Below are 70,815 nucleotides of genomic sequence, written 5' to 3'. Positions count from 1 at the left end.
CCCTGTGCGTGGGGAACACAGCCGAGGGCCTGCCCCTTCACAGCGTCCACCCCCCCCGGGATGCCCCGCAGGAGCCGGGGACCGACACACACCGACCCCCCCCCCGCCCCTCACCGTGGCGTCCTGCCCGGCGTAGTGGCTGATGACCCGGGAGCCCCCCGGGTGCCTCCGGCAGAAGCGGCTGATGTCGTACACCTTCCTCTCGATCACCAGCCAGCGCTCCTGAGGCGGCGGCCCCCGGCCCGTGCGCTGCCCGATCTCCTCCCAGGTGAAGCGCCGGAGCGCCCGCCCGGCCGCGGGGTCCTCCATGTTTGGCCTCGGCTCGGCTCGGCTCGGCTCGGCTCGGTTCGGTTCGGTTCGGCTCGGCTCGGCTCGGCTCGGCTCGGCTCGGCTCGGCTCGGCTCGGCCGCGCGCCGGCCGAACCCTCCCCGCCAGCACCGCCCGAATCCCCGCTCCGCGCTCCTTCCTCACCTCTTCTTGCAAACCGGCCCGCTGGCCCGCCTCCCATTGGCTCCCCGCTCCCTCAGACCCCGCCTTCCTTCCATTCCCCCACGCTCATTGGGCCCCGCTCGCCTTGCGCCCGCCCCTTTGGGAGGGGACCGGCGGTGGCCGGGCGGGGAGCGCTGGCGGGGGGGCGGTGGCGGCAGGCGGCCGCGCGCTGCGAGCGGGGCCCCGGGCGGCCCCGCCGGGCTCCGGGGCTGCAGCGCCCGGAGTTGTAACCGGCGTAGCTGCAGGCGTGGGGTTCGGTGGTGGAAATCACGGGAGAGGAGGAAGCTTCGGGCCCTCGCGACAGGCAGCTGGCTGGCATCTCCGGCTGTCCAGACTGCAACGAATTATAGGCCGTAATATACCATCGGTGCAGCCATAGGCACCGGACAAAATTATTTTGGACATACCTGAGGGCACCCTATAGACCTCATCATCTTGGCTCGCTCGAAAAGCAGCCGGTTACAAGATGCCTTCCTAAAAGCGTCAGCGGCGGTGCCAGGGCTCTGTAAATGCCCTCACGTCCGAGCGGGGAAAGGGGATAAACGCACCTTTCTATAGATTTTCTGATTGTATGGAACTGGGGGGATAAGCTGGAGGGCAAAAAAGATGGGCAGGCTGACAAGAACATGGAGCAGTTTAACATAAGCGAATGCCGAGTCCTGCAGCGAGGAGGGAAAGGTGGGAAAGGGGTCAAAATACCGCGTGGCTGGTCCTCGATGAGGTGCTAGTTGGAAAGGACAGAGGTTTGGTGGTCAATGTTCTATCCCGGGTGAAGGCACAGCCTGGAAAGTTACGTCATGAACCAGATACAGGGGCTGGAGAAAGCAGAAAAGCCGAGGACCCGAGCCGTCAAGAGAGGAGCGATGCGCCGGCTCTGCAGTGCGATTCACACCCAAGCTGCTGCTTTTTAGACCACTTCTGCAGCCTGTTTCTCCTCACTTCTGGGCTGAGGATGCCTCATCTGCCCTGCCCTTGGTTTCCTTTCCCCTTTCCAGGAAACCTCTCCCGCTCTCCCATCTCTCCTGCCTCTCCCTCTCAGCTGCCACGGCCTCTCCTGTTCCTACGCTACGTTTGGCTGTTGGATGTGCAGCCGGAGGGAGGAAAGGTGTCACCGTGGGTGTATCACATCACACGCCTGCTTGAAGGTGGTCTGCGTATGATTCTTCACACAATAGACTGCTGAATAATGCTAGAAGAGCGAATCATGCTAAAATAGACGGATCCATCTGTGTGGGACTTCCTATGTATACATTACAAATGTACATTAAAACGCCTGGTTCCACATTCAGCTCCCTTCTTGCTTTCCCTAGTAGCAACAGTCTTCTCTCTGAACTCTCATTACCAATTCCGAATGTCTTTGTTTCCACTCACACCTTCCAATCTGACCTAATTACAGCAATTCCAGTTGAATGTAACCATAGAAACAAAGACCCACCAGACTGTATCCCTTCTTGTTCAGAACATCACCTGATTGCTACGTTATGTCTTCCTAGCATGGAATTCTATGCCTGCAAAACACTGGATCGAACATCTTTAATTTCCCTCCCTTTAGCAATGCCACAGCTAATGCATCGGGTAAGGCATCCCTGCTTCAACACATTTGCACTGCTTTCCGTAAAAGAAAAGGTTCTCTCCTGATCTCAGCAAAAATTAAGTTGCTTTGTATGTTGACTGCTGACCATCTCACAAATGTAACCATAAAAGACATTAATAAATGTTTAGCATCTTTTTAAATTTAACCATTATATTCAGAACGGTGCAGTAACTATTTCAGTTTCTATTTTTCCCAATGTTCTATTGCACAAAAGAATAAATGTCCTAAATTTAGTGGATATTTTCCATTTGACTTCTCGTCATGAATACAGGGGGGCACTGGTCAGTTTTCTTTTTCCTATATACCACATTAAAAAAAAAAAGTCTACCTTCCTACACAAGTTAAACCTTTGGAAACTTGTTTTAAGGGATCTTAACAATAGCCAAAAAGCACCACTGAGCTCAATAAACCACTGTCTTGATCCCCTCAAATGCCTCCGTGGGTTTCAGCAGGACCAGAAGCTATAAGGGATGTTAACACCTTTAGTAAGAGATTTTCCCAGACAAATTATACAACAGTCCTTGGAATTACCTTCAAAGCTTCTTCTGATATGAAATCTGTGGCTCATTTTCTTTTCCCCTCAGTAGATGATTCAGCACAAGATAAGGCATCATGGATGCTACTTGAATCATCCAACTCCAAGCGATGAAGGTTTTCGTGTCCTGCCGGTTGTCAACAGTGGTTGGATCTCCTACCCTTGCCATGCTCAGGATCTCAATGGGTCTCACAGGAGCGAGAATGAGATCATTTTAGTCTGCAGAAGAGGAGGCTGAGGGGAGACCTCATCGCTCTCTACAACTACCTGAAAGGGGGTTGTGGTGAGGTGGGTGTTGGTCTCTTCTCCCAAGTGACGAGTGACAGGACAAGAGGGAATGGCCTCAAGTTGCGCCAGGGGAGGTTCAGGCTGGATATTAGGAAAAATGTCTTTCCTGAGAGAGCGGTGAAGCACTGGAAGAGGCTGCCCAGGGAGGTGGTGGAGTCACCATCACTGGAGGTATTCAAGGAACGTGTGGACGTGGCACTGTGGGACATGGTTTAATGGGCATGGTGGGGTTGGGTTGGTGGTTGGACTTGATGATCTTACAGGTCTTTTCCAACCTTAGTGATTCTGTGATTCTGTGATCTTTGTAACAAAGACTGCAAGGGAAAACTAGCTGCCATTATACACTTTACACACATTATCCAGCTGTGACTGTTAGCATTAACAGAGAGTCCATCTTTGCTGGAAGACAATTAACTAGGTAAAACCAGACCTGGCTGCTCTGCTTTTCCAACAATCCTTTTTTTCAGTGTTCTGACTCCTTGTTTTACCTCCACTACTCCCATCTCCAGTTCTCCTTACTGTCATGATCTAGCTGTGACCCAGCTATCAAGGATCACTGAAAATCCGAGGGAAGATAAGAGATGCTCTTGGATGCTTCTGGTCTGGCTGCAAGTCATTCTTAACAGCCTAGATGACTGGAGATCACCAAAAGTCAGAGGAAATATATTAAAACTCCTTATGTCACTACCACAATTTGGCTGTAAGATACTTTCGCTTTTTGTTATTAAAGTGATGCTGCAACAGCATCCCTACCTGACCGTCGGGTTCCCTCACAGAATCACAGAATCACTAAGGTTGGAAAAGACCTGTAAGGTCATCAAGTCCAACCACCAACCCAACCCTACCATGCCCACTAAACCATGTCCCACAGTGCCACGTCCACACATTCCTTGAACACCTCCAGTGATGGTGACTCCACCACTTCCCTGGGCAGCCTGTTCCAATGCTTCACTGCTCTCTCCATAAAGATATTTTTCCTAATATCCAGCCTGAACCTCCCGTGCCACAACTTGAGACCTCCTCTTCTGCAGACTAAGGCTCCATGCTCCAGCACCCCTTTCCCCAGCCCGTTCAGGATGTCATTTAGCTGTTTCCCACTGTGTGTGAATTTATTCTTCACCCATCTCAACCCAGAGCTCCTCAGCCTTTCCTTCTAGTGAAAGGGGGGGAAAGCCTGGAGCCCTTTCTCTCCTTACATGTATTTTTCCTTGGCAGAGTAACTAAAGGTAGCTAAAAGTCTGAAGATGCAGCTAAATCTGATCTTCGCTCTATTTTTCTCCCAATGTCCTCAGTTCCCACTGTCTGCCTTAGCCCATCCCCTTTTTCCCCTTCACATCCCTGCTCTCTCCTGCCACCTCCTTTTCCCACCAGGTGCCCCCTCCTTTTCCCATCCGGCCTTACCAAGTGGCTAGTGATGGATCTCCTGCTTCTTCAACTGGGGAAAAGGAGAATTTTCCATGAGGGCGACTGCGCAGCTGCAGTGCATTTCCACGTGCCGGTGCCAGGCTGGGTGCTGTTATCAAAGTCATCCTCCAGGTATTAATGGAGACTCTAATCCTTTCTAAAAGGCGGGTTAAAAGAGTCTTATCTGATCTTAATAACTTCTACGTAAAACTCTATAAAGGGATGAGAAAACCAACACAAAAATTGTGCTTTCTACTCAATTTTTAAAACACTTTTAAAAGGTCTCGGTAAAGATACCTGAACTACCAATTTGCCCTGCTCTTTCCCCCTTCCAGACTAACCCAGCAAGATGTCCTTCACTTATTCATTAGCTTATGTTTTTCTACATTACCCTGAAGAGCAGAGACACCCCTTCTACACGTACCTCCTACAAAAACTCTTCCGCTTTGCACTTCCCTGTATATCCCCTTTTCCATGCTTTCTTTCCCGTCGTGTTTCTCACCTTTCCCCACCCCGCCCCGCATCTCGTGACTACCCGATTAAACTCAGGGCTTTTATGTCCCCTACACAAGCTCTTTGTGCCACTAAAGCTACACCGTGCAACAAATGCAGCCTTTTACCTACTTGGCCACAGAAGAGAGTCTGTTCTCCTCTCATTGCCGCAGCTGGTTTGTGCCCCGGGAGCCAAACAAAACCCTGAACAAGTGCCGCATGAAGCCTTGCACTTGAACGTTGCGTATTCTATACCCATGTTTCATCCTGAAACTCCCGCAGCCGGCCGTGCTGCAAGACGATGATAGCGCTGGGGTTTTTTTGATAGGCACCTTTCAATGACTCGTCATTAAGTTATTACACAATTATCTATGTGGATTATCCAGATGAGGAGTTCCATGTGCAGACTTCATGTCTACGACCGTCTACCAGGTACAAGAGCCAATTCCAAAACGTACCCATCTCCTTACCAGTTCATTTCTCAGGAGGGAGGGCATGCTCAGGCAAATACACCATTCAAGCCCAGCGTCAGCATGTGTAGCCCGCCCTGCGTGGCATATCCACTGCTTAAAGTCATCAGCTCTGAATTACGAACTTCCACAGACTGACTGGTAAAGCTTGTTGTATACAAAATAACCACCAATTCCAATAACATTAATTATTCCTCTGGTGGAGCAGTCACCCGATGGACTATGACTATCAGCTAATACTGTAAGTTACCAATAATGTGTATTTTTATCTCTACAAGTCAAAGGAAGTCATGGCTTTGACTCAGACAAGCTGCTATGAAATGCTGAAACTCTCACTTCAGATCACTGCTCCTGCAACTTTTATGTTGCAAACTCTTGAGAAGGATGTGTGCTGCAAGCACATAGGCCAGATTAATGTGTCCGAATTTTTAAGTGTTATTACCATGACATCATTTTCTCCATTTCATGTATTTCCTTTTATTAAACAGAAATATTCCGAATACGATAACGTCTAGATGCCAAATGAACATATCTGAGGTGTTCATGTTTGTCCCTTTCGTTCAACTCCCTTTTCAACCACCAGACTCCATCACTCCTTTCTTTTAATTTTTTTTTTAATTATTATTTTTTTTAGCTGTATCCACAATTTATGGCATACACAGACCTCAAAGCTTTCTTGGGGGGAAAAAAACCAACCAAAAACCCAACCCAAAACAAAACATAAAAATAAACCCCCACAACCAAAACAAGGAAAGAAAGAGAGAAAAAGAGAGAAGGAAAACCATCTTCCCGGTGACCAGCCAGGAACAGAAGCAACGGGGCCTTCCAGACAACCATCCTTTTCTGGACATCCTCTCCAGTGGAGCAGGGAGTCCACGGAGCAGTTTTCCGACAGGAACAATACAGTTTTCATCAAAACCCACTTAAACTCATTACTGGTTGCTCCTGCCTGAGGTGATGTTAGCATGGACTGAAGCACACTTGACGAGGTGCAGGAGTTGCATGCTCCATGCACATGTCATCTACAAGTTTTCTGCGTCTACATTGCTGAGTAATATTTATTAGACATGCAAATGATTTATCTACTGTATTAGCCAGTAGGTTCTAAGGTCATAAACTAAAAGCTACAAGGCAAAGGGTAAAAAAATAGGCTAAGAAAGGATGATTCACTTACCCACGGCAATCAATTTTTAGGAGAAACCAGACATAACAGACAGAAAACCACATCAGAGCGCATCTGTGCAAGGCCCCGAGGATAACGGCACGTGGATACCGGGGTAGAAGCAGCAGGACAGCAGCCTCCAGGTGCATGGTTGCAAGGGAAAGGCAGGCTGCAGAGGGAACACCCTTAGCAATGCGAAGGTTAAAGCGTCCAGCGTGCTATGCAGACACACCTACAAGATTAAAATCCTGAAATTCAAAGGACTCAGCGCAGAAGGTGTCATGGTAAACTTTTCCCACATCACAAGCGATGAGCTTCAAGTCCACCTTAACGTAGTGTCTTGCTGACATTTATTATTATCCTTGTCTATTTTGAACCAAACTAAATAAAACTAGCAAGTCTTAGGAAAACATTCCTTTCGTTTCTGACTTCCGTCACCCCACACCACAGGAAAAGACTGTTTAATAGGCTGAAGTCCTTGTGCAGCCATAAGACCAGGCAGAAACGGAGGAAACCTATAGCGTGCCTTGGCACAAAGGCAGCACAAAGTGATTCTCACTGGTATAGAAGTGCTGCACATTCTTTCACTTCAGTCTCCGTTCCTGTTGCCTGGGTGGGGAGCATGGGTGGAGAAAAGGAGAGGAGCAAGACATTTTTAGATAGTCACTGTTGTCAGCTCCTTCAGGCTAATGGCAGCAGGCAAAACCAGAGCACCCTTGTCTGTGCGTGCCCTGAACTATGGCTGGGGCTGGACAGAAGCACAACAGCACCAGGACTGGAGGATTTCTTGCTTTCACTGGAGGAGGGTGGTCTCTTATCCCATGCATAAGCTTCCTCCTTCAACAGGAAGACACTGTTCAGTTTTGGGCCCCTCACTCCAAGAAGGACATTGAGGTGCTGGAGCGTGTCCAGAGAAGGGCGACGGAGCTGGTGAGGGGTCTGGAGCACAAGTCTGATGAGGAGCGGCTGAGGGAGCTGGGGTTGTTCAGTCTGGAGAAGAGGAGGCTGAGGGGAGACCTCATCGCTCTCTACAACTACCTGAAAGGGGGTTGTGGGGAGGCGGGTGCTGGTCTCTTCTCCCAAGTGACAAGTGATAGGACAAGAGGAAATGGCCTCAAGTTGCGCCAGGGGAGGTTCAGGCTGGATATTAGGAAAAACTTCTTTCCTGAGAGAGTGGTGAAGCATTGGAAGAGGCTGCCCAGGGAGGTGGTGGAGTCACCATCACTGGAGGTGTTTAAAAGACGTGTGGATGAGGCACTTAGGGACATGGTTTAGTGGTGGACTTGGCAGTTTTAGGTTAATGGTTGGACTTCATGATCTTAAAGGTCTTTTCCAACCTAAATGATTGTATATGATAGTTGGCTAGAGAGCAAATAAGTGTTGTGAATTAAAACATTTCATGGTTAACCATATGGGTTCCTTCCCCTGCTTTTCCAGGCCAGGTCAGACCACTGTGCTATTGAAAGATGAGACAAATAAAGGTCTGAGCTACTGGAAGCCAGTGTTGCTCCAATCCTAAGATTTCCTCATGCACCAGAACAGTGTCAGTTAGGGGGTGCAGTCTGTACCCTAAAACATTTGAACGCCTTGTATATTAATTTTGCTTAGACTCAGCCAGTGCCACTATAGAAAGGATTAATAAGCCTTCCACTTAGTAATGCAAAATGGTCACAAGAAAAGATACCTATCACCAGGAAAGCTGCCTTGTCCTGGAGAGCGGCCACAGATTCCCTCAGCCGTGAGAAAGACAGCGGTGAAAATGCAATTGGGTGAAAATACAATTGCACCGCAACACCTTGCATAACCTAATGACAGGGGTTCTTTTATTATTAAGTGCCCCAGGGCAAGGAAAAGATGGCATTGTCCCACCGTTAATAAAAGCATTGCCCTAAGCAGAGATCTCTAGCTGAGCCTGCTGTCAACGCAAGGAGCAGCACTCCTGTGGCAGAAGGGAACTGTTAAGTCTGACAGCCATCAGGTCGGTAACTCAACATGATAAAATAGAGCAAAACGATGCTAATTTTAGGCAGAATACCAAAATCTCCTTTTTAAGCCCAACACTAAGAAGTACGGTGAAAGTTGGGGGGGGGGGGGGGAAGAAAAAAAAAAGGGGGAAAAAAAAGGGGGGGATCTTTTTAAAGCAGGAGCCGAAATCCCGAGGAAAAGAAAATAGGCGGAGAAGAGGGGGTGCCCGCACCTCCCGGCGCGGGGCCCCCGCTGCGAGCGGGCGCGGGGGGGCGGCGGGGCGGCCCGGCCGCCTTCGGGCTTCGCAAGATCGCGGAGGGCCAATGGCAGGGACCGGCCCGGCGGCGGGAGGGCCGGGATTGGTGCGGGAGCTCTGCTGATCCCGGTGGAAACCGCACCGGTGCTGAATGGAGGAGGATGCTGGGGGGGGGGGGGGGGGGATGCGGGGGGGGGGGATGCTGGGGGGGAGGAGGATGCTGGGGGGGAGGATGCTGGGGGGGGGATGGGGGGGAGGATGGGGGGGGAGGAGGATGCTGGGGGGGAGGATGCTGGGGGGGGGATGCTGGGGGGGAGGAGGATGCTGGGGGGGGATGCTGGTGGGGAGGAGGATGCTGGGGGGGAGGATGCTGGGGGGGAGGATGCTGGCGGGGAGGAGGATGCTGGCGGGGGTGGAAGGGGCCGAGCTTCCCACAAAACAGGGCTGTGTGCGAGGAGAAAGTGCATCAGTCCGGGGAAAACCAGCCTAGGGGGCACTTCCGAGCAAGGGAGGGAGCGGAGGCATTGCAAGGGCCGGGCAGCGAGAGACAAAGAGGAGGGAGGACATGAGCGGAGGGAAGGGGAGAGCGCAGGGCATCAGCTGAGGGAAATCACGCAAGAAAAGCTCTTCCCCTCCGGCACGTCCCTGAGCAGCGCAGGGACGGGTTCCCCCCCACCTTTGGGCAAGAAGAGAAAGAGGCAAGTGGCCCCATGGGGAAAGGGGGTGAGAAAGGAGGGGAGTCGGGGGAACCGGAGGCGCAGCTCCGCTTCTACACCTGGGAGGAGATCCAGAAGCACAACCTGAGGACGGACAAGTGGCTGGTGATAGAGCGAAAGGTTTATAATGTCACCAAGTGGGCAAACAGACACCCGGGGGGTCAACGAGTGATCAGCCACTACGCCGGCGAAGATGCCACGGTAAGGACCCACGCCCAGACACCCACGCGGCCGCCTCCCAGCTCCCATCGGCGAGCGCTGACAGGTCACTGCCTTCCTGGCGCTCACTGAGAAGTGAGCCCGCTGCCTGCCTCTCTCCCCCCATCTCTCCCAGACCTGCTGTAGACCCAGCTCATCCCTTTCGCTGCTTTTCAGGAGCGAAAAGGTTGGGCCAAATTGATGCAACTCCTTGGCCATCGTCAACTCCGTTGAGCCACGGCAATTCGCCGCGTCTGGAAGATCGGTTGGTAGAGATTGCTGGGCTCTGCTTAAGTCCTGCTTGGTTTGTCTTTGTCTCTTGGTTGTGCTGTGCCTGGAGCTCTGAATCCATGAGCAAAGCGTCCCAAGTCTTTCCCCTCTTCAGCGCGTAGCTCCTGACACGCAGAGTCACAGCAGCCAAGCACAAGAAAGGGTTAACGAGAGGCCAGTCTGCCTTTCAAAGTTGCTTCTGTGAGGAGGGTGAGCTTGAGGCTTTAAAACAAGGAGCTTTTTAGCTTTTTTTTTCCCCAGGAGAGAATTCTCTAGAGAATTTAGTTACAGGTTTCTACAGAAAAGAAACAAACAAACAAAAAAACCGAAACCCATTTGCTGCTGCTACAGCCGCTCCTGCACTTGGTAGCTGGGCTCAGCTACCTCTCATGTTTCAGCAACTTAAAAAAAAACCCAAAACAAACAAAAAAAAAACCTTGAAAAAGGAACAAATTGCCTCAGAGATTGTTGCCTGCAGTTTCCCTCAAAGCCCCCTTCTTCAGAAGTGCACCCAGAGAGCCCGTTCTTTCCCCAGGGCATTAACCCATAGTTAATAAAATCTAAACTGCCTCAGAGCTTTTCTGAAAATGTGCGAATATCTGCATGGTAGGCGGCAGGAGAGCCCAAGCTGTAACATTAACTGTTCATCTCCCACGGCTCTTAACACCTTAGCAAGAAGGAGGCTCTGCGTGTGGCAGAATTAATTGGCAAGAGTTACTAACACTTTCCTTTCCGTCAGGCTCCATTTGCCTGCGGTCCGTGGTTATTCTCCATTCTTTTCCTTCAAGCACTGAGATGCGTTTTGGTGGTCCTCTTCCCTTCCAATAACTCCTCTGAATGAATAGCTTTCTCTGTCAAAAATATGGGCCAGATTTTACTTTCAGCTGCTTAAACGCAGGCCTGCTGAAACCAGAGGAGTTTGACTCCTCTCCCCAAGAATTTAACTCCAGTAGCTCCACTAGAAACCAAAAAGCATCTGCTCTTGCATTTGTTTCGAATCTACTGTTGCTGGTCCTCCTCCCTCCTCCCTACCCACCTCCCCTGAGTCCATTGCATCCCACCGTACTCAGAGCACTCTCCGTGAAGGCACGGTCTTAAAAATGCTCTGAAATTGTTCATCAGCACTCTGAGCACTAAACCAGAATTGGCATCTTGTTTCTAGCTTCCCTGTGGTGAATAACAGTTTACTGCCAAAAAATCTCTTTCTCATTCAGGGTGAGAAAGCCTTGGCCTTGACCCTGTCAAGGCTTAACTAACAAGTTTCTGTGTTGTGAGATATCACAACCAAAGAGCTTAGGAGGAGGAAAAGGCGATGCTAAAAATTCAGTTTAACATGTTTACATTTCTAGTTCTTAAATGGCTTTCATCTTTCGCAGATGCTCCTTAGCACACATGCAGTCAGGTCCTACAGTCCAGCAAACACACACCGAAGGAACCTCAGCATCTCGTCCATTTATCTTGGACCAATCCTTTAGAGGATCATGTCTATCCATCTACCACAAGCTGCCCACTGACAGACTCACTGAACTCCACACCTATGCCAGGCCACTCGAGAGATACCCTGCTTGGTGATGCGTGAGCTAATTCATCTCAGGATGCTCACAGGACCGCTAACTGAGGAACTTCCATGAAAGCTCTTGTGTTCAGCACGCTCAGCTTATGCCGTCAGGTTAGGAGCACCCAGGCTAGCTTAAGCATGAATTTCCCCTACAGGTACTGACAACACAGAGCATTCATTCATTTTAGGTCATATGTTAACATGCTGAGACAGAATACTAGTCTGGGACAACCTGTTCTGGTATCACATCATGCACAGTGGCCTTCAGAGAATGAAGGCAAGAGTGTGCAAGGGCACCTTGCAGTCTCTCTGTTTCGGAGATGTTCAAGGATGTGAAAGAACATCCTTGTACTGACTGCACTAAGCACTTCAAATGCTCAGGTACAGCTCATACCTCAATAATATGAATCTTTTTTCACCAAAAGCAGCTGGAATAATTCCCACTTGCCCACATCCCATAAGACACTTCAGCTTCTTCAGCCAGTAGACCACAAAGTTGGGAAGTCAGGTGTAAATATCACATGGCACTTCCCAGAGACTACCTTTTGCCTTTTGCTTTGTATCTCCTCTAGTACAGAGCTGGGGACAATTCTAAAATTCAGGCAGTATCTTATATTCGGGACCTATTAGTAAAGGAGGTGCGTGAGATACAGCTAATAAAAAAGCAATCCTTCCATCACTGTAGCTTTCTGTCTGATGATGGTAAGAGTATTCAGGAAATGTTATTCTCTCCCCTGCTTGGAGGCTAGACTGAAAAAGCCCATTCTCAACATATGCCAATGACATATATGTGTATTACGTCTCAGTGAAGTGGAAGATAGGTAGTGTAGTTTTGAGTAACAACTTGTTCGGACATGCATGATTGCATTTCTGACCAGTTGCAACCTTTACTCTCCATCCTGTCCAGAAAGAATCACAGAATCATTAAGGTTGGAAAAGACCTTTAAGGTCATCAAGTCCAACCATCAGCCCAACACCACCATGAAGTGAGGCTATTAAGTTCAGAGGCAGAGAAGAACTCTCCCTGGAAAAGTCATGATAGAGCATTGATAAGCATGTTTAGAAAACAGATGGGCTAGTGACAGGGAAGCCCCAGGCAGACAAAAATACCTTCTAGATGGTCAGGCAGAAGCTGCTGTTCCGAGTCACCCACCAATTAATACAACACAAAGCAGCGAGATCTCCAGCACAGTGATCAGGTGGTACCTGGTCAGACCTCCAAAGACTTTTTTTTTCCCCATTAGTTTAAATAATATTGAGTCAACATTCTTTAATACTTCTTATGTGTTCACCCTCTCCCTCTTTTTTTGCCCCCAAATTGCAAAACCTTGCAGCAGGAACAGTCAGCTGTTCACTTCCCCATTTATTCTGCTCTTCCCTCCTCTTTGACATCATCTGCAAATTGTACCAGGGAAGGAAACTAGCACCCAGTCCTAACGTTTCAGTGGCACGTTTATGGGTCCCAGAGCGGAAAATGCTACAATAACTGAAGCGCTAGTAAAAAAGGCTGCTACCAGTTGTAACCTTGGCCAAGTCAGTCCTTTAGTGTATCATCCCCTCTGTAGAAGGGAGAGGACAGTATTTCTTAACCTCAGATGGGCTGTGAGGATAACACCAGGGAGGGTGAAGTATGCAGAAATTACAGTAAAGCAAATTAAATTCCTCCAAGTAGAGAAGGAAGCTGATGACTCCGGACAAAGATTTCTTTGCATGGGAAACTCTAAACTGTTTGCAGCACAGGGCTGAAGAAAGAGCTTTGCTGGCCCTAGAGTTTTGCCTTCCTTTTGGCACCAGGAAAGTAACACCAGCGTCTAAGCCAATGCAGCCAAAAAGTACTGGTCTTACTGATGTTTGAAGCTGGGATAAGTTTTGCCAGTGGTGCAGTCTTCATGGGTGGAACTGGACAAATGGATCCAAATTTTCCCCTGTGGTAACAGGAATCACTTTGTCCCTGAAATCAGTTACAGAAGGGGATAGTTTCGATGCTGGCATGAGAGTTGAGCTGAGAGTACCTAGGAAATTCTGGTGCTTTACAAAAGAAGTGCACCTCAATTTCATCTCTGGCGTTTCGGTTTGCTGCCCCCATTGAACTGAGTTTTTTTTCCCCCCCTCCTTCCTTCTTCCCCCATAGCCTCTGGCATTTTGTGGCTTTTATAATCTTTAAATCATTCCACAGAGTTTTATTTCTCTCCTGCACCTGTAGCTAGCTTGTCTCTCCTCCCCGACCCCCCCCACCAACGCTGCACCTCTAACTTCTCATGTATCATTTCTTTAACTTCAAGTTAAATGGCTCAGGTCAGCTTTCACTCTCCCTCCTTCTACGTCTCCCACAGCAAAACTTCTGTGGTCAGGGTATTATTCTGAAGGTCAATCCAAAGTCTTGGAATCAGGTGAAATTTTGTATTGATTTTGGTGGACTTTGGGACCAAGGTTGTTGGCTGGTATTGTTGAACACCAGAGCTAGCTTTTGATGGAGGTCAATTCCCAGAAGGGTCAGCTGGACCCAGTGAGCACTTCCCAGTCTGCCCTTTCTGTTTAGAGCCTGAAGGGAGGTTTTAGTTGGTCCCTACTATTGTTAGGCAATGGAAAAAAGGTAGAAAGGCTGAAACATGGTACTCTTGACTTCTATTTTTGACTGTTTTTTTCTGTACTGGTCTTAGCACTTCATATAATTACATCTTTACAGCTCTCGTAAAGGTGATGTTCTAGAGTTAACTCCAGTTCTGTGCAGAAAGAAAAGAGCAAGGACAGAGTAAGAGTTTCTGACCTTGGTCAACTTTCTGTCCCTACCACTGTCTTTGAGGTTAAAATTCAAGCCATGTCACGTGAAAGGAGGGGTGTGCAAGATCTCACTACTAGCAGCAGATGCATCAAATACATGCTCCCATCAGACATCCGTAGGACATAGGTGGACAAAAACATGTGGAAAGGGGAAGGACTACAGAAAAAGAAGAGCCAGGCAAATTCATGAATGCCAGGATCAAAAAGACTCTACAAACAAGGCATTGTCCCTCCATATTAGAAGAAGTCTCGAAAATATGTAAGAAAAATAATATTCCAGCTGGGTTTCCTGCTTTTCCAGCCTCAGGAGTATATGGGATAGGTTTTATTTCAGAAGTTTCATTGACATGGAGTTTTCATCCCTCAGTTAGATTCTGTTGCTGAAACTTAACAAGCTATTTATGTCTATCATCACATGCCGGAGAGACTTCAGTAAAATGTACCCAACATTCAAGGCATGTAATGAACACAAAATGTGCAAGCAGTCTCACAAAAGATTAATGGGCCTATTACAGGGACAAGCAGCCGTATACCACAGCACAGCAGAAATGACAAGAAGTCTTATCACATGTATTGATAACTTTAATCTCTTCAAGACTGCTAGCCTGCTTAGCATATTTCAGAGTAATGAATGAAGTTGCTTTTTGGTGTAGGTCCCTTTTTGAATGGGGTCCTAGCCACTGCAAAGTTTGATAGCAAGCACTTTAAAGCAATTGATGACAGTTCTGGTATACAACCAAGTTTTTGGTTTGGTTCCTTTCTAAGACATTTTACTTGGACGTGCATGGAGATGGAATTGCCTACATATCTAGAATACGGTTCTAGAATAAAGAAGAGTTAAGGTAGCATTCAGTTACTCATCTTACAGAACAAAAAGAGAAAGGTAGTCTCCAAAATGAAAAGTCACTGTGTTTTCCTCAGCTGTGTTAGTGCTGGGATCTACAGGTCTGGTCAAAACATACAGTACTATTATTTGTATCTGCAGTCATGTCCAGATTCAGCCACCACAGTCACCCCCTCTCTTGAATTGCCTCCAGGCAGCAGACTTTCAAAGGGTATTTATATCCTAGTGGGGATTTGCACAAATTCCTCTCTGCCTACCTTCTAAGGGAATTAACAGGATTTAGGTATTTAGTTGCTTAGAAAAAATTTCTTGAGGTGCCTTTCACCATATGTCTAGATAGTATCCCAGATCTCACCATTCACTTCCTATTAGGTAAGCAAATTCATCAGCCTCTAGTAGAAGCACTGCACCGAACCGCAATCACAGAGAGGGAAGTCAGTCTGGCACCCCCCTTTCACAGTAACGTGGGGGAACAACTGCAAAGGACGGTGCTAGAGATGGACAGGAATGACACGATGAGTAGAAAGCAACAGCTAACTCCTGTATCTCACACAGTTACTCGTATTTCCACTCCAGGATGCATTCCAGGCCTTCCATATCAATCCCACCTTGGTTCAAAAGTTTCTCAAGCCATTACTTATTGGAGAGCTTGCTCCAGGGGAACCTAGCCAGGACCGAGATAAAAACGTGAGTATTTTTTCCGAGCTGGGGTTTGTGATGGGTGTGTTCCACCATTTTTTTCCTCTTGGGATGTCCTCCGTGTCAGAGGCAGGTGGATTATAAAGGTGTCTTCACTACAGGCAGCTCCAGAGAGGGACAAAAGTGCTCAGTGACTGAACACCTCCGTGTAGCAATGTGCACATCCCAGTATAGATTAAAATGTGTGTCGGAGGGAGGCGACACATTCAGACTGGCTGTACAAGCCTTTCCTTTCCCACAGAGCCACCAACAGCTCTGTCTATGGTAATCGCGTCCCATTTCTAGCAGCCCATTCCAGGTGCCCAGGCTGGACTGATCCTGTACTGAAGGGAAGTGGGAACGGAGACATGTGGACTGGGATATGTGCACCAGCTCTCGTGATGGGTGTCCCTTCTGCTATTCCTTCTCCAGTGACCAAGCTCTAAAACTCATGTCGTCACTTGCCGGTTACAGGGCAAGGAGAGGAGTAGGCAACGGTGTCTGAAAAGACTTCCACACAAGTTGCTCACCACCTCAACAAGACTTGACTTTTTGCTCTGCAGCTCCCTTTGACAGATTAACTCCCAGGAAATACCTCTTTGAGACTCAAACTGGCTTATCCTGCTGAGCCCAGTACCAGCAGAGCTCCGGAGAACAGTCATATTTGTGCCGTGCACGGCACGAGCAGTAGGCACCTATGGGTGAGGTGAACCAGATGCCTCTTTTTGGAGCGGCAACCCAGCAAGTACCTTTTCCACCCACTCCACATCCTCAGGGCAGCTCTGTGTCCCTCCCAGACAGTCCGTTCATTCATTATTCAGGCACAGTGCATGGCATGACTAGCTCTTGCCAAGAAACTCAATCCTGTCCTCTTGTTTGTGACCGGCCATGATTATGATATATCTGTATCACTCACAATAGAAGAGATGATGCTAACCCGCATTAACCTGGGAAAGCTCTTCATGAATGATTGCACGGTAGCTGAGCCACATATTAAATAGATGACGGGTGCTCTGATATTGGGTGCTCATCATCAGAGCTTGGGAATTATGCATAAGTGATAGGACTGAATGCTCTCTTTCTCCAGCTGCCTCTTTAATATTTGTAAAGCTCATTCAGATGAGAGTAATCAGCTGATGTAACTCTCAACAGAGCCAGGTAGTGCTGCTGATTCACAGCAGCAGGCTTGAATTACTCTCCCAGCTCAAGGTGCAAAAGGTCAGGACATGGGCTCAGACCAGCTACGATGTTTATTCACAGGAAAGTGCTTTGAAAGGCTAGAATACAGTGTGAATATGGAGGCAGGTCCTTCCTTACTTCTGGAGTAACCAACCAATGCAAGAAACAGCCAGAGTTCTAAGTATGGAGCTTGGCCTTCCTTCCCCAGACACGTTCAGACTTACTTACAAGCTTCATACTGTGTCTTGCATGTCTATTTTGCAGTCCCAGCTGGTGGAGGATTTCCGGACCCTGAGGAAGACAGCAGAGGACATGAACTTATTCAGAGCAAATCCTTTGTTCTTCTCTCTTTACTTGGGCCATATTATTGCAATGGAAGTTTTGGCTTGGTTAATGGTTTCATACTTCGGTACTGGCTGGATCACAACTCTCATCCTTGCCTGCATCCTTACAACTTCCCAGGTGAGAAGTAGTAGGCACAGAGCATACTGGCTATGCAAACCGTTCAGGAGAAGGCCAGCATGCACTGAACTTTTCATATTAGATTAATTACCAGTGCAAAACATTCACACCAGTGAAAAATATTCACAACATACCTGCCACTGTTGTGCCTTCTGGCCACCCCTACCCACTGCTGACTGTGGCTCACGCATTTTTCTGGCCTCTTTGGCCTTTCCTTCCACACGTTGGTGGACTTGGTAGTGTTAGGTTTACGGTTGGACTCGATGATCTTAAGGGTCTTTTCCAACCTGAATGATTCTATGATTCTGTGTTCCTCTCCAGAATGAGAACAGAGATCTTCACCTTCTCACTTCAGTTAATTCCCTCTCTTCCTCACACTCACAACTTGCCTTCTATCTCCATTTTCTTTTGTGCTTCACTCTCATTTCAAACAGCTTCCTAACTACTTGTTTTCCCTTCATCCCAGGCCCAGGCAGGGTGGCTGCAACATGATTTTGGACACCTCTCTGTCTTTAAGAAGTCTTCCTGGAACCACATCGTCCACAAATTCGTCATTGGACACCTGAAGGTAAAGGACATTGTGGACCCAGGGCACTGTGGAAACAACTGCAGTCACTTTGACTATGTTAAAGTAGGAAACTGCAGCTCTACGCCTTTCCACAGTGAGCAGAAGCACGGAGAAGTTAGTGACCATTGCACATGGAGCTGTTGTGCAGAAGAGATAAGAGGGTGTAACCATAGCTGTTAGAGAACCCAGGAGTTCCACAAGCTTCAGTGGAACTGCGCCAATTTATAGCAGCTGAGGACAAAGCTTATTAAATTGCATAAAACCCTATTTTAACATCCTGTCATATTTTCACCGTGCACTCCACTAAGGTATAATATTTTTCAAATATCCCATCCTACTACATCCCATCCATTCAAGATGCCTTCAGAACTTCTATCCTGGGCAAGGTCCAGTGCAGTGCAGGCATTTCAGCATCCACCTGCAGTAGGAATTTACAGAGGGTGGGATATGGCTTTGCCCATTCTCCCAAACCCACGTCATCTTGCCTGGCTCCTCAAGTACAGGCAGCGGGGTCAAACCGGTATAATAATCAGTAAGGCAGCAAGAGGGTTTAGTGGTGGACTTGGTAGTGTTAGGTTAATGGTTGGACTCGATGATCTTAAGGGTCTTTTCCAACCTAAATAATGCTGTGATTGAGCTACTTATAACAACTTCACATGTGCGAAGACATGGTGACATGCAACTTGCACATAGTGTATTTATTCCCTGTTCTTTCAATATGGATGATCCGTAGCGAGGGCAAATCAGCCCTCTGAAACCAACAGTCTCACAGCAACTGACAGCTTAGCCACTTACTGCTTATTGCCCTTTCAAAAGCAAATAACAGTTTGGCCATAATCAGAGTCGCACTGTTCTAGTTTATATAAATGAATGGGTAATCCCACCATTAGAGGAACTGTACTTTTCCATGGATGAACTCCTTGTTCTTGTATCTGCCCAGGGTGCCTCTGCAAACTGGTGGAACCATCGTCACTTCCAACACCATGCCAAGCCCAACATATTCAAGAAGGACCCAGATGTGAACATGCTACATATTTTTGTCCTCGGAGATACGCAGCCTGTTGAGGTAAGGCAAAGTGGGTAAAACATGGAAAAATCATTGTCCTAAAGGGCTTCAGAGAATGCTTGTGCAAAACCAGGAGCTGGCTAGTATCAGTAGACATGACTTACGCAGTCAAGACTTCCAGGAGTGCTAAAAAAATAAATGCTTCATCCAGGGTTTTCATCTGTCTATGTTGTCTGACAGGAGTTTGGCCATCGTTTGCTCCCCATCGTTGGGCTGAAGAGCAAGATTTACAATATAGTTCCCTATCCGTTTCCTAGAGTGACCACAGGAGAAAGTGTTTTGGGGTAGCTTGGGAAAAGCAATGAAGATGGGACTGGAAAGAAAGTAGAAAGCCATTAAAGACAACTTCAGCCTGCTGGCTTGAAATATCAACACGAGGGGGAAATATGGTGTTCCTCAGTACTTCATCAAGAACATTTCAAAACTGATCTTCCATTTCCACAGAAAATATCTTCCAATATTAGTCAGTCCATCTGTGCCCCAGACAATCTGTACAAGGTCCTCCCTGCTGAAGCCTGTGCCATGCAGTTGAGGGGACATTGCTTGCATAAGCAATACCGTCTTACTTTCTTACATTAACTGTGTACTGACATGCTGCATGTGAAATAACAGGCTATGTTAAGGGATTTCAATTCAATCTGTCCTTCTAGAGCCAAAATATTTACTGTCTACTGTATAAAAACCTCCACAAAGGACTTAAACCATGTACCATCCTTGGTATTTTTACAATGGAACAAGAATTTCTAGTTTTAAAAACAAAAAACAAACCAAAGGAAACAAACAAAGAAACATCTGCAGCAAGTACAACACAGGGGAATACAACATTAAAAAGTTAATGGTTTCTCAGCCAGCTTTATACTACTGAGAAAGTAACTCCAGACACATGTAGGGGACACACATGCTAGTATATGGACACGTATAGAGAACGTCTTGCTCACACAGAATTTTCAAGAGGCAGAAGGGCTCTTATATATAACTAAAATGAAAGCCTTCTCCTGGAGTATAAAAAAGCCATTATCTAGAAGATGTAAATCAGTATCACACTCTTAAATGTGTGAGTACAATCCACTGGAAAATCTTGTGCTTGATAAGTGGGTTTAAAAGCAGACTGTGGTTCTACCACTTGAAGGAAAAACTAAGAACATAAACATTTCTGACAACAAGGAAAACTGGGTCTCCCTCCTACAAAATATCTGAAATGTTAGGCCAGCATCAGTCTATCCCAATACTCTTTCACGCTTGTATATAATCCTTTTCCAGATGATGCTAAGCACACAGCCTTTCAGAGCTCAGACCAGAGTGAATGATGTGGCTGATTTATTGGTGTTACAGGACTTGCCTTCATTGGGAAGTTGCTATGCTGGAAGCAAAAATGCGAGTTCACAGCAATCCAGATTCTCAATGCGTTAGCTCCTTGTGTGAACACTCCTAGAGCTCAGAAGAGACACTTCTGTATAGCTCTAGATATTTCACTAAGGAGAGGAGGTTAGGAGACCAGGTCCTCTTGGCTCCCTCTTTTCACTGAGAAGAAATGGGCACCTGCAAAAATGCAACAATCCAAGGTCCGAACGTGTGTTTGGAGAAACTTCTCTGCATCTGCTCTCTGTAGGTGGTCCATAGTAACACAGGAATCGGTGCAGAATAGCTCTCAATGACAGCACCCTGTTTCCTATCACTTACATGTCGAACTACAGACACAACATTACAGATTTAAGCACGTCTGTGTGACTTGCTGTAGTAACAGCTAAGGACCATGCTAGTTTTCCCACTGTTGGTAAAGTAAACTTTTACAAGATCTGGCTGATGGCAGGAGTTCATGGGGGCTGATGGCTGCAGAACTTAAAAAGGATCAATGGCTGGGACATTTTTCAGAGAAGACTACCCAAAGGTCAGTGTCTTGCACTGGCATCCCATGTAGTGACTTACCAAAGGTCGAACTTTATGCCTATCACATTTGTATGGGTAATGATGGAAATGTTGGCAGCTCTTAGCACAGCCACAGGCATGGCAGAAGGTGGAGAAATGCATTAAAATGCTATCAGGCTCTCAAGTAAGTAGAAATTATCTGAATATCAAGCCAGAAGACTTTAAAAATGAATTTACACCCATCACAATTACAAAGTCAAGATATTTAACCATACCAAAACACTTTCTACCTGGCAGTGGGAATTTAGTCAAAACTCTCCAGTCAATAAATAAAGTATTGCAGAGAATCTTCTCTTACATGTGAGTGTCAGAATCCAAGCCTGAGCTTTCTCCTCTGTGTCCTGCAGTATGGCAAGAAGAAGCTGAAGTACCTGCCTTACAACCACCAGCACGAGTACTTCTTCCTCAGTGAGTATCTGCCCTGCGCTCTTCCTTTTTCCCTGAATGCCAGTTGACCTTTCCAGCCCCTCCCGTGTTAGCAACGCAACTCCTTAAGTCTCAACTCATCCGACCCTTCCTCAGGACCACCATCCCCTGTGCAGGTCCCAAAATCAGTTCAGTATATTCTCCATGATAACCAAGCATCTTGAGCACGGCCAGCGTGGTTGTGTAAAGCCAGGCAAACAACTGAGACTGGGAAATAACCTCTGTGTGAGAGGCTCCATGGAAAAAATGCATGTTGCTAGTTAATGCTCTGTGATAAGTCAAGATGAACGGGTGTGCAGCAGAGCCTCCTTTCTTCACAGAAAGGCACCCACCCCCCATCACCAGCACCTCACCTCTCTCACCAGTGCTAGGCAGACTTTCCCTAGAACCAGTCCTAAATCACAGAATCACAGAATCACTAAGGTTGGAAAACAACCTGTAGGATCATCAAGTCCAACCACCATACCCACTAAACCATGTCCCGCAGTGCCACATCTACACATTTCATGTCACACACCTTTCCACCCCTCTGATGGCCAAAACATTTCCCTTTGCTTTGCAGTCTTCCCGCCTCTGCTCATCCCTGTGTATTTCCAAATCCAAATCATCTCGACCATGATCAGGCGCAGGTTCTGGGCGGTGAGTGAAACGTTCCCTCAGTCTTTATGGGATCCGGCTAGCTCACAAGAAATCGTACTTGAGTAGGGAGGGAGGCCAGTGGGCAGGGATCACACTTTGCTGAATTAATTACCCAGCGTCCCACCATCAGCAGCAAGAACACGTTATATGAGATAGGCAAAGCGATGCCTAATGTCTTCTCTCTTCCCCTAGGACCTAGCCTGGGCCATCAGCTACTACATGCGCTACTTCATCACATACATCCCATTCTATGGCGTTCTGGGATCCCTGTCTCTCCTCACTTTTGTCAGGTAGGAGACAAAGGGTCTCCCTGCTGCTCTCCCCTCCCTCCAGTGCCAGGCTCACCAAGTCTCAGCTCTGCTGTGCCCCACAGGCCTTCCCTGTTTACGTTCTCTGCAGTCATTGCCCACAGGGTGTTATCTTGGGTGTTCTCAATGCTTCACTTTCCTCTTACCGTCTCCCAACTCCGCGTCCCCGCAGCAGAGCTGGTTCTGGTCCTAAGCATCTTCCCCTGCCCTTGTGACAGTTCAGCAGGATTCTCCTTTCTTTCCTCATTCCCTGTTCTCACACGCTGCCTGATCCCAACACATTTATGCATTTTTTTCCACTTTGGTCAAGGCTGGACCCTTCCAGAGTGCCTCAAGCCACCCTCTTCCCAGCTTACTGGGAAGGTAATTCATGAGCCCTCCTGAGCACGGTACGTGCTTCCCAGTAAGTGAAATGCTCACCACTTCCCCCAGTGTGGAAGACTGCATGGCCCGTACACTGACTAGTACCAAAGAATGGCATCTAGTCCCACAGTCAGCATTAGGTTTAGGAAAACATTTCATCACAGTGAAAAACGTTTTCTAAAAAAAATAAATTCGTTTTTGGAGTAAAAAGAAAAGGCAACAGATGTGCAAAAACCTTCACAATATCAGACCTTTTGCCTCCACAAAATTTAACGTCACTGTTCATGACTTCAGTTTTCAAAGTTTCAAAACGCTTTGGACCTAAGGAAAAGAGGAGATTGCAAAGACAGACATTTGTGTAAGTGCGTAGGCAACTTTTCGGTCTGAAATCAAGCTGAAAAACTTATTACAACCGACGTATTATTTCCAAAACTTCTGTATTTTGATTAAGCTAATAGAGCAAGAAGAAAGGCCAAACTGCAAATTCAGATCATCTGCTCTTTCAGAAAACAAGCCTAAAGAGTAGGACAAGGATGCTTCTGGACAACTGCCTTGTCAACATACAGCTGAGTCTCAGCGTAGAGAAACTACTTTGGGTAAAGAGAAGAAATTGCCTTTCTGTAGATTGCTGTACAGGTGCTAAAAATGCCGTTAAATGCCGTAAGCAATAAACAAGCCGCTCTAAAGCGATACCCAGCCCAGGGCAGAGCTGAGACTTATGGTAAAGGTATGAGAGAGCAAAGGGAAGCTGGGAGCCCCGGTGCACTAAGCTTGACGCCCAGAAAGCTAACACCAACAGGCAGCTGGCGTCTGAAACTAATGTATATCCAGCAAGCAATGGGAAAGATTGAAAACGGTTCTGAGAATTTCTAAACAGGGGCTTGTTTTTTTCAAGGAGTTGGATCATCTTTGTTTACCGAAAGGCAAAAGTAGCACGAGAGATCAATCCACTTCTAAGGAAGAGGGACAGCCCAGTAGGATGTCCTACTTGTATTTAATCATAATTGGGTTAGTCCCAGAGGTATAAAGAGGGGAAGGAAAATTCATCACAGAAGGGATTCTCTCTGGTTTCCATAGAAAGAGAGGTATTTACTTCCATCCCTCGGAGAAAGACTTTCCTCACAGGTTGCGTCTTCTGCTGCTCCCCGTGAACCCCACTCTATTTACCCCGTGTCCCGATCCGCAATATCAATTATCACGCTTTTTGCCTGTTTGTTTTTGAAGGTTTCTGGAAAGTCACTGGTTTGTGTGGGTCACCCAGATGAATCACATTCCGATGGAAATTGATTGTGAGAAGCACAGAGACTGGCTGAGCTCTCAGGTAACTGGGAGGGGAAAGAACACCCCTGACTCACCCCAAAATGATTAGAAATGTACTCAAGCAGCAGAGAGGTTACCACTATCCCCAGGTACTAGTATATGGTCTCTGTCCACGACCCCTCCCATAAAGATGTTCCCCCCAAAGCCAGCAATGCCAAGTCAAGACATGGAAAGCCAAACTTCTGTAATTAATTTGACAATCAAAAGGTCCCTTCAGATTTGGGGCAGTATCAGGTTCCAGAAGCAGGATTTCGCTTTCCTGTGTGGTGTATTTTGGCATATACATATGAGCAAATAGAAGACCCCCAATGAAAATCAAAGCTGAAGAGAGCTTTCAATATATTTCTAAATATATATATTAATATATATATTTCAGCAATAAGGACTGAAATGAAAACCAACTGCTTTCTACATCTTTTTAATGCCTGGTCAGAGAAATCCACCCTGCTGAAAGGATACCTCTTACTTACAGTGGTCCAAGTCCTACACAGACCTGGAGGATAATGAGAGCAACTTTGACACTGGCCATATGAATGTAGTATAACTGAGCTGAGGGAAGAAATAATCTCATGTGTCAATTAGTATAATTAGTATTTGTAGTTGTTAATGGTGAGCTTTCAAAGTCTGGCAGTCAATTTCTCTCCCTTTTGCTTAAAGCACTAAAAAAACCAGCCCTCCCTTGTGCTAAAAGCACTGTTCATGAAAGCACCTAAGCATTTGTTTTAAATTAATAGATTCACTGAAGTCGTGGGAATGTTCAGATGTTCACCTTAAGCTTTTGCTCAAGCGCTTTATGCAACTGGAATTTGTAGACCGAGAGAGAGAGAGACGGGTTGTGAGAGTGAGGGGTTTGGAGAGGGGGATTATAGGGGAGATATATTGGGTGGGAGGGAGAGACAGAGAAAATGTGTGTACAACAGAGAGAAGGAGGTAAGCCTCTGACACTGATGTGGCTTTATGATGCATCTTGCGGGCGGGATGAGGAGAGTATATCTCCTATAGTTACCGTGTAGAAATCACAGCTTAGCCAGCTCAGAGTGTAAGAGGATTTTAAGAAAGACTACCTCATTTTACAATCATTAATAGCAAGAGTAGCTAAGAAATATTTCCAGACTATTCAGATTTTGCACGTAAGGCAAACTGGGCCATAACTAGATGGGATGGGGAAAGCAGGCTTTCTGTGCCCATGCATTTTTCCTCCCTCGTTTTCCCCCTTGGTACCGTTGTTCTTCAATGGTACTGTCTGATCTTCAATGGGGGAGGCTGAGATTTAGGAGTCTATACTTGGACTGAGACGTAACTCATCACCAAATGTCCACAAACTGCCTCCTTATATTGTCCCCTTTACCACCGGTGAAACCCGTGGAGACACGGTCAGCAGCACAGGAGATGACAGTGAGCCCTGCGGGAGGATTAAAGCTCCCCTTGCTGCAACCAGCTATCTCAGCACCGCGGCCGCCTGCACTCTGGCAGCTCAGTAGAGCAGTAAGACACGTATCAGCTCCTGCCAGAAGCAAGAGGAGCTTCGTTCTGATTTTAGGGTGAGACTTCACTAATCTTCACAGCTGCTTTCTTGCTGTCACAGATGGCAGCCACTTGCAATATCGAGCAGTCCTTTTTCAACGACTGGTTCACCGGGCACCTGAATTTTCAAATCGAGCACCAGTGAGTATGGACCCAGAATTGTTTGGCCATTACCGGGTTGTCACAACACTAGACTTGAGGGGAGGGAAAGTCTGCTAAAGGCGCATGTGTGGGATGGGGCAGGATCTCTGGAGCACTACCATATGCCAAGGAAAGAGAGTCCCATAATACTGGGGGGTCATAGTGTGCTTCTACTACAGGCATGGCATCTTTCTCTCTTGCTACCAAATACTTCAGCTTTCACTCTCACAGTTTTAATTTGGGGGTTAATTAGGAGTCAGTGGTATGAATCTACCAGTTACAATGGCTGTGGGGTCATATCATAAGCTAACTACTTGAACTTGAGTATCCATTTCAGAAATCTCCTCTCCCTGACTACAAGCACTTCAGTGTTTTATAGCATGGGACAGCTGCGTGGGACTGCGTACACTGCTGGCTACCAGGTTTCAGGAAAGATATTAAAACCAGGGTCATACGGACAGTCTGTTGCCAGTGAGAACACAAAATGTAAAAGAGACGGCATTTAGGGTAAGGCTGACTGGTTTGGAAGTCAGCTTAGGGAATCTCCATTGAACAGCACAGGGCAAGGTGATCCCAAATTCTTCTTTACCTGCTTCTCTGGTCCATGAGCTTCCAGAGTTGGGAAAGTGGGTTGCTGAGAATTCAATTCAGCACAAAACAATTAGTACTGCCCGAAGGAAATGGGCTTTTTCCTCACTCCTGCTTCCCTTGTATTCCACTTGTAGCGTCCTCTCCTGCGTGAACTGACTTTCATTGTCTTTCCTCAACACAGCTTTGTTTTGAGACATGGCAGAGTGGCAGGAGAATCAATGCATTCCATTTTCACAAGCCTCCTTGAAACAGAGGACTGTAAAGCATGGATATCGCCCTGTGCCTCTCTTTTGTCTGCTTGTGCAGCTTGAGGAGAAGGCATTAATAATTAGCCCCTAGGAGGAGGCAGACGGAGATGCCCATCCCTTGGGGTTAGTCTCTAGAGTTTTCTCAAGTTTGTTTTCTCTTTCTCTATTCAAGCCTGTTTCCAACAATGCCACGGCACAATTTCTGGAAGGTGAAACCTTTGGTGAGGTCATTATGTGCCAAGTATGGAGTCCAATATGAAGAGAAGCCTCTTGGAAAAGCATTCGTGGACATCGTTGGGTAAGGTCCTTTTAATACCATCTGCAGCCTGCAATTCATTGTTACATGAACATCCTATATTTTCTAGTACAGAGAATTCAGGACACTATAGACCCTTCAGAAATACCATGTCAATATGTTGTAATCTGATGTCACTAGGTTAATAATCTTCATATCGCAGTCCAAGAACACTTGCAGAAATGTTGCCCCACAGCAGAAATGACACAGCTCCGCTGGTTTACTGGGCTAACGCCGGGTGACAACAGATGGGAAGCTACTTCACTACATCATGGGGGAAAAAGCAACTGTCCCCCAGAGCAGCTGCAACCAGAACACTGCTATCAAAGTACCGAATACTTAGCATTTAGATGGGTACCAACCTGATCTAACAGACCTTTTTTATAATACCTTCTTAAATTTTGGGCCCCTCACTCCAAGAAGGACATTGAGGTGCTGGAGCGTGTCCAGAGAAGGGCGACGGAGCTGGTGAGGGGTCTGGAGCACAAGTCTGATGAGGAGCGGCTGAGGGAGCTGGGGTTGTTCAGTCTGGAGAAGAGGAGGCTGAGGGGAGACCTCATCACTGTCTACAACTACCTGAAAGGGGGTTGTGGGGAGGTGGGTGCTGGTCTCTTCTCCCAAGTGACAAGTGATAGGACGAGAGGAAATGGTCTCAAGTTGTGCCAGGGGAGGTTCAGGCTGGATATTAGGAGAAATGTCTTTACGGAGAGAGTGGTGAAGCACTGGAAGAGGCTGCCCAGGGAGGTGGTGGAGTCACCGTCACTGGAGGTGTTCAAGGAACGTGTGGACGTGGCACTGCGGGACATGGTTTAGTGGGCATGGTGGGGTTGGGTTGGTGGTTGGACTTGATGATCTTACAGGTCTTTTCCAACGATGCCGTGATTCTGTGATTCTGTAAATGCTATTCTGACAGCTGATGATTCTTGCTTTCGGGAGCTGGCAGCATATCTTCAGGCTGCAAGGTGAGAGGAATCAGAGAGGAATGAGTCGAGTTACAGCCCGTGCTGTTTCCCATTTGAGCCCTGCCAGCAGCAAAGGGCTATCCCCTATAGGCATAGTTGCAGAGTAGTCTAATAGTCCTTGTCAGGCAGACTCTGGGTTAATGTTTCTGTCTCAGTTACTCCAAGGGGAATAATTCATGACAGGGAACATGAGAAAGTATTCTGCAGGCCAGGGAGCTCCACTCTCAAACCATTTGAAGCAAATGCAAATCACAGCAGATTGGCCCCAACATGCAGAAGGGCTGAAAACTGGTTCAAAACCTCCTTTGGCCCTCTCAGCCAGTTAGCACAGGAAAATGCATGCAACACTGAGACCCAGCCGGGTTACAGCCAGCATCCCACCACACAATGCCCATGTCCCTACACAAGTTCTCAGAAACCATCTCAGCAATTACTTGCCCTCCTGATAGAAGGATCATCTCCCATAAACCATTTAAAGCTACATTTCCAGCCTCCAGACCTCATTCTGTTTATCGGAGGACTTTTGGGCCCAAACCAGCTCAGATCTGTCACATAATATTTGTGGAGCTGTTGCAGATGGGCAATTCTGCGTGAGAATTCCTGGGGGGAAGTGGGGAAACTGCTTCAGAGGTGCAACGTGGTGAACCCCATCAATTCTTCTCTGCTGTTTATTGAGGGCCAGAGGGACTACAGGTAACAGAGTGGGCATTAGGTGAAGTTCTTGCTTGCTGAGTCTCAAACTGGTCACTTCAGGGGTCTAAAAAGCAAAATCCGTAGCTCTTCTTGCTATATCTGCTATATGGGGGAAAGACGTTCAGTGTCCTAAGGATTCGTATTCAAATTCAGCAACAGGCATTTTTGTAGGAACAAAACGACGGAGGGAAGATTCACAGGCCAAACAAACTTCTCTTCATGTTCTTTCCACAGGTCCCTGAAGAAATCTGGAGATCTATGGCTGGATGCTTACCTCCATAAGTGAACATGAGGCTTAATGGGGAGGTGTGAGTGACAGGGAGGGACGGGGGGGTGCGCCGGGGGGGGAAATCACACGTTTGTCTCTTACTCTCAGACTTCAGTCTATATCTACGTGCACAGTTGGGGGGGGTTCCTGTCTTGTGAACTGCTACTGGTACGGGGTCAGGCAACCTGTTTAATCCAGGCAGATTTAAAATGCGCTTCAGGGGATGAAAAGCAATGCCAGTATTGCACAAAACAGAAGGTTGGGAAGAGGATGGAGAGAAGAAGTGTTCTAAAAAAAGGGGCATTAATATCCAGCCTTGACCTTCTCTTCACAAGATTCATTCTAGTTCTACTTAAACCACACAAGCCCCTGATTCACAGGCACATAAGACTTGTTAGGCTTCAGTATTTACAATCCAAGGACACCCCCAGTTAGCTTATGCCTCTTTCCCATGTTGGTGTAAAAGAGGAGCTCAGCAGAGAGTTTCATTTTGTTATCAAGGAAAAAATAGCACAATCCATGAAGCCCATGGCAACAGGGAGCTCGGGTGGGCTGCGGTGCCCATCAGCCCTGCCTGCGGGAATCGCACCCCACCGGGACCGGCAGCTGCCGTGCTGTGATGGGGCTTTCAGCCCTGCCCAGAGCCCCGCTGTCTTGGGCTCCCTCCTTTCTCTCCCTCCTTTCTTTCTCTAATCATAGCATCACTTTAGTACAAGCTGTGATACTGACCCTGCACAACTGATGCCTAGCCACCTCTCAGCGAGGTTAATATAGCTGTATTTTTATGACCAGCCCCTATTTCCAGGGCTCTGTGGAAGATCTTTGGGCTTAAACAGCAAAATGTCTCCTTTAGGAGAGGGTTTGTTTTCTCTTTAATGAGCAACAGGTCCGGCATAGCATTACTGTTGTCAGTAACTTACACAAAAGACCAAAATAAGTCACATAAGCAAAACTTACTAATTGCTCGTGAGTGCTCCAGTGTAACCACAAATGGTCTTTTCAGCAGAGCAGTTAGGCAGCGTGCTGCAAAAACACACGGTTCTGCCTGTCTGCACATGCTGGGCAGAAGCCAAGCCTCTGTCTGCTTGTCAGAGGGCAGGAGCAATGGCACTGTTTACCCTTCTCTTGGGAACAATCAGCGAAGAAAATGAGTTGTCCCTGCAAAAGAAGGAGCTGCCTGACCATTCGACCTGGCTCCCAGGTCCTTCAGGGAGGCAGCTGAAAACAGAATTGACCAGGCTGTGCTGGTGATAAGAAACCTTCTTACAAGTTGTCTAAAACTCTATTTTCTGCCCAACGCCTAATTACCAAAATCCATGAATCAGGAGATTATCCATTATCAGGAGATATGGTTGAACAGTTCCAGGTGCTTCTCTAACAGGCAACCTGATCCCTAATAAATCAAGGGCTTTAGATTCAGTTGTAATACAACCGAAGAGACATACCCTTTAATTTATGATAAAGGGCCATGGTTTCAAAAGCAGTCTCCAGTCCCAACAGCTGTCTCGGTGCTCGCTCAAAACACCCAACAGGGATACTCTAGTTATTAGGCAATGACTTTGCACGCCTCATTACTTTGCTCAGCTCTGAAACTGGATCCTCTCTATCAAATCCTTGAACGCTAACAGAGTCCCACGGAATCAGCAAGGTTCCTCGTGCACGGAGACAACTCCAGGACTGTGGCCACCCGCTTCAAAAAATAGATGTATTCCACACACACACCCCCTTTGGAGAATAAGATGAGAATGTTTCTTTGCTTCAGATGGGAAATTCATAGGCAGGACTCCAACTTAAGCTAGCTAGTAACACTTAAGGATGGTAAAGGGCTTATTCTGGTGTTCTTGCCCACCCCAAGATGACAACATCCAGATATCGCTGTGAATGGTTAGGATGAGAAGCTTCTGTCGCTGAGGTGTCTGAAGCTCGAACAGACTTAGAGTAAATTTTAGAGTTGATTTCTAATAGCATAAACAATAACATCCTTCTGGATGCTGTAATTTCCCAGACAGGTAATAACGAACTAGCCTGGAATTCTGGCTAACATTGTCAAGACTGCCTTAATATGTGCATCTCTTTCTGACTCCTTGAATGTATCTCACTGTCTCTGCTCCAGCAAGGATGACCACAAGCACACAGTAGCATCAGCAGTGGAACCTTTTAAATATTCAGCTTATTTTTCTGACAGTTCATATTTTTTCATCCCCCCGGTTCTTATTTCCAGAGCAAATATTTTCTCAATACAGATACCTCTTCCTCCTTAGCGCTGTCCCCTCTTCTCTCTCTTACCTTTCTTCTTGGGAAACTGTTTGCTTTTTAAAAGCAGAAAACTGCAGAAAACTGGTAGCTCAGCCTAGGTAAACAGTCCCGATTTAGCAGCTTGGCTTTCCTGCTTGCCACTGGAAGGACTTGTCTACTGCAAGGACTGTTTTTCTGCTAAAGACCCAAAGTACTGCCAACACAACAGCCTGGCCTAACAGGAGACAGCAGCTGCTACTGGTGATGGCTGAAAGAACTTGAAACCTTCAAGGAGAGCAAGAATGCTGCAACAATCTGCAGAAGGAAAGACCAGCTCTTAGGCAAACGGGCAATTTCTTTCCCAAGACCTTAGCAGAAGATACCGAAGAGAAGGAAGGGGGGCAGGAGAGATCTTGATATTAACTCTTCCCCAGCTACTTGCTTCTTTCAGACTCTCAAAAAATTCCCTTTTCATGAAAAATGTTCAGTTGCTCAAATCCAGAAATAAAAACTGTGCAATGTTATAGTCAGAACTGATTACCAAGTGTCATGCATCGTCCTTGCTATTGCGAGAGGAAAAGGTCTGTTCTGCAAAGAACAGCTCACCAACCCTTTGTAACCAGCAGTGTATTTCTCTTATTCATTGTACGTATAAGTGCAAAAAGGTTGTCTGGTGGAAAGGTAAGATGCTGGTTACTTTTTCAGGCAAAGCCTCTCTGGCTCATATAGTTTCTTCCCCTCTCTCCAAAAAAGCCCAGCTCTTTATCTTGGAATTCAAGCTGTTTCATACGTGCCTTGATGTATAAGAAGTTCTCCGTCCTTTAACTGGAACAGGTCAAACAGGACCCTGACAAAAAGCCCTGGAAGTCTGGAGCAATCATCTGCTTTGTTATAATTTGAAGTAGAACCAAAGTGAAATTAGGTTTACAGGAGCTGTTCCAGAGGTTTCAGTAAACCTGCAAACTTAGGTGGATATAAAGTTCACACGACCTTGCTTGGCTTTGTCGCCAACCTGGGCAAAACACAGCAATCACTCACAGATGAGTGTCCCTTTGCAGGTTACAATTAGCCATCAAAATGGTTCAAACACAGAAATTTAAGTACAGTTTTGCCCAGCTTTCTGAGGCCCATAACTAGTTTCTCTGAAAATAATGAGGTGAAATCTCGTACACTTTCTCTTTTGATAGAAGTCATTCATTTGCACTGTAATGAGACACAAACACAAAAACCCCCATCTGTAAAACATGCTGGGAGCCTGCCAGGGTTTATTTAACCCAGCTAAACCATATCATTGGCTACATGAGCACTTGGCAACAGAGAGAGGCCACGAGTTGGAAACACAGAGTTTGTTTCAGGGCAGAAAATAAAACAATAGGCAGGAAAGGACCGGCTTTGCTTCTCTTCAGTCACTTGTTAGCAGTGACCGGAGTAGAAGCTGGACCAGGAGGACCAGGATGGTCAAGGACAGTTGGCAGGGAAAGGCGTTAACTGAAGCAAATGCAGCAAAGGCAAGAGAAGCCTCTGGGCAGGAGAGAGATGGGCATGTGTTTAGGGAGGAGAAGTGCCGAGGTGGGAGAAATGTGAGAAGGGAACAGGCTGGGGAGGGATGCATGACAGAGCGGGAGAAAAAAATACCAAGGAGGCGGAGAGAAGAAAAAACAACTTGAAATGGGATGCCCCATATTCTCCCATTCATTGCCAGTATCTGCCTGGACAACAGCTTATGCTGGAGACACAAGGCGAGAAAGGGCAGAGCACAGGCTCAAAGGAGACGGCAGAGGCTGGCGACATCACTAGACATCTCGTGGTGAGCTGGAGCTTACATTGAGCTCACCCTTCCGCAGCTCTGAGAGCAGGGACAGTACAGGGGTAACACACACCGTGCCCTTCAGTACCGCGTTTCAGTCCCCCGTGCTTCTGCACTCTGGCTAAAGCAGGTTAAAGCCGTAGCCTAGACCTTCAGCAACAAAAATGAACTCCACTGAAGGCCACGGGTCTGTGCCAGCTTTGTGAACTAACATGAAACCTAGCCCCGTGTTTCCAGGCAGAGACACAATGGGAATTAGGGAATTTGTACTGAGATTTTTCCTTTAAGCATGGATTTGAGGAGTCTAAGATCCCAACAGCTTACCGAAACAGGGCTTGGGAGGCTCAGAGCACCAGCAGAACCTCATCCGGACATATCTCCAGGCACCATCACTCCTTGCTACAGGGGCTGATCACACTGGCTGGATTTTAGGTCTTCATTAGGGCAAAGACATCCTTTTCTTTCTGTAACAAGCTGCCATGTCCTAGCCATGGCCTCTTCTGGTAGATGCTTTCCTAAGAAAGCCTTCCTAACAAAGCCCTAACATTTCAAATGGTTTTTTAGGAGCTGTTAAAACATCAAAACCACATTCCTTATAGGACAGCTCCTGATTATTTCATTCTTAAAAAAATAATTTCAGTAACTCAAAAGGAACAAGTTTTTTCTTGTGTATTTTACCGCTCAATAAAATCATAACTATTCGTTGACCATAAAAATGCTTTATGTGTTTTTTCCAGTCACATCCAGAGTCGCTGCAGTGCTCAAAGAACCTGTTTCCTCTTGGAGCACCTTCCGCAATACAAACCCACTAGCAGGTAGCATGGAGAAGCCAACTAAGCTAGCTAGGACATTTCTAGGGTGTCAATGTCACCAGCCAGGTCCGGCTTTGAGACAAAGAACGTATGTTCCAATTCAGAGTTCTTAAAGGGTCAGGGTAGGATTTGGCATAAAGGGTGATTCAAGTCTGAATTTCAGCTTTAGTCTTGTAATTGTTGTTCTTGTCCGTTCAAAATCAGACCAAGAACACTGTGGAAGGAAACTATAGAAAAGAATTTTGCATCAGACTTTCTTCCCTTGTTTCCTAACTATGTTTTTTTACAGAGGAACTGTTAGCTAGTGATGGTGGAAAGTAATTTTTCCACTTCACAGGGTGAAATTAGTGAAATTGCTTTTATAGCATTGACTTTTATAGCATGAACAGATTACTTTATTAGCCCTCACACAGCCCAGGAACAATGGCACTGCTTACCCTCATCTTGACAACAAGCACCAAAGGAAAAGAGATCTTCTTGTAAAAAGATTTGCCCGGCCATTCAAACTCAGTCTCCAGGCCATTTGGAGAGGCAGTTGGGAACAAAACTGATGTGAAAACTTCCATAAAAGCTCTTACAATTTATCTAGACCTCAATTTTCTGCCCATTCATGGCTCATCCAGAGATACGGTAAGCACCTTGCAGCAGCTTTTCAAACCAACAATTTGATCCAAAGCTTCAGTGAGCTTCAGGTCAACACCATCATCGGGCTTTAGGTTGACACTGTCACTGGGCTTTAGGTCAACACCGTCACTGGGCTTTAGGTCAGCCCAGAGGCTTTAACAGAACTGTAAGACTGTTAGTTCTTGCAAATAAACCCATTTGAACATCACCAGATAGAGGAGCACACAACAACGGAGCGAGGCTGTGAGTAGGAAATGCATAGGCTGTCCGAGGTCAGGCGACAAAACGATAGTCGGGGAAGGCCAGTCTATGGTTATCTGTCACCTTAAAACAATACTACAGTTTCCCAGAGTACACATGAATTGCTTCATAGGTAAACTCATTCTGCACAGAAAGCACTCTATGAGAAGTCATAGAACTCAAAACAGAAAATGACCCTACCTTGCCCCATTATTAGGACTTTTATTTGATCCTAGAATAAACACATTCCCCTAATACAAACACAGGGAGCTCTTACACAAAAATAAACTGTAACAAATCGATATATCACCTGGCTTCGTCTCTTGCTGATGAGCAAGACAGAGAGCAGGAGATAATTATGAAAGGGTCTCATTTATGTACAGAAGTTATTATTTTCACATTCCGCTTGCTGACAGAATTAGGATGGGCATAGACTTTGTTTCCTAAACACTGACCAGAAACAACATGGAAACAATTACTGCAATAAGAGCTACAGGATAAGCTCATTTATTTCCCATTTCAGAGTGAGAAATCTACTGACTCTGAACATAAATACGCTACTGAAGTGGCAGTGCAGGTGATTTATCTTTTCTACAAAGGAAGCTTTTCTACAAAGGAAGCTTTTCTACAAAAGAATCTTTTCTACAAAAGAATCTTTTCTACATGCATTATGGACTGGTCCATGAATTATCTAAATTCACCTTGTTTCTTCGAGCAACAGCAGTGTACTCAAGCTGAGAATCTGAGTCATAGAAAAGGTTTAATTTAAAAACAGTCTCCCGTAATCCTGAATAAAGATATGTAGCAGACATCCATTTTGATGTGGGTTTATAGGAAAATACAGTGATAGTAGTCCAAAAGTTCACAGATCCAGAAGAGCAGCTTCAATATATTTACCATATACTTCTCTTTTCCTTATAAATATAATGCAAAATGAGCAAAGTGTCAGTCCAATTATTACCATAGCATATCAGTTATATTAACAAACACATACATCTATCCGTGAGCAGTGCATTAGCAAACAGTGCATTTTTTGAAATGAGTTTTTTTAATAAAGCCACTTCAGCTCCTCACAGAAGAACATTCAACCCTGTGCTAAGAACCAGTGTTAGAAATACCAGTGCTGAACAGTAAAATTAACTGCTGGAAAAGGGAACAGAGACGGAAAGCCTGTTGGCAAGGGAAACAACTACTAAAATGCATTCCAGCAACAACAAACCACAAACACCCAGCAAGATGAAATGCAGAAAAAGCCTCGTATCTGGGATCCTGTTCTGTGATATGCAGGCCAACTCATGATGTATATGGAAAGTGAAGGTTGTTTCCTGAAATATTGTGGTGCAAGTTTGATGATTATGGGTTGTGGATTATGGGTTGTTGATGATAAATTGACTGTCATGGTAATGAGTGCTGTGTGTTGACAGCTATATAAAATGGAACCATAAAATCAAGATGTTCCAACTTTTTACCTTCAGTCAATGTTTTCTCTAGACTCAGTGAGAGAACGGACTCCCTGGCAATCAGGCATTAGATTCAAAGCCTTCTCTAGTCGCTGAACGAGTCCTGGATTACAGCTTTGCTCTGTATCAAAATGCCTTTCCCAGCACCCCAGGGAGACAAACTGTCCGTCAGCCTGCTGCAGAATTAGACTGCACGTGTATCCAGTTCCAGATGTCTGGTGAGAAGCCGAGTTTTGTTGGAGAAATACTTGCAGGAGCTCACAGTAACTTCTGTTGCATTTCTTGATCAGAATTAGCCGGCCAATTTGGAGGAAAGGGGTTTTTTTTTAGCCTGGGGTTAATTGTGAGCTACCAAAAGATAAGGGTATCCAGTACTCAGGATGCTAACACGGATGACAATATCCTGCTACAACTACACATAGTGCCGATCCCGAGACAAAGACATTATTCTGAGGCTGGATCTATACTTGGGGACTCCACTCAAGTCAGCAAGCTGTGTTAGAAATAAAGGTGCTATCTAACCCCTGTGGAGGTTGCTTGGTTAAATACGAGGAATGCCACTAGTGTGAATGATGTCTGTTTTCTTAAATACCCTAGGTTTTTGTAACAGAGCTCTACCACCCACTTCAAACAACTGTTTGAATCTCAAGCACAGGCTACTCAGGTCAAGCCCAAGAAGCCAAGGGAAGCTCAGCAGAAATCCAAGACTCTCAGGAGATGAGTGGGAAAGAGGTCAATGAGAAGGATCCTCACAAAGAAGCACCACCCTTGCCTGAAGCATCGTTCTTCGCACAATTAGACAACTATGCAACTTACCGGCCAGGTGCTGCATTTGTATATGACAATGGGAAGATTTATCACAGTAATTGCTTGTGATTGCACACATCCTAGTTGAAATGGGTGTGGCTGGTCTACTTGTCTCATTCATTTAATTGACTTCAATTATCTTGCACTCAGATCTGTTTCATTAAGCAGTGACCTGTTTTATACAAAACATAGGAACCATACTGCGCTTTCTCCTCTGTGATTTTTCTCTTTATTTTCATAACGACCGGCACAAAGCCAGAGCCCACATGCAGGGGTCTAATCACAAAGAATGCCTGACAGTCTTTGAGTCCAGCCCAAATCAACCTGCTTCACTGGGAGTCTTCATGGGCTTCATGTCAGCCCTTGTCTGTGCCATTTCCCTGCCCTTCTGCCAGAAGTCTATACAGCTGCTTCGGAAATTGTTTCAGGTCCCTTCTGTGCCAAACAACGTCCCGGATCAGGAAAGCATACCGCCTCTGGCGAAGAGATTTTGGGAGTCACTGCCCAAGGAGATGTAAAAGTGTCAGCTGAGACCTGAAGATGCTTAGCGGAGTAATTAGTCTGATGATATTACCATTAGAATTAGTCTAGAAAAACTAGATTTTAATAAAAAAATCCTTGTTTGATAAAGATGCTTGATAAAACCTGAAAATTTGGTTTGGAATCTGCAGAAGATGCTGTTGATTTCTTAGCTGGAGCCAGTTCCTCCTTCTGCCTGGTCCTGTAAGCATCTCCAGATAAATCACTCTGATTTGAAATCATCACCCCTTGCAAGTTGGGTTGGTGGTTGGACTTGATGATCTTACAGGTCTTTTCCAACCTTAATGATTCTGAGATCCTGTGAACAGACCTTTAGGCCATACTCATGATCCCAAATGGACCTAAGCAAGAAAGCCTGTTATTCACCATCACCCAGGGCGGCGGAGGGGGGGGCATGGAAATAAAGTGTGAACATAAATGAAGGTGCTACTGCCAATACCAATTCCAGTCCCTTGCTCATTCTTGTCTCCTGATCATGCTGAAGCTCATAAAATGCGAAAATTAAACACCTGATTTGGTAAAGGTATGTAACTGAAATGCAATCCAACATCACTAGAGGGCAAGGCATCATCAGGATGACTTTAGAACTACAGTGTTCGTTGCAGCATTCCAGCATCATGACTCCTTTCACATCCCTGCACAAAATCAACAATTTGCTTAATAACAAAATGTCTGGGCTTGAACATTGCAGCATGAGATTCTGTCTCTCACCTTGGGCAAGTTAGGAACTAGACGGTCTTTAAAGGTCCCTTCCAACCCAAACCATTCTATGAGTCTATGAATATTTCTGTCTGCATAACTGAAAATCCGTAAATAAAAAGCAAAGAGATGTTGCATCTGCTCTGTAATGCGCAAATGAATCCCACACAAAACAGGGGATCGAGATTAAGAAGCAATTTCCCTTCCACAGTATCTCTGTAACCACCTCTAAACAGAAAGGGAAAATTTCCAAGGTCTCTATTAAAATATTTTGTAGATGTACCTAAGTTTCAGAAAGGCTCTCATGGATGCGTCATTGTTAAGACAGTGACAAGTCAGTGTGGTAGCACACATGCTGCAGTAAGAGGGTTTAAGATATTTGTGCAGCTCGAATGTGTAAAACCAGGCTTTTAAAATCAGCATAATGAAGAGAAGCTAGTGACACTACCGCTGACAACAGCAAAATTACTTTTGGGTTTTCAAGCCTCAGTTGGATAAGGCACTGACCGGCCTGACCTAACTCACATGTAGCTCAGCTATGAGCAGGGAGTAGGACTAAATTACCTCTAAGAGTTTTCTTCCCTCTGTGGAAATACCCTGTGTAAGAACCATCTGCTGCAAAGGAGGTAAGTTTTACCCCATCACTCAGTCATGGACCCAGTAGCACCAGCCCAAGCCAAAACATCTGGAGGACTATGAGCCACAGGGAAATTCCCAAATCTTCACAGAGTGGCTGAGGATTTTAAAGAGCTCGTTGTAGCGTGTGATGTGTCTAAATTAGTTGTCACACCAGGAATCCCTTTGCAAACCAGGTGTGAAGTATCACTAAACCCGTGGGTATGCAGCCGTCTGGTCAGAAGAAGAGGGGGCTGCAAAGACAACCTGAACTGGTGGTTAAATGTGAGGTCTTCTCTCAGACACATGCATATCATTTCAGTGTTAGATGAACAAGATTTGGTCCTCATGTCCCCTCTGTTAGTGTTCCTAGTGTAGAAGTAGAAGAGTCTTTAGGCTTAATGCAAGCCAGAGCTGTCAGGCTTTTTGGGTGGTGCCAACACTTCACCTGTCCAAAAGGACTCATCATCCACTCATGGGACCATTAGACGCTGCTGCAATTCCCACTGAAATATTTTTTGTCAAGCCTGCAGAACTGCAGTCAGTTTCACTGAAAGTTGGATTAGTGCTTCATTCCTTATCGTTTTTGCCAGCTGGCATTCAGCAGGTGGCCTGACAAAGGGGAAGGTCATCAAAGGCAACGGACAAGTCACCTCTTCCAGCCTCAGCTGCAATTCTGATGCAGAAAGAGCAAAGGTGTCTTTCAACCGTGACTGACATACGTGTCTGTTGGCATAAGGCATCTTAAATTGACTCTAAGGTGATTAACAGAGCAGAATTAGCTCAATGAGCCAGGGGAATTAAGGGCAAAGAGCTGTCCGTGAGCTAATACCATGTCTATGTCTGCCAGAGGAAAACCTGCAGTCGCAGAACTCAAGTGGAAGCATAAATAGGAAACGTTAATGAAGTCACTGGTATTGTAGATTGAATTTAAAAGCTCATGAGGTTGTGTGCCCACGCGAGTATCACTGAAAGCTCTCTAAGTAGCACACAAACGAGTGCTAGAGTTTTCACTGCAAAGCTTTCTAGGGACCACTTCCAATTTCTCTTTCAGCTTCCTTTTCACAGCTCCCCTCTCTGAGACAGTTCCATGGGGAGCTGTTTTGGGGCTTACTACTACTCCCACACAAATTGCTGTGAAGCTCTTTTCCATCATGAAGTTACTTGTAAGTAACCAAACATGTACCAATGACTCAACTTTTCCTGTACCCAGTCTGCTCTCTTCTCCTACAAGGGGAATCCTTTCAAGTTCAACCTGGCCAAAAGAAAGCTAAGAATTACCTTTTCCTTCCCAAATTTTCCCTGCTGTCTCTCTGCTCCATCATACTAGCTAGTGCTATCACATCTCCTGAGCCAAGGCATCACTGTCAACTCAGATTTGCCCTTCTTCCCCTCACAGCCAGCCCACAGCTAGACCTAGTCGCATTTTCTCTACGTTGTCTTTCCCTTCTAGTCCACCCCCAAATGAGCTCTTTCACTTCTCTCTTCTTCAGGTTGTGCACTGCATACCTGCCATCTCACCGGTGAAATCATACCAAGCTCCTATGAATTCTCCCACCACCTCCCATCGCACCAGCGATCCAGCACACATTCCCCTCCAAGGGTGTATGCCACTCAGTCTTGCTGCTTCTCTCTCATTTCATAGAATCATTTAGGTTGGAAAAGACCTTTAAGATCATTGAGTCCAACCGTAAACCTAACCCTGCCAAGTCCACCACTAAACCATGTCCCTAAGCGCCTCATCCACACGTCTTTTAAATACCTCCAGGGACGGTGACTCCACCACCTCCCTGGGCAGCCTGTTCCAGTGTCTGACAACCCTTTCAGTGAGGAAATTTTTCCTAATATCCAACCTAAACCTCCCCTGGCACAACTTGCAGCCATTTTCTCTTTCCTACTTCATCTCCTTTCACATTCCCTCTCTTGCCTCCTTACACTACCCACTATTTAAAGCTTTCCCTGTTCTTCACCTCAATGTCTTCTGCCACACTGTGTGCCCAGATCCCCTGTGATGGATGGACCCACAGAAAACACTATTACTTGATAAGTAAGGAGGGGTTGGTCCCTTTGGACACCTGCTGTGAAGGAGATGCTGAAGATCCGCTGCTGCTTAGCCAAGCTCCGTGGTGCACAGGCTTCGCAGCTGCTTTACCGCAGTTCCCTGTGGCACACATCAGCCCTTCTAGAAGGGACCTCACTGTCCACTTGACCTCAACGCAAAGTAGATAATGGCACACTTCAGCCTTCTGCTTGACCTAGCCCCCAGCAACAGGCGTGCCACTATAGCATTTCACTGGTGACCAACAATTTGAAGGGTATCATTGCAGCCACAGAGTAAGCAGGGCTAGAAGGCATCTTGCTATCTATCCAACTCATCTCTTGCCAACAGGAATTACCCCACTGGGGGCCTGTTCTGGCTTCTGACGACCCTGCGAATGTTATGTAAACCAGCTCAAAGTCCTTCTGCCCTCACAGGCTGCCTAAGTCAACGCTTCAGCTCCTTTCAGCTCAGCCCAACAACCCTCGCACAAACATGGAAATATTGACATGATAAATAGCAAAAGTGACCTCTTGCCTTCCAGCACCAGTGGCACCACTGGGACTGCTCCTATAAGGAACGTGTTGCCTTGGCAAAGCTGATCGGCCTCAGCCCCCATTGCCACGTGCACATTTCGAGCTGTGCCAGGACATTGACTTCTTCCTGGCAGGGCTACGCTCCCCGAATTTCTGAAATGACTGGAATTTCCCCAGGGCTGATACAGTGCTGCCTATTCTGCAGTAATCCTCCCCGGATTGATACATTTGTCATAAAGGAAGGTTACTAATCATCATGAAAGCTTTGAAATAGCCGACTTTTGAGTCCATCTGCTTACCTTCTCCCTTCTCCTTGTCTGCACCTGAAACAAACAAAAAATCTTTCGTTTGCTGGTTCCTGGAAACGTGTATATCTCTGTGCATGTGGGGACAGCCTGACCAACTGTGCAAAGACAGCCTGATTTACAGCCCTGTGCAAACCTTGAGTAACTTTGAAGGCAAGGTAAAGGACAGGACCAGCAGACCCAGGGAATTGCCATGAGCAACCAAATCTCCAGATCCTTTATCCTGGTCTCTCTCTTATTGCCACTCAAAGTCTTCTAAATTCTGCACTTAAACATGTATTAACATCTAAGTGCCTAAACGCATCTCACTGTGCACAACACTAATGTCCATTAGAGATGTAAAATATCCCCTTCTCATTCCAAACCCAAGCTCCTTTACAGTCCAGGTTAAGATGCGTCATACTGGACCTGCAGACCCTTATCCCTCCCAGCCACGAATACATGCACAAATGCTCAGAGCCCCGCATATAAGTAGACCAAATCTATTAAGCGTACATATACACCTTATCACTCCTACCTAGAGCTCTAGATAGAAGCTGTCCTAAACAGTGTGCCCCAAATATTCATCTAATAGTGGAAACTAATCATCTCCCAGTTTGACAGATGAGGCAAGTGAAGCTACAAGACAGGTAGCTGAACTGATACCACCCAGGATAGTCTACATTAGAGCTGGTGCAGGAAAAAGCACAAGTCTGATGAGGAGCGGCTGAGGGAGCTGGGGTCGTTCAGTCTGGAGAGGAGGAGGCTGAGGGGAGACCTCATCGCTCTCTACAACTACCTGAAAGGGGGTTGTGGGGAGGTGGGTGCTGGTCTCTTCTCCCAGGTGACTGGTGATAGGACAAGAGGAAATGGCCTCAAGTTGTGCCAGGGGAGGTTCAGGCTGGATATCAGGAAAAATGTCTTTACTGAGAGAGTGGTGAAGCACTGGCAGAGGCTGCCCAGGGAGGTGGTGGAGTCACCATCCCTGGAGGTGTTGAAGGAACGTGTGGACGTGGCACTGCAGGACATGGTTTAGTGGGCATGGTGGGGTTGCATTGGTCTTGATGATCTTACAGGTCTTTTCCAACCTTAATGATTCTGTGAAAAAAACCACAGGAAGATCTCTGGTCCCTTTTGCTGTAACTGCCAGACTATTCGTGTTTTGGTGCCACACCAAAATGCCTCACATCCTGCAGATTTGGTTATTGAGAATACTAACAGAAGACGCTGGTGGCACAACGGACATACTATCAAGCTATGTGTACATTTGTCCTGCTGCATCCATATATCTGTAGTACTACTACAAAACAGCATTACTCAAGTTGGCCAAGCCTCTGCATGAATTGTCACAGGGACGATTAAGGACGACTAAGGACGACTGTCCTCCACAGCGCACCCTTCTCTGGTCCTACAGTTACTAGAGCATCTCCAGGGCAAATAGGCCGTCAGCTCCCACTTGCCCTTTCCCTCATCGGCTCCAAGAAGAGATTGAGGTCACGCACAGATGCTTTTCTGCTTACAGAAGATGAGGATGCAAGGGGGATCGCACAAAGGCTGATTTATGGACACAGAACTCCAGACGTGATCTAAAACCATCTTTATGCTTTACGGCAGGGAAAAAGGATTTAGGAGGGAGAGAGGAAGGAAAACAAAATCCTCTCCAATGGTTTTGCTCCTTGTCCTTCAAGCAAGTCAAACACATCTACCAAGGCAGATGTTTGAACTACCACCCCTTTGAAGCTCTTTTTTGGCCCAGGACAGGCTAGGAAGTCCTACATTGTGGGGCAAACGGGTGCAAGGAGAAAAGCTATTCATAGAGTAGCGTGTACAGAGGACCCAGGAGACTCCGTTCAAAGGACATGGAGAGGGTCTGGCAATTGGACCGTGGTTTATTGCTGACAGGGAAAACAGCAGGAAAGCTCTGGTGGAAGAGGTGGGCAGATGGGGATAAGGGACAGGGCTGATGTCTTCTCAGACAGCAGCTTAGGAGCCAACCTCACGGTTCAGCTCCCAGCCCCAGGAAAGTTTCTGAACAGCAATCGCTACTGACTCTAGTGAGGACATTACACCTGAAGACCCAGACACAGCAAAACATTCAGCGCCTCTCACCTTGCCATCCTCATTGCTTTGCAACCTTCCCCAGGCTTAACCAAGAATCCCTTAAAAGAAATCCAAATCCTTCCTTTCCTTTCCACATCACTGACTTACTCTCCAGTTGCCTAAGGAGAACGGCACCCATCTAACACCAATTCCCAATGCCAGAAGGAGGAAGGCTGCAGAAATACAACTGCCAAGAGGCTGCAGAAGGCAGGTCAGCCAGGTGGGATGCCTTCACAGAGGCAGGAGCAGAAGCGAGGTGGGACCCTGGAGATGCTCTACTCTCGCAGGGCGGAGAGGGAGGGAGGACAGTCCCTGCCTGGTGTGCCTGTGCCCTCTTGTGGCTGCCTGACCATGCTGACAGGGTGGGACCGAACCTCCAGAGGAAAAAGAGGAAAGTTCCTTGCAAAGAACGACGATTCTGGTAATACTTTTTAATACAGACTCTGTAGGATCCTAAAAAAATGTCGATATCCCACTCTGGAGACAGCTCTCAATTCAAAATTTAGCAGCGTAACACAGGACAGCTGAGGAGCCGAAAAGCACAAAAGCAACTTTACAGTCATCTGAGCACAGACAACAGCCCACACCGGACCCACCAGGGAAGGGATATACAGACACAGCTTTGAGTTTCAATTACCTGGAAGGGGGTTGTGGGGAGGTGGGTGTTGGTCTCTTCTCCCAAATGACAAGGGATAGGACAAGAGGAAATGGCCTCAAGTTGCGCCAGGGGAGGTTCAGGCTGGATATTAGGGAGGTTCAGGCTGGATATTAGGAAAAACTTCTTTACTGAGAGAGTGGCAAGACACTGGAATAAGCTGCCCAGGGAGGTGGTGGAGTCACCATCACTGGAGGTGTTCAAGGAACATGTGGATGTGGCACTGCGGGACATGGTTTAATGGGCATGGTGGGGTTGGGGTGATGGTTGGACTTGACGGTCTTACAGGTCTTTTCCAACCTTAGTGATTCCGTGAGTTTGGCAGGAGGACAGCCCTTCTAATGACTCCATCGTACCTGCTGTTGGCCCTGGTGGCTGCCTGCCACCTCCTCCTTGAAGCCCCCATCCATCCAGGGGAATTTGTCCGGGCTCTCCTGGCAGCTCCCCTCCGCTCACACCCCTGCTCTACTCCAGCCCTGGCACTGAGGGCACAAGCAGGACGGGCAGACAGCACCAGCTCTGTTCCGGCTTTGCAATAGCCAGTTGGTTTCCTTCTCCGTGCCCAGATGACTTGTCCTATAAAATAGTAACACCATTTGAAAAATGGTAACATCATTTTAGAAAAAGGCATAGGACCTTTGGGTAAGCATCGCTGCTATCTGTTGGGGTTCTCCACATCCCAGAGGTGGCAGCCCCTTCCTCTGGGCACTTGTTGAAACTGAGCTGCCTCCGGTGCCCTTCTCTCTCCCTCCCACGATGTCAGATGCCAATGAGTACGAATCCAGACAGGGAAAATCGTACGCACCCTCACTGACCTGAACAGGCCAGGGAAATCTGAGAGCAGGAGTGAGGGAGCACTCGTCCTATCAGAGGAAGGCAATAATACCCACATTTACACAGGAACGGAAAGGGAAAAGGATGACAGGGAGATTTGGGGGCCTTACTAAGAGTGTCTCGGGGTACTCTTGAGTAGGGAGGACACTGGCTTTAAACACAGCACACAGAAGGTCACGGTGATGTTTCTGTCACACTGTCATAGCAAGCACTAGAGACTGGGTCTCAAAGTTGCATGCAAACAGGAAAAATGGTGAAGGCCTGACCACCCTTGCATCGAGCACAAGTCCAGAGAAAGCCCCTGGGCCATCAGACCTCCGAGGTTCGTTGCCCCATGCTGGGGAGATAATCAGCACTGCGCACTCACCTGCAACTCGGACTTGCAGGTCAACCCTTTCTGAGCTGAAGGAGGTGGATTCAAAACCAGCATATATTGTCAGGAACATGTTCTCCCAGCTCTGGGGATGACGACTCAAGTTTCACATAGCTACTAAACCCTGGCAAACAATACCATATGCCAGTATAGCTATAAGGGAAGGAGTCCCCCTCGGCAGCGTACTGTGAGTCTGCTCACCCAGAGACACAAGGTTCCCTGGGGCCAGTCTCTCTCTTACTCATCCTCATGCAAGTTTACTCTAAGAGCAGCCCCAGCTCCCAGAACCACTACTACCATGAGGTCTAACGTTGTTTTCTGCCCTGGCTGTACCTCTGTTTCATTTCCCAAAGGCCTTTGATGTTTTGCTTTTTCCCTCCACTGCCATCACCAAGAGACGATGACAAAGAGACCCTCCACGTTAGCGTCCACAGCTAAACTGAGGAGGACAGCAAATGATTTTAGTGAAGCCAGAGCGACCCAGCTTCCCAACCTGAGGAGTCCGAGAGCTGCTGCTGCTGCAGGGCAGGCGCATGCTGCGCCCACAGCCAGCCGGCATCTCTCGCTTGCGCTCGCCTCTGCTGTGGCATGGAGAGCTGCACGTGGGCTGGGGCCACGGGAACCCAGCCACAGCCCCCCTTCTCCTTCTATAAAGAAGAAAGGGCCTGCAGGAGCTGGATCTACCTTTTGATAAGAAAAGGCAGCCTTTTTCAAATCAAGCTGCAGCTAAAAGCAGGGTGAATTACCTGAACAGCAGGAGCAAGTTCAGTCCCTGCTGCTGTCACAACTCACGCTTGCCAGCTCCTGCCTTTGCGTCCAAAGCCCCAGGCCCCCGTGCAGCCAAGGGAAGACCTGCCAAAGAAGAGTCCATGATCCAAAAGTCTCTGAAGAAGAGAAACATTCACTCTCTACCGCTAAGGGACCATTGGTAATAGCAGTTTCTGAAAGGTTCCCACCAGTTCTGCCTCCACCTACCGATAGGAAAAGCGGGAGACTGCTCAGCCCTGCAAGGAAAGGAGGAGGAAGATCCTTGAATTAACCGGCCTTGGGGACAGCCAGCACATCCCATGCAATGCTTCAAGGCAGTAAACCGAACCAGACCACAGCTGCGCTGGAAGAGACCTCAGCCTTGTTCAGCAAGAAGCACACAGGCGTGTGCCTTGTCATAAGAAATACCTGTGGAAAAACTCTGCTTGCTACCAGAACACGGTCACTTAGTCCCCTGGCGAAGTCAGGGAGCAGCCAGCTACAGGAGGGGCAGACTGATGAAGAAAAACATCAAAAACCCAGTCCCTTAGGACACGCACTGGCGAGAGAAGCACAGAGCAGAACGCCAGCCAAACTTGATTTTTCTCTCGGCTACCAAGCACCCCCCCCCCCCAACAACCCAACCTTAGAATGGCAACCAGACCTTTAAAGAGGTTAGTAACAAATGTTTATTTTCCTTTACTAAAGAGCAGGGTGCAACCATCCCGCTGTTAACGGAGTAACTTCATATTAATTTACAAATTGTTCTCTCTGCTTTGTTTTACATCTAAGACAACCTTATACAATGCATTTCTCTAATTCCTTTCATCTCAAAGTGCTTTACAAAGTGACACTGGGGAAAAAAAAAATAAATCCCACAAACCAAAATGTCTCCTACATAGAGAGATCATCTCATCCCCAGTGCTGCAACGCAGCAACGTCTGTTGTGCAATGTAGCAGCTAATGGCACAGGATGACATGCAGAGATCAAAAGGTCAGGGGGAACAGATATAAGGAGAAACTGCCAGGGACAGAATTTACCTGAGCTGAAATCCGCAGCTGGGAAAAGACATTTCTATTTTCTCCTCTAGAAAAGTTGATGTCAAATTGCCACAAGCCTGCAGACACCACCAAAAGAGATGCAGGTTTATCACTAGCTCAAGACCCAGCCAGACTCTTACCCATGTATTTTCCAGGCTTTTACTCCACATTTGAAACATATTCCTTTGGTGAAGAGTAGCAGATGTGCACGCTCACCTAGCAAGGGTGAGCAGCGTGAGCTGGGGCACTCAGCCATAGGAAGCAGAAGCAGAACTGGGGCGTTAACAACTCGGACTTGCAGGTCAACCCTTTCTGAGCTGAAGGAGGTGGATTCAAAACCAGCATGTATTGTCAGGAATGTGTTCTCCCAGCTCTGGGGATGACGACTCTAGTTTCACATAGCTACTAAACCCTGGCAAACGATACCATATGCCAGTATAGCTATAAGGAAAGGAGTCCCCTGAGGAGCAACTCGGCAGCATACTGTGAGTCTGCTCAGTGACAGGAAAGCTTGTGCTCATGGGGGTCTTCTACAGGAAGGTTTTCCCAGATCTGCTGTGAAGCTGTCCTTGTATTAGGTTCCAAACCAAAACTTTTGCCTTTCCTGTCTATTCCTCCCTCCCCTGGACAAAAACACAGCAGCTCAGTTAGTTTTCTTTTGCTGAAGATACAGAGTTCCTACTGTAGCATCTCCCAGGAGAGGATGAAACTTAATGGAGCTGAGGATGGTGATCCTGTTCTGGGCACCAGCTTGCTAAGATGGGAGTTATGATGATGACAGAGGGACAGGGTGATATGCCAGTCAAGAGTGCAGAAATGCCATGTGAGATGAAACCCCCAGGATTCCAGAGTCACTGAAAAAAAAGGCTAAATTGGCTACAAAACACTGTCATGGCTTCAACACAGTTCTGTACAGACAAACCTGGGTCTGAGTTCAAGTTATGGAGTGCTTCTGCTTTACAACAGCTTTAGTGACATTCTTCCCAGCACATTTGAGGCAAAGAGGAACCACAGCCCTCATACGCACACAAAGATATCTCCAATCTCCTCACTGTGAATGGCAGCCCAGAAGAAGCCACGTTTCCCAGTGAACATGCATCTCTAGGTCTGATGCAATACTGGGGAGGAAATCTCGGGGCCTCAAGAGTGTTCCCAGCCTGGGCATGCTCCTTCTGGAGCCATAAAGAACCCAGCCTGGGACCATGGTTTCTATCTAAACAGTGGGGCCAGCACTTCCCAAAGCTACCCTGAGAGCAGGAACAGCTCAAAGCCATCTGTCTGGGGGTGAGGTTTGTATCCAAGAGCACCATGGGGGACTTCTGCACCAAGGATTGTCACAGGGCACCACCCGTCAAGGTCCACATCTGCCTGTGACCACTGCAGCAGATTCTCTAGACCAGGAGAAAACAGCCTGCAGACTGCAGCCAAGCTGCAGCCAGCTGCGAGTTACGCAATTTCCCTGCTCGCTTTCTTCTGCTGAAGGCCCCAGGTGCACAGCTCCGGCCTCTGCTCCGGCTCTTCCCCTAGCCTGGATCACCCAGTGCCAAATCACAAGCACAAACACAAATCCCCTCTTTGTGACTTAGTTGGCAGAAAGCTTCTCTTGCAGGCTCCTTTAAAAGGAGCAAGGAAGTACTTGGAAACAGGCTGTTCATGGCTCTCCATAAGATTATTGTGTGCTGCTGGCATTTACGGGGCCGTTAGGGGAGTTAGTGGTCAGCAGGACCCAGGTGTATAGCTGGACACAGCACCCTCCACCCCAAAGAATGAGTGGAACAGATGGACAGACAGCCAGCATCTGTCCTGAAAAACTTGCTTACAAAGAAAGTCCAGGACTCCTGCCTTGCACAGGGCTGGCCTCAGACTATGCCAAAGCAGACTGCATATAAAAACAAAAGTTTAAAAAAAAAAATGGATATACACTGCATATAGGAGACTCCGAAGAGGACAGTCTGTAGATGGCCACCCCAGAGCAGCCAGGGCCAGCCCAGCTCTGAAGGGGTAGCTTGGCAGCTGCATTCCAGTCACAGTTGGGTAAGTGGGACAGCTGAAGGTGAAACTTGTGCTTCTTGCTCCTTGATCAGCTTCATGCAGAGGGAGGGTAGGGAGGGAGGGAGTAAGGCCCATTGCAGGAGAGGCACTGCATTCATCTGTTTGGCAGACTACGTTTGACAAGTCGGTCATACAGGAGCAATTTCAGGCCTCTGCTCACATCTCACTGGGATAAAACCCAAGTTTGGCCAGAGACATCTCCCTCCGGAGCCGCATGACCTCCCAATACATCAGCTCCACTGCAAAGCAAAAAGGGGATAGGGAAGAGGAGGAGAGAAAAGAAAACAAACTCAAAAATCAGTAAGCAAGGCACAGCTGGACACCACTGCATGTTATGCTGTGCTCTCAGTGCAGCCCAGCCAGGCTCAATCCCAAAGTGAGGGAAGCAGACATGCTGGAGGGTCCAGCAGGACAGGCCCACCCCAGGGCAAAGCTCTCAACAAGCTGATGAGGAGCAAGGGACGGGTGCATCTACTCCTCCCGCTCGTGCCTTTCTTTTGTCATTTAACAGTTTCTCAAAGACACAGGGAGTTCAGGGTACCCCAAGCTGGCCCCATTCCTGTCACAATGAATACGACCTCTTAATTCCTTCTGATGTCCCACAGAAGGTACCCCCCACCGTACCCAGCTACTACCCTCTCTTACCATCCTGCCTCACCAAGCCCTGCTGGATATAGCGAATGTATGTGAAGAAGTTGCACACCGCTGTGATCTGAGGGAGAGAGAAGGAAAAAAAAAATATTGAAAAAAAAAAGTCAGCTACAGACCCGCTTTGCCTGTCAAGAGACTTGCACAGCACCCAGCAGGAGAGCTCATAGTGTTCAGCACCTGCGAAATAGTACCACATACCACCAGATGGAAGAGATAGGATGAAAGCTGGTTAAAAAAAAAAGTCAGGATTCTATGCATCTGCAATCCCATCTCAAGATACTGCACTACCCACGAGACACACTGTGCAAGAACTCCAATCTACTGCAGTTTTGAGACGTAAGTAATCACTACTTAATGTGGCAGCAAAGTCCATGATCTTCCTTCAAAAAGCACCGTTCTCCAACTGAATAAAAATCTTTGGAGTTAAAGGTTTGTGCAGAAAGCACGTGTGCAGGGAGGTAAGGGTGTTCACGACACATCAGAGTACTTCGGTGCAAGTGACAAAAATTAGTCAACTTAAGTCCATGCACAAAACCAACTTTTTGTTTCAGAAATAGTCGCATGTTGCAGGATCAGCTCTTCTGATATGCAACTCAGGAAAGAATAAACTTCAAAAATGCTCTGTTGAATCAGAGCTCCAACAGCAACATTAATAAATCATTCACCTTCTCTTTTCCCCCCAAAGAAAGGACAGCTTGTTCTCAGAACCATTTGAGTCACTGATCTGTACCGGAACAGTAACAAGAGCTGGCATTTAAAGAGCAGAAAATTACTGTGTTTTACAAAGGAGAATTAAAAAATAATAATAAAGAAAAACAATCAAAGCCCTGTACTGAATCAAACCATGGAAAGCGAAAACACTGAAGACAGGTTGCCTGAAGGAACATAAGGCAGAGCACCAGAGCATGAGGCAGGGCTGGAGACCTGCACCCCAGTCATCGACCAAGGGCCACCCTGACCTCAGGAACAAACTCAAGCCCCACAGGTCTCTGTCAGTTTGAAGGCTGCCCCAAGAGCTCCTCCGTTTCAGGGCTTGGAATAATTTTGGAGGGCTGAGGCACGCTGAGAAGGTGAAGGACTCACCCTGGCCCTGCAGGATGGTGAAATGTAGTAGTAATTCCCAGAATCCCCCAACATGATGCGGTGCTTGCAGGTCCTGGGGAGGCCACTCAGAGCACATTTCCTGGAGACAAAGAAAAAAACACTTCAGCCTGCAGCAGTCTAGTGGCACAGCAGAGCACAGCAATTCAACAACGTCAAGACTATTCCCAAGAGATGGAAGTGAAAGCTCAGAAGCCAGACGCTGTGTCAGTTCAGCATGAAGAAAAAACCTTGGCCGATATGAGCCTTCTGCTCCTTGAAAGATCCCATAAATGGGAAGTCTAGGAGACCTTAAGCTAAATATCTAGAACCATGAATTATTCCATGCCCAAGCAAACCAAGGCTGTACCCTTTCCCTGGCAGACAGCCCAAGACAAAACCACATAAGATATTAAAGACGTGAGGCTGGAGCAGAGTATAACAAATGTCATCTGATCTCCGCACATCTCCTCCACATTCCAGGCAAGGCTTCTGCTGAAGGCGTTCTGCTCAGGTGTATCAGCTTTCCTGATGGGATGCAAACATGCTGGCTGGGGACCAAACCTGGTCTCAAAACAGGTAAATCCAGCATTTGAGCAGAATTTACTCGTGCTGAGAACTCAAAGCCACGCTGCAGCCTTTATGCTAGGCTCCTATTAATTTGGGCCTGATTCGAAGCTGCTCTAGTTGAAGCCACATGGAGTGACTTTGTACTGATTTCAGGGGGCTTTGGATAAGGCTTGCAGCTCCTAAGAACAAGCCGATCCCTTCTTGTGCAGACAGGGAAGAAGCTTGGCTTCACAACTGTAAGGAGATTTCAGACCGAGTGAAGAAAATGGTCTTTTCAAGACAGCTCAGCTCCCAGGGAGAACACCAAAAGATGTAATCAGCAAGGGTGCAGCTATTTTCTTGCCATTTCCTTCTGTTATTTGCAAGACAAATGGCTCCCAGCACCAGCCAGTTGCCCTTCCTTCATCACCACTTACAGCAGTAAAGCAGAATTTTCTGCTGCATAGTTATCACCACATTCCCTGGAGACTTAGTGCCTGCATGGTGGGACATCACACCCCAGCTGCAAAAAATTGCTCTGTGGGCCATGGTAGATGACAATACATGGGAGCAGATGTTTCAGAGAGCTTCTGAGCATGTCTCAGTGTTTGCTTTCCACTGCTATCAAAGCAAATATTAGCTAAGAGTGGAAGCGTGGGCTGTAAGTGTTCAGATGCAACGAGAAGTAATCATTGCCCAAATATTAACACAATTTACAGGGATCAAATCCTCAGAAGGTGCAGGATGACCAATATCTTTGTAAACGAGATACCTTTAAGAGGTCCTAAATTTGAGCATTGCAGCACACTGGAAAAAAAAAAGAGACTCCTGCTGGGCAGGAGCCTTGGCTTGGTTGACACCTGGTGTAACCCCAGCTATCACAACCATAGCTAGAAGTAACCTAAACCACAGCTTTTGGGCACCTGCCCTTCGGCACTCTACATACCCCAGGGCACTTTGCCAGACATGCCATCATGAAAGTCAGTTGTCCTCAGCACCTCCTGGCCAGCATTTTGCTCTGATGCTATATAGGCAATGTCACATACTGGCCAACCTCGGTCCTTGCCTGCCTAGACTTCTCAAACTGTTGCACTGAGGTCTGTACAGTAGGGTATGGACAAGAAGGTCTGGTAGGTCCCAGCTGGGGCAGGGACCCCAGCTTTCTCCTTTCTGGTCCACAGCATGTCCAAAGTTGCCATTAAAAAAAAATAAATCAGTGTTTTGCATCTGGGAAACAAAGGGGAACAAATTCCTTTTGGGTCCTTTATTGTCAGTAGAAAGCTTCCTTACCATCCTGCCTGTGTGGAAGTTAAACAGGTTTAAAAAGTTAGCTTAGTTCAGCTCTAGCCTCAAAGCTGCTAAATTGCACTAAGTTAGTAACTTGTTAATGGATTAGAGATCTTTCATCACTGGCTAAAAAAATAAATACTTCACTTACGTTACAATTTGTGACCGGAACCCACTGTGAAGACACAAAAAAACAGATCAAAAGGAAATGGATAAGGATAAATACAGGATGGGTTGTTCTTGGAACAGGCCTGACAGATATGCACGGAGCATTTGCCTAGAGATGACAGAAAACGCGGAAGAGAATGGTAAGAGCAGCATTTACTGTTACAGGAACACCTCCGCTTAGAAGGTGCTCTGCTTGCAGGTAAGGGAGGGAAGAACAAAGAGAGAGCACCCTGACTGCACTTGAATTCAACAGCTGAATAAAATCCCCTATCTTTGCCTGGAATATCATGTCACTCCCACTAGTGCTCTTCTTCTCTGAGGCAATCTCAAGTTGTCTGTCACATCAGATACAGTCATGCAAGGTCTGGAGCAGCCATAGCCCCAATTCTGATGGCAAGGTGACAGCATCAGGTGGGGAAGGTGATATGCAGCAAGAGGAGATCTCTTCTGACATAGGCTCAAACCCACCTGGTGCACCAGCAAGGTCAGAGCCAAGGTAAGCTCAAACCCCACAAGATACAAGAACATGAGATAATGACTTAATCCTTTCACCCTAGGTTGTGCACAAACATACCTTCAGAGAACACAAAAACAGTGGCTACCTTAAGGAAGTGGAAAAAAAACCCTCTCCCAAGGCAAGGGCACTAACACATCCTAGGTTATCCCCCCAAAACAGTCAATTATAGCACATCAGCTGAGCTGAGCTAATTTCCCTTCTCATGTAAGGAGTTGAGCTGAACTACCACTGGTCATAGGCTAGGAGAACACTCAGCTGAGCCCTTTGAACTGTTCAACTCAACTGACTGAGCAAGGCCTGGCCAAACTCCACTAGATGGTACAAAAAGACCAGCAGCAAGGAGAGGACAAGAGAGTGTAAGCACGGTTTCTTACTTTGGCCCACCGCACTCTTCTGCTGACACCTTCACCACAGGCAGTGTCTGGGAAGCAACCGGCTCAATGGTGAGCGTATTCTGCTCCACAGCCACTCGCACCAGCTCCGACAGCTGCGACAAAGAGAAATGAGTTCAGATATGAACGTGCAAAGGTCACCTCCATAAAGCTGCAACTTCAGTGCTGCCAGACTGCACAGTTTTTGTCCTCCTTTTCCAGCACTCACCTCCTGCTTAGTGAAGTCCAGACAAGGTCCTATATCTTCTCGATAAATTCTGTCCAGGAAGGAGCAGGATTTATCCAAAGTTGGAGATTCCTTCCAGGCCTGGAACTCAGCAAATAAAATGGAGTCGACCTGCAGCAAGTGTCCAAGAGGAGTGGGAAGAGGGAAGGTGGATGGTAGGAGAGACACTGTGTAAGAAGGTATCTGTTACTATGCAGGTAACCTAACTACAATATACCTGGCTTTGGCATCTAGGAAGGCTCAGACATCATAGAAGTGTCTGAGGGAAGCTGGCTTGCTCCAAGGATCTTTCATCTCCTACCCATCAACGTTTCTGTGCCAGACTAACACAGCCATACTGGGCTTATTCTGCCAGAAACCTGCAGGCACCTCTGTACCCCATCTTCCTCCAGGACAGGGCAGCACCTCTGCTGCAGGAAAGCCACCACAAAACCACCGAACAGACCAAGAGCCCACTCAGCCCATGGCAGCAATGACAAGAGCAGCTGTATGGTAAAGCACAGTGGCAATGGCACCCAGGACACAGGAAGCAGAACCCTTCTGTAAGGAAAGGATTGCTACAGAAAAGGATGAATTGGAAAAAGTTATTAATAAACAGCCATCAGCAGGACTATATTCACTGAGCCCAAGCATGAGCTCACACAGGGTATGCCGGCCCTTTAAAGATCACTCCACACCCAGAATTCCGGTGTTTGGGGAGTCGCAGAAGTAATGGGAACACCGGCCAGCCACCCAGGCTCACAGAGGCAAGCTGAGCATAGGAAAGGAGGTCCCTCAAAGGGAACACAAAGAGTAGGAACAGCTTTCCCTACTCTAACGTCTGTTCATTGCCTTTTACAGGTGGGCCCGCAAGCATTATCGTTGCTCAGCGGAAAGGGACCCAGGACAGAACTTGCTCCCATGCCCTGAGACAGCAGGAAGGTTGCTCCCTCCATCCCTGTCTGGCTGAAAATACTTCAGTCCAGGAGACTCTCTGGAACCTGACATTTAAACCCCAGATGGATCATTAGCGGAACCACCAACCTGACTGACAGGGCATCTCCTTAAAAGGCCAGCAAATCCTGTTAAAGCTGCTGAATGAAAAAACAAAACTAAAGAAACCCTGCTGAGCAACACAAAGAACATAAGCGAACGAAGCTGAAAAAGGTCTGGGTTCTAGCACACTCGCTCTGTGCTATGGAGACTGCTCACCTGGTACTAGGAGACAGCTTCAGAGCCACAAGATAGCAAAACAAATTGAGAAAAAACACAAAAACAAATGAACAACAAAAAAAAGAGGTTATCATAAAAGGAAGCTAGAACTGAAAGGCTGGAAGTGTGAGAGACAGATGGGTCCCACCCCTCCCCAATGCTGTGCAGAAAGGTTACCTGCTGCAAGGGTGAGGAAGCATCTGCCCCCAAGGCCTGCCAGCCTGGTTCACAGGTGATGTGGATAGCCTTCCCAGGGATGATACAAAGGAGCAGAGAGAGGAGAGCGGGTAACCCAGACTTTGAGGGCAGAGGAAGAGACAGACAGTGAAGGAAAAAGGTTTAGAAAGAGAAGCAAAAAAGGGAGGTAAAAAACAGGAGACAAAAGAGAAGATACAAAGAAAGGCTCAAGTCCTCCCTTCCAGGGAACTAAGCGTGCTGCTCAAGACATCACAGGGCCACAAACCCCACCTTTTGACTTCAGCTTGAGGTGCAAAAAGGGAACAGAAATTCTGTCATTTTTAGGCTCAGTTTAAGATGGGGCATGTTTTTTCCATAGAGCACCAAGCACCATCTCTCTGAATGCCAGGTTCCCTTTTATCACCTCTCACATAGGCCACTAAGGAATTTGAGAGATGGAAATTAACAAGTTAACAAAAAATGACCCCACCCTTGATATATATAAAATTATTAGTCACTTTGGAAGCTGTAGCCCTGGGATTTTAAGCCCCAGGATATCCGCACCATGTGGAAGTTACCTACATAAAGAAACAACAGGTCCAAATCTTTAACAAGCAAGTCACTTACAAGCATTTCTCTAAAGATCGTCAACACGAGCTTTGCCGAGACTGAGCCAAGAACAGCAAAATGAAGTACCCAGTAGGCAAAAGTTATCTCCGTTTACTGCAGGCAGAGGGCACCTTCTACAGGGTAGTCAGTGGTTCACCAAATTGAGCTCCTCTGTTCTGACTGGAGGAATGGTTAGCATTGGGAGAGGTCACAGGGCCTTAAAGAGATTAAAACCTTTTTCTTCTTGGCCCTCAAAGCAGCTTTAGCTGACTGGATTTGACTCCAACTTCCAGCATATCTGGACTGTTCCCTGCTTGACCAAGAGAAACCAGTGCGTCAGGCCTTCACAATTATTGAACTGATTTTTTCCTTTGGCATTCTTTCCGACATAGCCTTTGTTCCTCTCTGCCTGTGAACAGAGTTAAAAATCTTCACCTCTCGTTGCTATTGTTGTCTCAGGACAATGGCTATAGCCAATGTTGCCTGAAGCATTTCATCCAAACTCTAGCAACAAGAGCACTGTGCAGAAGCTGACAAGGCACATTCATTGAATCCACTGCCAAAAGCAGACATTACCAGTGTTGCCAGCACAGTCCTGTTTGGCAAGAGTATTAATTTCACAAGTGGCCTTTCTGCATACACTCTCACACAAGCCAAGTGACCAGGTGCCTTCGTGTTCCCTCAACCATTCTTCACAACAGAGGGCACAGGTCCCAAAAAATCACTAGGGAGACAGATTCCCCCATCACATTCTCACTCATTTTCATTCTTCCTGACCAAGTGCCATACGCTGCCTCCTTTTTGCACCCTAGGACAGCTGTACACACAGCTGGCTAGTGGAAAATTCCCAGACGGAAAGGTCCTGCCAGCAGGACGAAGTGTTACTTACACCCATGGTCACAGCAGGTAGGGGACTACCAAAGGATCACCAAAGGGAATTAAACAGGGTTTGTTTGAAAGATACTCACAAACGCTTTGTGTGCTTCTCTGCCCACTTCCTTCCAGTGAGGAAGGAATTAAATATAATTAAATATATGCTCTGCAAAAAAGAGGAAGAACAGTGACATGCCCAAGAACACAGAACAAGTGACAGAGACTAAACTTTGATGGAGGTGTCCAAGCCAAACTAGGTAGAGAGAAGAGACAACAGCAAATCACGCCAGAGCAGGTAGTAGCCTCAACTGCCAAGATACAGCAAACAACTGGCTTCTGCCCAGCAACTCCTGACATACCAGTGCTGAGAGTGGGTAACTCCTGGATCTGTCCATGCCCTCCAGGGACCCCTCAACTGCTTCCTCTAGCAGTTGTCCTGACGCAGCCTTCAACGTGCTTCCCAGAAGAGGAAATCTCCACAAATGGAAACTCTCCAGAGCCTGCCTCAGCACAAATTTAGGGAACAAGCCACATTACTGCCTAAACAGCTTCTCCCAGCACCGAAACAACAGAGCTCTCCAGGAAGCCCAAGTCAGAAGCTGCACAGCTCCCTGAGCACAGTGACAGCCGTGGCTCCAAGGCCGATGCAGTGAATGGCCCTCACCCACCTCTTTGCACTCATGACTGACTGGCTCTGGAGTCACATTCTGGCTGGCAGCCGAGACCACTGCACTGCTGGTGCTTTTGTTTCGCCCATGACCCTTCCTGAAGACAGCTTTAGAAGGGCTCTGGAGCTGAGGGTGCAGCTCCCGGTTGGGAGAGGAAGGTGTGGATGTGATCACCAGCGTCTTCAGAGCTGTTACTTCTGCCTGCAGCATGTCGATCTGAGGAGGCAAGGCAAGAGTCAACAGCACCTTTAGCACCTGCTGAGCTTGAGCTTGCTGCACCCCACCAAACACTAAAGCCACGGGGAACCAGCTACAAGCCCAGTCAGGAAGCCTTCTCACCATTCCCCCAAGTGTCCACCATCACCCAGAATTTTAAACAGGGCTAAATGACAGCTATTCAGGAACCCATCCCTTTGCTCCTCAGCCTGAGCACATTTTGTCCCAGGCTCTTTTTAGACCAAATAACCCAGAAGAAATATCTCTCCCCTCAAGAAGGAACCAGTTGAGCAGCCCTGTGATGCAGACATGTCAGGGAATTCCAACTCCCCAGCTCCCTGCTCCATCCATCCCCACAGCTGTGGCAGTTAAACAGTGTATCACTTCTCTGTGGTTCCCCTGGCATCCATTTCTCAAAGGGGAGCTGCATCAGCAGCAGACTGCAAGGATGCCTTTTCCCCCCTCACTCAGTGTCTGCTGGAGAAGGAACAGAGCAAATGCAGCATCTCAGAGAGGGAGCTGCAGGCACTTTACCCTCCTCCAGCCAACAAACAGCACCATGGCCAGGCTGGGCAGGGATGGCACCAACCTAACACAGAGATCAAGCGACAGAGAGTGCAGTTCTCACCTTCCCCCGTGCCTCCCTCAGCTGTTTCTCTGACGCCGCCTGTTTAGTGTTTGCTTCTCTCACCATCTTGTGCGCTTCCTGGACCAGAGAGAATTTTAGTCTGCCTGTTGCAGCCCCAACTCATAAAGGCCAAAGCTCTGCCATATCGCATGCTCTGGGCAAGCAGGCAGGGGAACAGGCATCACTGCCACATCCAAAGGTTTTACTCTGTCAGCTGTGAAGAGCCTTCCCCCAGGCCCTCAGTGCCAGAGCCTGGAGTGCATCCCCCTTCTAGGAGTGTAGTTGGCTAAATTAAAGAGTTTAGCTGGCTGAGTCCAAGGTCATCTCTTTCGCTGATACGGGCTGTGGTGAAGAAAGCTAGAAGCAAGGGCCTGCCCCTCCTCACCCTTGGGAACTGCTTTAAAGCTGAGACTTTAACATTAGCACCGACCTGTGCTACATCAGAGCCGTGCAGCAGCTGTGTCTGCACCCAGTCCAATACCTCTGCAACTCCGACCTTGACTCAGACTCACTAGGTTGGCTTCCTGACTTGACCTCAGGCCTGCGTTGTCACTGCAGACTTGCCGGTTGATCACTGGACTGTTCTCTGACCCTGACTGCTGTCTGTGGCACAGACACTGATCCAGACTTGCTGCTCCACGTCTTGGCTCCTCACTGGTGAGGTCACTGCTCTTGCCTGACTTGTTACTGGACTTTGCTCCCACTTCCCTTGCGGAGCGGCCAGCCCTCACTGCTCTGGGCATGGCTGCAACACAGCAGGAGCTGCAACTCAGGTGGGGGCCAAATGGTAGAGGTTAGCTTAAAAGCATCTCCCACAGGAAGAGGGGAGTGGTGTGAGTCCCAGCTGGGGCCTGCCCGCAGCGCTGTCTGGAAGCAGTCTGTCCAAGGCCACCAAAGGAAGGGGACAGCCCTCAGCTACATTATCTCTACGCTCGTCCTGAGCCCACGCAGCCAAATCTCCAGGAGGGGGATGCTCTCTTGGCCCTCACACTCAGCACCAGCCTGTGTTTCAAAGGTACAGATGGGCTCTGGCTTTCCTCACTGCCCAGTCAGATCCAGATACGAGAGCTGCTGGTAAATGGGATTTTGCCAGGATAGAGCTTGGCAAGAATCACATTACAAAAAAAACACCCAAAAACCCATCAAACCAACAACAAAAAACAATCAACAGGCCTTCTGAACACTCAGTGGAACAGAGTATATGAGGACATCCAGCTTGTTCCCACCCCAAGCAAGGGCTGACACAAGCCAGGGAATCATCTCTATTACACAGCAGCTGCTGAGCAGGCATGGGAGAGGGACAGGGAGCTATGCTTAGCTCCAGCTCCAGCCATCCCCACATCTGTTTTTGCTACCAGATGTACAGACCCATAACTACTGTGCTCTTTATGCCACCCCACAGCTGCCAGAAGGGGAAAGAAATGCATGCAAAAGCTCCCCAGGAGCTGGTACAAGCCTCTGCTCTGAGGCTCTGCCTGCAGCACTGCCCAGCTCTGCTTCTCCAAGTGGGAAAGAGCAACAGGGGAAAGGAGGAAACTGTAGGAGGAGATGGCTGGAAGTTCAGGGAAAGCCTGTCTTAAAGGAATTGGATGTAAGCTTAGCTTACGAAATGATGGGAAAAAGAAGAGGGCAGTACCTCAAATAGGCTAGCTGTTAACTCCTCTAGTTCCTGCTCCAGTTGTTCTCTGACTTTTGACAATCTCTCACATTCTTTGTCCTTCAGCTTCAGCTCCTGTTGCAAAAATGGAGAGGCACACGTGAGCTCATAGCAGCAGTGCTGATGCCTGCCTGCCCCCACCTGTCAACCACAACACTTCCTCCCCACCATGGCATGGATCTCCGGCCCAAGACTCCTGTCGCTAAATTCTGTACCATGCTCCGTGTCACCAAAGGCATCCCTCCACAAGTTGTAGCAGGTTTTTCAGGCTGGAATTCCTCATTTGCCGTTAGCAAGGAGGCTCCATAGTAAGCACTCCCTGCCTCAAGCTGCTTTCTGCAGCAGGTTTCCAGGACTAACTTGGACGCTGGCACGGAGGCTTTGAGTCAACCTAGTAACTGATGTCCTGCTCCAAAGCACTTCGCAGCCACCTCAGCTCAATCTCTCTCCTCTTCTGCCTGCTCCAGACTGCAGCACAGCCACATTCAGACCCTGCTCCCTTCAGCATGACCTCTAGGAAAACCCCCACTGCTCAAATCTGTGCTGCCATCCTCGGGTGTTCTCACAAACTCTGGGCCTTACCTTTTGTGCTTTGTGCAGCTCTTCCTTCAGGAATTCAGACCCCTTCTCACGAATCTCCACTGAAGAGCTGCGTAGACGTGACACATTGAGCTGCTCGGTGGACTGGGTCTCATCCACACCTCCAGCATCCTGGCATCCAGTCTCTGGGTCCTCCTTGTTGCCTTTGGATGGCATTAGTGTCTTCCAGTGTTCCACAGCTGGTTGCTTCTGGCTGTCTTCCTCAAAATCGGCCTGGCTGTGGGGTACCAACACAGTGAAACTTTATACGGGGGCAATTCACAGCCTTCCTCTTAACACTTGCAACACATCCACCTCCGGCCTCTCACAGGCACTGAAGCGAGGCTGCGAAGGTGACGGTGTATGACAAGGGTCTTAGAGGACCTGCTTTATGCCCAGCAGCAGCAGCACCAGTTCCTTTACCCTGCATGCAGGCAATGCCTCCCTACTGAAGTGCACCCTTTTGGCATGGATTGCTTCCAGACCAGCAACAGAAGAGGAGATGATGGTGTAAAATAAAGACTTTGGGGGAAATCTCCACTCCTATCCTGGGATCTTTAACAAGTCTGGTTTGAGATGCCCAGCGTGCATTCCTTTTAAGAAGGGCTGGTTACTCAACAGTGAGTACTCCCTCAGTTAGCTAATTCTGGACACACAAAACTTTGTAAGCAAAACAAAGCTGTTGGTGACTCCTGGTTTTACCCCTCTCAACCAGCATGTCCCAGATACTATTAACTCAGGATAAAGCAGGAGAACTAAAGACAGCTGCTCCAGGAATCCCATTCTCGCCTGCTTTCAGAGAGAAACAGACTGCAGCTGCCTTGTTCGGGACTCCTGTAAACTTAAGTTCAGAGACACTGCTTCCCCAGCTGAAGGGGAGTAGCAAGAAAAGACAGTAGAGCACGCTCATTCCCTAGCAATATACAGGCCCTAATCCCCTCCACTGCAAACCCAGCCTTCCTCTCTCCCCAACCCCCGCTTCAGAGGGGAAAACTCCATTTTTAACCTACTGGTTTCCCATCAAAGCCCAAAGACAGAGCTGTCTAAAATACTGTATTCCCATTGAGGTGAGATGAAACCCTCTTTCTTAGTTTCGTTGACTGTCAAGTAAAGATGTAGTAGAGAAAACCAGAAAAGTCACCCAGGACACTGTTCCCTAGTGCTCAGTAGAACTTTGTCAACTGTGAACAGACTAAGACAAACCCTGGAAGAGGCTGATGGATTTAGTAGGCTTTGGCGCTGCTGGCATCTTGGAGAGGAAAACATAGGCTTGAGTGCCTGCACGATAGGGCACTGCAATCATAGTGCTGCCTAGAGCATGTGCATCACCCCTTCTTCATGCACTGGGCTGTCCTCACGTGGTCACTTGCCATTTGAAGTCAGTGGGAACACGATCAAGCCTTGCACACATGGAAGCTTTCTATCATGTCCAGCCGCTCAATGGGACGCACACACCGCGCTACAGATTAACCTGCTGCCCGTTATCTCTGGGTCACAAGCCTTAGCTGAGCTGTGGTGCTATCCTCTTCCATGCACAGCACCAATCCCTCCTCCCGCACACTCCTTCTGGCTACTGCTTCGTGCCCACTACCTTCTCCTGCAAAGAAGCTATCACCTTCTTTTGTTCAGGTTCACTTTCTCTTCTTCCCTTCTCCCAAACTCTGTATTTTCCTCTCCTGAATTTGCCCCACGTCCTGTATTCCAGCCAGGCCACACTCTTCCCCCTCGCTCTGCCTCCAGCCCCATACTGCCCGACGGAGCACAGACTGGGTTTATCTCCTCAGCCATGTGCAGCTCAGAAGAGCCTTGTTCTCCCTCATCTCACCCAAACACAAAAGGCAGTCAAACCACAAGGCCCAACTACTGACGGGCCTTTTTCTCCTAGGCTATGCCACCTGGCAACAGCGTGGTGCTACCACCTTTTCTACTCGGATTGCTCCCTTTAGGTCCCCCGCAAAGCTGTCCATGAGCAACGCTTGTCCACGGTCATCTTCCAAAGAGGGAAAGAAGCAGCAGCTGCCAGCTAATTCAGCTCAGGTACCACAGGAAAGCATGTGGAAAAGCACATGTAGAAAACTCTCTGAACCCTTGGAAGATGAAGAGCACAAGATCATCGCCATGCCACACCAACTAGACAGCATTTTGGCTACAGAACTGGGGGAGAAGGACATACAGTCAGTATCACAGATTTTGCTGCTCTCTCTGTTGAGCAAGAACGAGTAAAAGCACCGCAAGGACGGTCACACAGCAGTGCTAAGAAGGTAGGAAAGGATAGAAACAAACTGGTGTCCCGTTTTACTGATCATTCACTGGGAAGATGTAGAAGAGGAGGCTCATCCTGGTGATACTGCTAAATATGGAAGTGTGGAAAATAACATAAAAGAGTGCCTTGAGGAAAGGGCAAGAAAATACAATTAGTTTTGGCCAGAGGAAAAAGGACAGAAAGCGCCTCTACGCAAAGATAATTCATCTTGAGCTATTCAGCACACTGGGACTGCTTGATAAAAAGCAGTATGCACAAACACGGAGGGATACGCCTGACTGAGCAAGCCATAACCAACGGGAACTCCCAGACCAGGCAGGCATCTACAGTTTGAGGTGCGAGAGAGCACGCAATTGCAAACTGCACGGTGTCCAGAGCATGCAGTGCCTGCTCCATCCAGTTAGGCTGCTCTTTTGGCACGTTTGGTTTTTCAGAGGAAAGGCAGAACCGCACAGAAGAAATAAAATGGTTTAGAAAGGTCAAGATTAGCTAACACAGATCACTTACCTAAACATTGCTAACAGGATGACGAGGTCTCCAAAGGCTCCAAACACTCAGGAAGGGGAGGGATCGAGCAAGAGAATGACCCAAAGAAAGGAATGAAACCCATTACAGGAAGGTGGGGACGTAATGAGACCAATTCATCCCTGCCACAGAGATCAGGGGAGGTTCTCTGCAACAGATTTGCCACGGAACAGGGGAAGAATGCCAAACAGAAAGGTCTGTTCAACAGTTAAACTGTTTCTCAGGTGGCATAGTGGAAGCCCTCTCTGCTGTGGACTTTTGAGATTAGACAGGGTGAATCGCAGAGAACGCATCTCTCCAGATTCCCCTGCATCAGAGAGGAAACACACCAGAAGCGCCCCAGCTAGTCCAAGCACCTCCAGCTTCTGTGATCAGCAGGAAAAAAAACAACCCAGAGCATAGAGGAAAAGCCAGATTCAAAACCAAGCAGCTAGCAAAAAAAAAAAAAAAATAAAGAAGCAGCAAGGAAAAGGGACATTTCAACAGTCCACTGAACTACTAAGACAGCCAATCTAACCCATACATAACAGGAAGAAGAAAAAAATGTTGTTTCTTTAGGACTCTTAAGTTCTCAGATGAAAGTTGTTTGTCTTGGGAGACAGGAATTCCAGTGTATTTCCACGCACTATGGAAGAAAACTGGAGGACACGGAGGAATGGAACAGTCCCACCCACACTGCATAATGCCAAAGAACCTAAAAACCTATCCTGAAAAATCATCCCATCTTCTATGACTGAATAGCGCATTCTCCACCCCGTGCAAACAGAATCCCCATGAAAGCCTCAGCTACGCTGGCTTCTGCCCAGCCGAGCCCCAATCTCCAGTGTCCAGCCGGGGCTTTGGAGTACACCCCCCCCCGAGACCAAAGGACCACCACGTACACTCACAGTCTCTTGCTATCGCTGGTCTGACCGGTGGCTGTCTTTCTCGGAAAAACATATCATATCCTATAGGTCCCACACTGACACAAGAACTGCGTATTTATAAAAAAAAAAAAACAAACCACCCAACACCCCACAACCTTCTAAAGTTGGATTCTGTAGGGAAAGCAAAAAAATGTGCAGGATCCGCACTTTTTCCAGCGGGCCCCACATGTTTCCTGCAGTGCTGATCTGACAGGGTTATTTTCCGTACCAACAGCCTGTGGGTCTCTCCAGGTTAAACTCTCGCCCTCAGGCTTGCGAAGGGGACCTGACTTTTCCATCCATCCCCATCAGGACAGAATGAACCCCCTGACCGCTGCCAGACTGCACCACCACGCATCGGCATCGCTCCGCAGCCCGCTCACCACCCCGCCAGCTCCCGAAAGCTTTTGCAAATCGTATGGTCTGTTCTGTTGCGGTGTTAACACACGATCCGTGTTCCTTCTATTTCTCTCCATCACCCCCGGAGCCCTTACGCCCGCGGGTCGCCGGTGGACACGGCATCTCCTTATCCTGCCTCCGTACTTGACTTCCACGCAACCGCACGCACAAACGCGCTCCCGCAGAGCCTTGGGACCAGCCTGAGTGCGGTTTTCCGCTGGAAGGACGCAAGGTGTTAACAACAAGAGAAGCAAACCCAATGGAAGCCCGAGGGGAAACTCAGCCCGGCTTCTCCCGGGGAAGCCGCCCTTGTCCCAGCACCCGCAGGCGGCGAGGCTCGGGGGCGGCCCGCTCCGGTCCCCGCCGAGCCACCGGCTCCCACCCCCGCCTGCTCGGGGCGCGGGTCCGGGCGCCAGACACCGCGGGCCCTCAGAACTCGGCCCCCCCCCGCCAGCGGCCAGGCCCCGCGCCCCGGCCCCGCCGCTAACGGCTGCCCCGAGCCTCCCAGGGCGCGGGGCCGGGCTCCCGGACCTACCCCCGCCGCATGCTGGGTCCTGCCGGCGCTGCCGCTGCTGCTCACGGCGGAGGAGCGCCCGCCGCCGCCGCCCCCATGCCCGGAGCCGCAGCCGGAGCCGCCCCCGGCGCTCGGCACCGCCTGAAGGACGCGCTCCCGCCGCCCGCGGGGGGTACGCGGACCGCGGGGGCACCACGTGATCCCGGCGCGGCTCGCGCAGCAGGGGGCGCGCCTGCGCGCTGCCGCCCCGCCGGGTCCCGGGAGGGAGGGAGCGGGGCCGGGGCCGGGGCCGGGGCGGGCGGGACGCTATGCCACGCGTGTCGCCTGCCTCCGCCGTGTCCCGGGAGCGTGGGGCCGAGCCCGGCCCCTCCGCGGCCTTGCGGCCGGCAGGCCTCTTCGCGGCCGCCCCCGCGGCGGGCGGTGCTGCGCTGGGGCCGGCGTCCCGGCCTTTCCTTGGAGCTGCAGCGGCCCGAGCTGGAAATCACACCAGTCCCCCCCTCCCTGGGGACGTTTCCAGACCTGTGATTCCATGGAAGAGTTTGCCAGCCCTGTGAAAGCCCGGGGGGGTAGACACTAGAAACACAAACCTCAGAATTACTGTCGCGGTCCCGATTTGGGGCTCCTGAGTCGTGGTGTCCGAGATGCGGGCTGCTGGGGCGAGCGAAAAGCCTTCCTGCGAAGCTGAGGTTGCAGAGAGACAACCCCCGCCGCGATGCTGGTGCAGGGGACACGGCTGTACGCAAGTGGATGTCGCTAGGATTTCCAGCCTGCACGGCTGGAGGGGCCCTGGGAGAAGGTGTGCGCTCAGGGAGGGATTCAAACTGGTACCAGCAGCTGATAAGACCCTTACACTCCCCGTAAACACGTCATCCCTCCCTGGCACAGAGCATGCCCTCAGACTCCTGCTGAAACAGCTCCGTGGGAAGCCTGGGACGTAAAGAAGCGATAATGTACAGGAAAGTGAAAGGATGGGGGAAATCTGGCTGCTGGGAGAAATATCAGTGCTTGTTAGTGGTGGGCAACAGTGGGACTGGACCAGGATTTTTAAACTCAGCATTCAGGGAAAGCACTGGGCTTTCCATACCCTTACACGAATAAGACAAGTCAGTCTCGTTGTTACTGAGCTTTGGACTTTGGATGCGGTGGCTCCAATTTTTAGCTAGCTCATCCTTCCACTCGCTGTCTCCAGGAGGCTGAAGGAGCAGGGCGGCTCTCCCCATAGATGAGAGCAGTCATATGGCCGCACTGATTTACATCCTCTCTGCGAAGCAGCAGGAACGCACCGTTCTCATGGCATACTTCTGAAAGCGTTTTCCTCGCTTGCTCCGCTCTGCTAGCACAGAGGGGCAAAAAGGGTCAGCCCCAGGTGATTCCTGGGGCATTTGGAAATGACCGATCCACTCCACAGCCTGCCACTGAAATCAAGAGGAGCTACGGTTCTAGGGAGTTCAACTTCTCACTGGGGCGTTACCTACAGGCAGAGACAACTGCCACTCACAGCACTGTGGGGTTCCCACCTGCCCAGAAAATGCTCCACAGCCCATTATCCCTGTCCCTGGAGCATGTCTTCCCGCTGGGACAAAAAGGGCAAAACACTCCTGCTGTTACCCCAGTCCCACAGCAAATCCCACAACCACCTCTGGATTGACGGCACCGCAATTTTGGCGACAGTGCCTCCGTCGGACCAAAACCTGCCCCTGCCCTTGCAGGCCACCCTCAGTATGTCTTCCAGATCGGTCCTTCACCCACGTTTCCCACTGCGCCTTACCTTGCCATGGCCCTGGGCTTTCCTCCAGGCAGCGGTGTCCCCTCCGAGCCTTCGCACATAGGGGCAGTTCCCCTTCCAGTCTCAGCTGCCCCATCCTCTGCGTCGCTGCCAGACACAATGCCCAAGGGAGGCAAGTTAGACAGAGTGATCCTTGTATCCATTGCAGAGCGCTGCTGTAGACGCTACACAGGGAGCAATTCTCCGTCCCAGATTCTCCTGAGTGTCCATGTCATCTACAGCCCTGCCCTGCCTCATGGCCAGGATCCACGGTGGCAACAGAGGCCGACCCCATACTCTGAAGTCTCAGAGTGAAGTGTTCAAGAGGTTTGTGTCAATGGCTGTAACCTTTGTTATCTTCAGGGAACTTTTGGGAGGAGGGGAAAGATCTTCAGCTTTGCAAGGCAGCATCAGAAGTAATTAGTCTTTGTAATTATTAACTCCTAAGGCCTGGCTGGCAGGGACAGAGGGTCCTCAGATTAGAAAGGTAGAACTTCCAGGATCCAACAAAGGCAGGAAGAAAGAGAACTGATAGTGCAGACAGGAAGCATCAAGAGGGGATGTGCTGGAGATGCTGAATCCCAGCCACTTGCAAAAATAACTGGTCACAAGGAGAGAGTGGCATGTGCTCCCCCTCACTCCCAGCCCCAAAGGACAGGCAGAGCTATCGAGGAAGCCTGGACAAACTCTGAGATTTCTCCAAAACCGGATGAATGGGCTGGTGCAGCAAAGCAAAACTCGGCACGTATCCCTCCCAAGCTGAGGGTTATAATGCAAGCTGCCTTGAGGCAGGAAAAGCTGCTGCCTTCTCCATGTCCTCTGCACAAGGCTAGCTGTCCCCCAGGCCGTGTTGTGAAGTGTCCCAATGTGTCCAATCCAGCAGCTGGGGAGACACAGACCCATCTCCCACCTCTGGTTTAAGAGACAACGAACCACCAGACAACCTTAAAGTCTCCGTGCAGTTGGAGGCTCTAACCCAGCACCCTCGCCTCACACCACGGGAGTACCTTGCTCTCTCTCACATTATTTCCCATTTACATTTCATGGAAATCACTGACTGCTGGGTATTGAAGTGTCATAGAATCCACTTTGCCTCCTGCAAGTCTCCCAGCACGGCACAAACCTGTTGTGAAGGCCCTGACCTGGTACCTCCCTACTGCCACAGACGTTTTTAGTCACCCTTTTCCCCCCATATCTTCCCCACTTCCGCTGCCTCGGCTCCCTCACTCGTACCCACTCACCCCCACTCCTCTCACATCCCTCCTGCAGATCCACCTTGCCAAGCTGCTGACCTCCCTGACTCTTCACCTTTTGTTTCTCATCCTCCCGTCTCCACCAGGCAAAGAAGCATCTTGCTAATGCTTTCTGTGTCTCCTTGAGAGTCACGTCCAGTCAGGTCCCTTGCTTCCCACAGCTCTTTCACAAAGGAAAGGACCACCCTCCCAATCCTTCCTCTGGGTTTCTCAGTGCAGGGATACGCTTAAGGCACCCCACTGGGCCCCCACAGAGGCAATCCTCTGACCCAGCTCTGTATCTCCAGCCTGAACACCTCCTCCAGCACCCCGAGCAGACCACTGTCACTTCTGGAGCCCCTTCGCACCATTTCCCAGTGACCTCCTCTCAACCCAGGTGATGTGGAGGCAGACACTAATGCGCATGTACTGAGCAACTGGGGAACCACCAGAGCAAAGCAGAGACGCCCATTTGGTGGGATTTGTGTCTGGTGGTCCTAATTGCCTCCTGTAGACAGCAAGCTCTCTGCCTCCACATCATCCTGATCCTTCATATTCCCTCCTGGAGTGCCTATATCTTCCTCTGAATGGATCATAAATGAAGAGCAGGACTGAAAATCCTGAGTTTGGTTCAAACAAGGTGCAAGACCACCCTGCAGAGTAAAAGCAGCTCTCGGCTAGGACACCTTGCCCAGCACAGATGCTTCCCAGTCATGGGAGAGGGCTAAAGCCTCCTCTGGGCTGCCTTGTCTGCTCATGGATTCAGATCCTACTACAATTAAAAAAAAAAGAAAAAAAGAAAAAAAACAGACCCAGGCTGGGAAGGGAAGGAGAAACAGGGATTTTCCTAGAGTTTAGAAAGCAGGACTACACCCCTGACCCAGCAAACCCAGACCGGATGTTATTGCCATGAAAATGAGAACGAAAACAAATGGCCTAAAACTCCAGGCTTCATCCACCCACTCGCTCCCCTCCCTCTCGCCTGTCTCCGCCAGCTGTGCAGCGTGTTTGCTCAACTGCCTGGAAGGGCTTCAGCAAGGGTCCTCTGGGATCTCTGGGTCTAAGATCTCCGATTTCATGGAGGGGATCAGCCTTGACCACCCAACAAAGTCCAGCCCCTGTTCCAAGGCAACAGGGTGAAAAGAAAAGACTGAAAAAGCATAATGCTCAGCTCCTGCCTGAGAGCCAGAAGAGCAGGGGGGTAGCCTGGGGCAGCAGTGCCATATTGCGCGGACGGATGCTGCTAAGAGCAGTGGCACTGTGGCACCGAGCAGAGACTCACCAGAGACACTGCTGCTCCTGCCGGTTCTCAGCTGCAGACAGCTGACAGAGAGCAACCTCATGCTCAGCAGCATCCTTTGAAGGAAGGGTTCAGCGTGAACCCAGGGGAAGAGACACCAGATGGAAAGGAAGAAGAGAAGCTGGGAAATCCAGAGAGAAAGAAGGACTGTCCCTCAGCTTTTTAGGAAGGTCTTCCTTTCTGCTTGCTGATTTGGCCACTGTTTATCCTACCAGAAACTTCTCAGTCCTGCATCATTCCCACAATATCTGCAAGGAGGCAGCAGGCAGTCCCTAGAAGTGATGTCCAGGACCAACACGTTTAGTCCTCCCTTTGGAACCTAATCCCCACCATGGTGGCTAAGGCAAGAAAAGGGGGACCACCTCTCTAAGGACTCTTCCCTCCTTTTCATGTCTGTACCAACTGAACTATGCAACATCAGAGGGAGAGGGAGAGATTTGTCACCCTCCAGACCCCTGAAAAATAAAATGCAGAGGGTCAGACAGAGATAGGCACTCAGATTTCCAGGGAGATACAGAACTTGGCACTGAAACCTCAAAGCAATAGTTGTTGTGCTTATATACTGCTGATCTCTCCTGGGCAAAGACACTCCTAGATGTGTCAGGGACTGATGGCAAAAAAAAAGGCCAGTGAGGTACAGTCAGTCTGTCCGTGTACTGAGCTGTTTGTCCAGGATTCCCAGGCATCCTGCAGCTTGGTCCGTGCCATCCCAAATGGCTGCTTATACACACGCATGCCAACTCCGCCTCACAGGAGTAGGGAGCCTAGTGCTACCAGATGGCTCTTGATTTGCCACAGAGCTGGAAAAAAATACAAAGACACTTGTAAAAAGCAGTAGAGCTGGCAGGGACATGGCTTCTTCCGCTAGGGCAGCAAGTTACCCCCTCCCTGTGTCAGAACAGCACATAGTCCACGAGGAAAGAAACTACCACACTGAATCAAGTGCTATGCGGGGGGCAGGCAGCACCCTTAGCTCGCCCCCAGCTCTCAGGTCCCCCCAGGATGGTGCAGAATTAGTGATGAATCCTGCAATGTAAGGGGAAGAAGTCTGGGGGTCCTCACAAAATGGTCACTGCATCCCCTTCAAACATTCATGGCCAGCTCAAACCTCAGAGGAAATCCTGTCTGTGCAAAACAGCACCTCCTCAGATACTTTCCACTTTTTTTTTTGCATTTTATTTTTTTATTACATCAGATTCCAGGGAAGAATGTCAGTTTGAGAGACGCCCCTGATGCCAGCTGCCTCTGCGTCTGTCTCAGCACTGA

At 48.2% G+C, this 70,815-nt stretch overlaps 3 protein-coding genes across 3 annotated transcripts in view; 1 reads left to right on the top strand and 2 right to left on the bottom strand.

Annotated features, from left to right (window-relative positions):
* LOC104253492 (acyl-CoA (8-3)-desaturase) overlaps positions 1-309 on the bottom strand; it is a 10,008-nt gene extending 9,699 nt beyond the window's left edge. The window contains exon 1 of the mRNA XM_059826042.1: positions 115-309. Within this exon, the coding sequence (XP_059682025.1) occupies positions 115-309 (195 nt within the window). The remainder of the gene's footprint in view (positions 1-114) is intronic.
* A 9,056-nt stretch (positions 310-9,365) lies between these two features.
* Positions 9,366-25,626, top strand: FADS2 (fatty acid desaturase 2). The gene is made up of 10 exons (XM_059826103.1): positions 9,366-9,572; positions 15,599-15,709; positions 17,144-17,341; positions 17,859-17,972; positions 18,850-18,975; positions 21,249-21,309; positions 21,890-21,966; positions 22,159-22,256; positions 23,862-23,958; positions 25,543-25,626. Exons 1-10 carry the CDS (start codon positions 9,366-9,368, stop codon positions 25,624-25,626), a joined length of 1,173 nt encoding a protein of 390 aa, XP_059682086.1.
* A 21,147-nt stretch (positions 25,627-46,773) lies between these two features.
* On the bottom strand, positions 46,774-67,053 carry RAB3IL1 (RAB3A interacting protein like 1). The gene is made up of 10 exons (XM_059825722.1): positions 67,021-67,053; positions 60,650-60,884; positions 60,047-60,142; positions 58,411-58,488; positions 57,567-57,782; positions 54,031-54,159; positions 53,805-53,917; positions 50,913-51,012; positions 49,824-49,890; positions 46,774-49,417 (listed from the first exon to the last, which is right to left on the bottom strand). The coding sequence occupies exons 1-10, from the start codon at positions 67,026-67,028 to the stop codon at positions 49,335-49,337; spliced, it is 1,125 nt and encodes a 374-aa protein (XP_059681705.1). The 5' UTR covers positions 67,029-67,053; the 3' UTR covers positions 46,774-49,334.
* Between the last annotated feature and the right edge of the window lie 3,762 nt (positions 67,054-70,815).

This window comes from Gavia stellata, chromosome 17, assembly GCF_030936135.1.
Source record: "Gavia stellata isolate bGavSte3 chromosome 17, bGavSte3.hap2, whole genome shotgun sequence".
NCBI lineage: Eukaryota > Metazoa > Chordata > Aves > Gaviiformes > Gaviidae > Gavia > Gavia stellata.
This window is presented reverse-complemented; position numbering and strand designations above follow the sequence as displayed.

Bases quoted from the DNA above. Each gene is read 5' to 3' on its own strand.
- FADS2 (XM_059826103.1), top strand. From the start codon at position 9,366: ATGGGGAAAGGGGGTGAGAAAGGAGGGGAGTCGGGGGAACCGGAGGCG. The intron at 17,973-18,849 runs GTAGGAAACTGC...GTATCTGCCCAG, and splicing joins GTCACTTTGACTATGTTAAA to GGTGCCTCTGCAAACTGGTG. The intron at 22,257-23,861 runs GTAGGAGACAAA...TTGTTTTTGAAG, and splicing joins TCTCTCCTCACTTTTGTCAG to GTTTCTGGAAAGTCACTGGT.
- RAB3IL1 (XM_059825722.1), bottom strand. The intron at 60,143-60,649 runs GTAAGGCCCAGA...TTTTTGCAACAG, and splicing joins AGCTGCACAAAGCACAAAAG to GAGCTGAAGCTGAAGGACAA. The intron at 53,918-54,030 runs GTGAGTGCTGGA...TCTTTGTCGCAG, and splicing joins TGGACTTCACTAAGCAGGAG to CTGTCGGAGCTGGTGCGAGT.